Source organism: Triticum dicoccoides, chromosome 4B (assembly GCF_002162155.2).
Source record: "Triticum dicoccoides isolate Atlit2015 ecotype Zavitan chromosome 4B, WEW_v2.0, whole genome shotgun sequence".
In the NCBI taxonomy this organism is placed as follows: domain Eukaryota; kingdom Viridiplantae; phylum Streptophyta; class Magnoliopsida; order Poales; family Poaceae; genus Triticum; species Triticum dicoccoides.
The window spans coordinates 252,597,616-252,669,704 of record NC_041387.1 but is presented as its reverse complement, the minus strand read 5'-3'; positions in this window follow the sequence as shown (position 1 = coordinate 252,669,704).

Genomic DNA, 72,089 nt, shown 5'->3' with positions numbered 1-72,089 from the left:
AGAGCTGGCAGATGGCAAAGTAGCTGATTCCAGTAGTGTAAACCCCACATTACCCTCTTGATACAAATGCATGTATGATAGGATCTGATGTAAGTCTTGCTGAGTACCTTTGTACTCATGTTGCTTTATTTATGTTTTTGCAGCGGAGACTTCGGTCTTACTAGTGTTCTTGTGGACTTCGACAAGTAGCTTGTACCTCAGCTACGATCTTGATCGGATGTTGTAGATAGTCAGGCTCTTCAGCCTTTTTCATTTGTAGATGTCTGTACTCAGACATGTAATACTTCCGCTTGTTGCTTGTATGCTCTGAATGATGGGTCCTGTGACCCCTGTTTGCAATAAATGCTATGATGGCTCTTCTGAGCCTTTATTTATATGAGTTGTTGAGTTATGCTGTGATGCCATATTGTACAGCACATACCTGCATGTTATGCGTACGTGTAATGTGTATTGCTATGTGTGGGATCTAACTATCTAGTTGTTTGTCCTTGGTAGCCTCTCTTACCGGGAAATGTCTCCTAGTGCTTCCACTGAGCCCTGGTAGCTTGCTACTGCTCCGGAACACTTAGGCTGGCCGGCATATTTCCTTCTTCGTTGCTGTGTCTGTCCCTTCGGGGAAACGTCACGCCGTGTCTACCGGAGTCCTTTTAGCCTGCTACAGCCCGGTTTACCGGAGTCCTACTAGCCCAGTTGCTACAGCCCGGATACACTCGTTGATGACCGACACGTTCGTTGTTGGGTCATGTATGCCTGTCCCTGTAAGTTAGTGCCACTTTGGGTTCATGACTAGCCATGTCAGCCCGGGTTCTTTGTCATATGGATGCTAGCGACAGTATCATATACGTGTGCCAAAAGATGCAAACGGTCCCGGTCATGGTAAGGCGACACCCGTGGGAATACCGTGCGTGAGGCCGCAAAGTGATATGAGGTGTTACATGCTAGATCGGTGTGGCATAGAATCGGGGTCCTGACACTCCTGGAGTTATACGGCCTCCAGTTGCACAACTTTACCCCTGCCTCCGTACTACACATAGCCAGGTATGTTTCCCTTTGCGAGATATTTCTAGGCTGCGAGCCTCACTTCGGACTATGGAAAAAGTTGTTCTGCCTTGTCCCTCGCAAACAAGGGGAATCCCTATGTCAAGTGGGCGGGGCCGAAGTATGGCGCATTGTCGAGACCGGATACCTATCCGGCACTCCCAAGAAGGCACCAGAGAACTGGCCTTCAAAGTGGTTTTACATTGATGACGTCCCCCTTCCGGATCCAGTCCGGACGGGTCTCCCCAAGTTCAGTGACGTCCCACCGAGGGCACATCTAGGCTGGCACCCCCGGGGCCCCCAAGAGGAGGATACTAGGGAAATACACTTCCTGATGAGCAGGATAAAATTACTGGCCAAGTCCGGACTGACGATAGTCGAGGTTATGGCAATATCCATAATACGGGGGGTGCAACCGCTTCAATATTGGGGGAAGCCCATGTGGCACTTCACCAGGGAAGATGATGCCACCCGCTGTGGCCGTAAGGGTCCGGACTCCTCCACTGCCCTGGAAAGGATATTGTCTGATATATACAAAGGAGAAGAGAAAGAATTCCTCCACATTAAACCGCGGGATGGATTCTCCATGTACAACCCCCCAAACTGGGTAAGTCGTCATTCTTTTCCCCGCTTCACTTATTATAGCGTTCTTCGCTAAGATTACCTGCCTTGATGTTTCTGAGCAGGAACTGAGGAGGGCCGTAGAAGGAATTTCCGACCCTTCCCCACAGCCAGAGGACCCCGAAAGGGCCCTAGATCCATGACTCGAAGAAGATCCGAATATTACTGTGGAGGTTGTCAACGGGATATTTTATCAAGGAAGCTATGATGGCACCTCAGTGGCCATTATTGCCGACTATCCCGGACCGCTACCTACGTCGCGTGTAAGCCAAACCGAAAAACCCTATCCTCCGAAGAGGACTCCCATCAGATGTCATGCCTAACCCTTGAAGTGTCATCTTTTTTGCAGAGACGACGGTCGGAGTACGGGGCCGAGCCCCTGGGGACTCGTCGACCATGGGCGTCCGGATTGGGCAGGATCAAGAGGAAGGCGGTAAGGGTCGACACGCCGCTGCAGAGGTAAGGAAAAAACTTGTCCTGCGATTATGGTATTTGGAGTATAACAACGCCCTTTCTGTCCTGGCAGGAAGAGGAGCAGCCGGACTATATCCAGGGACCCCACCAATCGCGCCTCCACCAGCCGGATTCTAGAACCGGCTTCGAGAGCGGAGGCGGAAGCGGGGCCAATGCCGCGTAGTTCTCCGACAGAGGACGCGAACATGCTCTCGGCCAAAAACTCCGAAGTAGAGAGCGCCATGAATCACCGACGCCGACGGGCTGTGCTTCGGAACAACATCTTTTCCGAAGAGGCATTTAATGCCTTCAATTCGGGAGACGCATACCTCCGAGCTGCTCAAGGCGGGCTTGCCCGAGCAATGGACCAGTATGCCAAAGATATACGGGTAAGAAAATTTGATGAGCATGTATAGCAGTAGCCCCTGAGACTTAAAATGGTTGGGACAACTATTTTAAGGATTAATTTATGCACATGTCCTTGTAGATAAGAATGAACAATTGGCTCGGGAGCTGGAGGAATGCAAGGCCCAGCTGAGGGACATGGTTGCCAAGTTAGAGGAATCCCAAAAGGCCTCATTTGGTAACATTTGTCTTAATTGTATGAAGATTTACCAGTTAGTAAATGGTTGGCATAATAAGTCTAACAAAGGATTTCGTAGACAATCCAGGGGTGAATCCGGAGGGCGTAAGAGATGATGACTCACATCTCAAAAGGCAGCTGAAGGCCGGCGAGCGCATTCTTACGCAAGTTAGGCAGGAGAAGAACAATCTTCAAGATGCCAATGTCCGGCTGGATGTAGAATTAGAAGACGTCTGTGCCCAGCTGGCGGACTCTGTGAAGGAGAGCAAAAGGCTTCGACGCGGCATTTATGGTGAGTGCCTAGACGAACTGTATGATAGTTCGGCGAGGAAGTATATTGAAAGATTTTTGCTTCTAGGAATGTTAACGGGTCGCCCTGAAGAGGAGATGCCCTCATCTACAAGTGATTTACTGCAAGACCTCTCACAACTGCACGAGCGAGCTCGGCAAGTGATGCGGGGTGTTGCTCAGGCCTTGTGGCCATCAAGCGTACTGCCGAATGGCATGGGGGAGCTTGTGGATATGCTTCAAGGAGCACGGCGGCGCTTCCGATTGTGGAAGGTGTCAGCGTGCCGGCAAGGTACAAGAGAAGCCTGGGCTATGGTGAAGACGCGCTACACCAAGCTGGACCCGAACCATATGGCCGAAGTAGGACAGGCGGGCTCGATGGTCAAGAGATTCCCGTGAGTCTGGTATATGACCAGGTAGCGTTAGCCGCCAAGTATTCTCAACAGGATTGTAAGCTAGATAGCCTGTTGGATGGTATAGAGGAGGAATATAGTCAGTCCAAGTGACTGTGTAAATCAATGGACATAATTAGTCCCTAGCCGGATTAAAATCATTTGTCATGGCGTACCTTTTCGCTTCAACCCCCGAATCCTACAGTCCGGGGTGTGTTCGAATACCCACTCAGTTATACAAAATCGGGGTATGCGTGGAAACCAGGCGTAGGGGTCATAAGTGCTTGAACAGACAAGTACCCAACTAGTTATGTTATATTACATGGATAGTAAGAAACATCTTCCAGGGAGAATATTACCGTTAAGGGTTCCTTTCCGTGGGTACGCATGCGACAATGCACAAGTCCGGACAGCGAACGATGGCGCACGATACAAGACTTCTGGGGATTTACGTTGTAATAAACAAATACATCTTTTGTTCACTAACCGAATATTCTCTTAAGGAAACTAGCTTTCGGCTTCACTCAGTCTAAGGTACATATCCGGCTGAACCGGCAGTAACAATCACAAAGGTGCTCCCCTTATGCCCTAGCCGAATTAACGGGAACGTAGGGCATAAACACAGGAGCCAGGCAACCCATATTGGCCACATCTTAAGTCATATCGATGCATATAATGGTGAAGAAAAGGCACATATGAAAAAAGAAACGCATATGTGATGGGCAAAAGCCATTTGAGTAATTATTTTTAGCTTCCGCATAGGAAGCCCCCAGGTATTTCTTACACACATAGTGCGGCCGGAGTGATCCAGGAGTCCGCACTGTATTAAATACTTTGTGTGAAGAGGAAAAAGGTCGAGAAAGGAAAAGGGGTGGAGCATAATTAAAAAGGAGGGTTAAGGAGACGAACACTGAGTTCGGCGTTAGGTGTAGAATCTTCGGAGTCTGGCCGCGTTCCATGGGTTCGGCTCGAGCCTATTATCGGATGTATTACGTAAGCGGTACGCTCCTCCGGTAAGAACTTTGTCAATGACGAAGGGACCTTCCCACTTGGGCTTGAGCTTGTCCTTCTTTTTCTCCGGTAGGCGTAGAACGAGCTCACCAATATTGTAAGTTTTGGCCCGCACTTCTCTGCTTTGATATCGTCGAGCCTGCTGCTGATAGAATGTAGAGCGGGATTTTGCGACATCGCGCTCCTCCTCCAGGGCATCCAAGTTATCCTGTCGATCTAACTCGGCTTCCTTCTCTTCGTACATGCGTACGTGATGAGGACATCAATACCATTGTTACACCCACAGCCCCTGCTGCTATACATACTGGACCAATTACTAGAGCTGGCGCACGCCAACTAAATTACCAGGTACTTCCGTTTCTTGGTAATGATTCTAATGTTCATGAGAATATGATGCTGCCTAAATTAGATACATTTGTTTTGCTTACAAATGAAGGGCCTAGCTTGGAGAAGGATGAACATTGGAGCAAGAACAAGCATGGAGATGATGGCATGCGCAAGGTAAACAAGAACGGAGTTACAAGTGATGATTTCAGGACTTTGAAGCCACCATAATGGGTGCATGAAGCCTTGGACAAAATATACAAGATGCCACTTCATAAATTTCGTCTCGAGGCTATTCTAGGTGCTGCGTCACCTTATTATTGGGCCAGGCCCATGTAATTTCGAAATACATAAGTATAGGCTATTTTTAGAGTCTGTATGTGTGGGGAAACAAGAGATAGGGTTGATTTCGGACCCCTCCACCAAGGGCCACGAAATTCCCCCCTCTTCCTCCATATATACAACCCTTAGGGCATCGTTTAGACTTTGGGTTTTGTTAGACTAAAGTTCGCCATAGCTGCAACTTTGCGTACTTCATTTGTATTCAACGACCAGACAAATGCATCATAGAACCCCACCTTGATCAATAAAGCTTTCCTCTTATATTCGCAATATCCAGATTGCAATCTTAGTTTCTTGCTTGTTCTTCGTTTGCCTGTAGGAAACAGACCTTCGTGGTCAGGTTGATCGTGCTCCGGCGTGGTCAATAACCTCTCGGCGTTGGTTTAGCGATTGCTAAGGCGCGACGTCCTCACACGTTCGTAGTCGGATCGTCAAAGTCAACTTCCTGCAAAACGAAAGCCACCATCTCATCAAAAGACAGGACACCTTTGCCTCTATCAAGTTGTATTATGTCGCAGGGTAGTACCGCTTCCGCGCCGTATACCATAATAATGGTGTATATCCGGTGGTGCGATTCGGCGTGGTTCGCAGCACCCAGAGTACCGAGTCAAGCTCTTCGACCCAATGCGTATCCGACTCTATCAAGGATCGCACTAGTCTGGGTTTGATGTCGCTCATGATGAGACCATTTACCCGCTCTACCTGGCTGTTTGTTTGGGGATGGTAGACGGAAGCGTAATCAAGCTTAATGCCCATTATTCCACACCAAGTTTTCACTTCATCGGCTGTGAAATTTGAGCCATTATCAGTGATGATGCTGTGGGGGACACCGTATCAGTGTACGACCCCGGATATGAAGTCTATTACTGGTCCGGATTCGGACGTTTTGACTGGTTTGGCTTCTATCCATTTGGTGAACTTGTCCACCATGACCAATAAGTATTTTTTCTTATGGCTTCCCCCTTTAAGAGGTCCGAACATATCTAGCCCCCAGACCGTGAAGGGCCAAGTTATGGGGATTGTTTGGAGAGCGGTAGGGGGCATATGACTTTGATTGGCAAAGAGCTAGCAACCGACGCAATGTTGGACAAGGTCCTGTGCGTCTGCCCGGGCCGTCGGCCAATATAAGCCTGTACAGAAGTCCTTGCTGACTAGTGCTCGAGCCGCGGCGTGGTGCCCGCCCAGTCCGGCATGGATTTCAGCCAAGAGCTGCCGCCCTTCCTCTTCGGAGATGCATCTTTCGAGCACTCCGGTAGCACTTTTCGTGTAGAGTTCCCCTTCATGGACTTTGTAAGCTTTTGAACGCCAAACGATGCAGCGTGCTTCATTTTGGTCTTTGGGGAGCTCCTGCCTATTTAGGTAGGCCAAGAAAGGCTTGGTCCACGGGGCGATTACAGCCATGATTTCGTGGGCCGAAGATGTTATTTCGGTGGTAGAGCCTCCAATTATGTCTGATGGTTCGGAATCTGGGGGTGTGTTCGGATTCGTGCTAGTATTGCCGGACTCCCCTTCCCATACTACGGATGGTTTGGACAACCTTTCTAGGAATATGTTAGGTGGGACAGGGTCGCGTTTAGCGCAGATGCGGGCGAGGACGTCCGCCGCTTGATTGTTTTCTCGAGCCACATGGTGGAATTCGAGCCCCTCGAACTGAGCTAACATTTTGAGGACGGCACTGCAATAGGCCGCCATTTCGGATCCTTGCCATCAAAGTCTCCGTTTATTTGTGATATCGCGAGGTTCGAATCCCTGCGCACTTCTAGGCGTTGGATGCCCATAGAGACTGCCATCCGAAGACCGTGCAACAGAGCCTCGTATTCGGCTACATTGTTGGAGTCTGTGTATAATATTTGGAGGACGTACTGGACCGTGTCTCTGGTGGGAGACGTCAGGACTACACCCTCTCCCAATCCGGCCAACATTTTAGAGTCGTCGAAGTGCATGATCCAGTTGTGGTACACGCCGTACTCTTTAGGGAGTTCGGCTTCTGTCCATTCGGCGACAAAGTCAGCCAGAACTTGCGACTTGATGGCCCGTCGTGGTTTGTATGTTATGTCGAATGGAAGGAGCTCAATAGCCCATTCAGCAATCCGGCCCGTAGCGTCGCGGTTATTTATTATGTCATTGAGTGGTACTTCAGAGGCCACCGTAATCGAACACTCTTGAAAGTAGTGTCGCAGCTTCCGGGATGCCATGAAGACCGCGTATGCTATTTTTTGATAGTGTGGCTATCGGGATTTGCATGGGGTGAGGACTGTGGATACGTAATAAACCGGCTTTTGGAGCGGGAATTTGTATCTGTCAACCTCTCGTTCGATGACGAGCACTTCGCTTACAACTTGATGTGTTGCAGCTATGTACAACAGCATAGGCTCGCCGATATTTGGTGTTGTTAGGACTGGATTACTGGCCAGTAAGGTCCTTATTTCATCGAGTCCGGCCGCCGCTGCATCCGTCCACACGAAGTGTTCGGTTCGCCGAAGAAGGCGTTAAAGAGGTAGTGCCTTTTCTCCTAATCTGGAGATAAAGCGGCTCAAAGCGGCCACGCATCCAGCTAGTTTTTGGATGTGCTTGAGGTCTATTGGTATAGCCAACTGCGACAGAGCTCGGTTTTTTGCCAGATTCGCTTCAATTCCTCTATTGGAAACGATGAAGCCCAGCAGTTTCCCCGTGGGGACGCCGAAAACGCATTTCTCCGGATTCAGCTTAATGTCGTAAGTCCGAAGGTTATCGAATGTAAGCCTCAAGTCATCTATTAGGGTTTTGACGTGTCTTGTTTTTATGACCACGTCGTCCACATATGCCTCCACTGTTTTGCCGATTTGCTTTTCCAGGCATGTTTGAATCATGCGTTGATAGGTTGCGCCGACGTTCTTAAGTACGAAAGGCATAGTGTTGAAGCAAAAAGGGCCATATGGCGTTATGAAAGCTGTTGCAGCTTGGTGAGACTCAGCCATCTTTATTTGGTGGTATCCAGGGTATGTGTCGAGGAAACACAGTGAGTCGTGTCCTACTGTGGCATCGATAATTTGATCAATGCGAGGGAGGGGAAAGGGATCCTTGGGGCAAGCCTTGTTGAGGTCTTTAAAGTCGACACGTAGGCGCCAGGATTTGTCCTTCTTTGGTACCATTACCAGATTTGCCAGCCAATCCGTATGCTTGATATCTCTGATGTATCTGGCTTTGAGTAGTTTGGCTAGCTCTTCCTTCATGGCTTGCCATTTGGGCTCTGAAAACTGCCTTAGAGTCTGCTTGACCGGTTTGTATCCTTTTAGTATATTGAGGTTGTGTTCGGACAATCTGCGTGGGATGCCCGACATGTCCAATGGGTGCCAGGCAAAAATGTCCCAATTCTCACGTAAGAAGTCTCGCAGTGCGGTGTCCATTGCGGGGCTCAACTTTGTCCTGATGGAAGCTGTCTTCGTGGGGTCCGTCGGATGGACTTGGAATTTGACTATCTCGTCTGCGGGTTTGAATGAGGTGGACTTGGGTCGCTTGTCGAGTATCACGTCGTCCCTGTCCATGGTGGCCCGCAGTGTTGTTAATTCTTCGGCTCCTAGGGCTTCGGATAGTGCTTCCAGGGCTAGTGCTGCGGTTTTGTTTTCGGCGCGAAGTGCGACATCCGGATCACTGTCTAGAGTGATGATTCCGTTGGGTCCGGGCATTTTAAGCTTCATGTACCCGTAATGGGGTATAGCTTGAAAGCTTCTAAACGCGTCCCGCCCTAGAAGGGCGCGGTATCCGCTGCTAAAAGGAGCCACTTGGAATGTGATTTCTTCGGACCTATAATTCTCCAGGGTGCCGAATACCACATCGAGTGTGATTTTTCCCGCACACCGCGCTTCCCGACTAGGAATAATTCCCCTGAAGGTTGTGCCGCTTTGTTCAATGCGGCTTTTGTCAATTTCCATCTTGTTGAGTGTTTCTTCATAGATCAAATTTAATCCGCTCCCGCCGTCCATGCGCACATTGGTGAGCCGAAAGCCGTCCACGATTGGGCTAAGGACCAGCGCGGCTGGTGCCCGGACAGTCTGGAATCGAGGTTCATCATTGGCATTGAAAGTTATAGCAGTGTCGTTCCAGGGTTTATTTTTTCCACATGGCAAATTTCAGCGGAGCTTCGATGAGCTCGCTTGTGCCTATTTTTTGAGGTAAAAGTATCGAAGACTGTTAGTACCGTATTGTATTTGTTGGCAGGATGTTGTTCTGCTTTATGGCTTGCAAGAAGATCCTCGCCACTATTTGCAACCTGCCGGAGTGTCCAACATGCCCTAAGGCTATGAGTTGGTATTGTGTACGGAGTACTGTGGAGCTTACATGGCCCATTGAGCCATTCTTCCAATACGGTTCCCCGCCCCGGGGTGGGCTTTGGTTTATTGGGGATGGGATCGGCCGACTTACGAGAGTTCGCCTGTTTAGTTCAGACAAAGGTTTTGGTGAGAGCCGGACTATCCCAAAATTATGTTTGGGTTTTCCAGGCGCTTTCCATCGCACAGTACTTCTATACTATGGTTGCCAAGTCCGCGAAGTGCACTATGTCACGGCGACTTATAGCGTTGAGGATTCCTTTGTTAGTGCAATTTTTGCAGAAAAGGGAGACTACGTCCTCCTCGCAACAGTCCTTGACCTTGTTTAGCACAAGGAGGAATCTGGCCCAGTAACGGTGTACTGTCTCCTAGGGCTCTTGCATGATATGGGAGAGACGGTTTAAGTCCGTGTGGGTGGAAATAGCTGAATCCGGATTCTGATCCGATCTGGTACCCAGGGGTATGAGAGCTTTCGAGCCTGACAGCTCGGGATCCAGGGTACTGCCCAATTTCTCCGGCCGAGTGCCCAATTCTAAGTTCGAGATCCGGGTCATGTCTTCCCTTGGGCGGGTGTCCGGCTCCGGGAGGTCGGTGATCCGGACATAATTCGTCCTCAAAATCGAGGGGTAATCTGTGTGCGGTTCCTCCACTACCGCTATCTCATGGGTGGCTGGCGGGGATTTAATGTCCCTTTGGTCAGGTTCAAGCCCGATTCGGTCATAGTCTGTAGCGACTCCTAGAGCGGCGACGCGATCCAAGAGCTCATTGAGGAAGAAGAGCTCTATCGGATCCATCTGTTCGGCGAGTTCCGAATTGATGCGGAGGTTATGCGTGATGACCCGAGAGGCCATCGTCGGCGCGACCGCCGATGGGGCGGCCATGTCGAAGCCGCCAAGTCAGAGAGTTTGGCCTACAGCCAGAGCTCCCCCAGAGGTAATGTTGTCCTGGAGAACGAGATGAGCCATCGAGCCTTGCAGCAAAGCAACAGAGGAACTCTCAATGAAAGCACCAATGTTGGTGTCAAAACCGGCGGATCTCGGGTATGGGGTCCCGATCTGTGTGTCTTAGGCTGATGGTAATAGGAAGCAAGGGACACAATGTTTACCTAGGTTCGGGCCCTCTTGATGGAGGTAAAACCCTACTTCCTGCTTGATTAATATTGATGATATGAGTAGTACAAGAGTAGATCTACCACAAGATCATAGAGGCTAAACCCTAGGAGCTAGCCTATGATGATTATGATTGTAATTGTGATCGGCCTTCTAAGGTCCAACCTCTCCATTTTATATAGACACCGGAGAGGGCTAGGGTTTACATGGAGTCAGTTACAAGGAAGGAAACACAATATCCGGATTGCCAAGCTTGTCTTCCACGCAAAGGAGAGTCCCATACGGACATGGATCGGAGTCTTGAGTCTTGTATCTTCACGCTTCAATAGTCCGGAAGATGTATACAGTCCGGCTATCCGTATACCCCCTAATCTAGGACTCCCTCAGTGAGAGTGTGTACAATCCATGGACTCAACATTAGTCATAAAGAACTCACATACTTATTGCAAAAATTTATTAGCCCTCGAAACAAAGTACCACACGCATACTCCTAGGGTGAGGTTGGTAGGAGTTAACCATCGCGCGCCCCCGACCTCCACACAAGGCATGGCAATCAAAAAATATCTCATGCTCCAACTTCATTACATAACGGTTCACCATACGTGCATGCTACGAGAATCACAAACCTCAACACAAGTATTTCTACTAATCGACAGTCACCCAGTAGCATGATTCTAATATCACCATTTTATATCGCAAAACTATTGCAAGGAATCAAACATATCATATTCAACGATCTACAAGTTTATGTAGGATTTTATGACTAACCATGTGAATGACCAATTCCTGTCATCTCTCTAAATAGATAAGTGAAGCAAGAGAGTTTAATTATTTCTACAAAAGATATGCCCATGCTCTAACAAATATAAGTGAAGCAAAAGAGCATTCTACAAATGGCGGTTTTCTATGTGAAGAGAAACAGGCAATCCAAACTTCAAATGATATAAGTGAAGCACATGAAGCATTCTATAAAGCCATACTAAAAAGATTTAAGTGAGGTGCAGTGAGAATTCTATAAATCAACCAAGTACTATCTCATACCAGCATGGTGCATAAAAGAAAAGTGAAAATTAAATGCAAAAAGACGCTCCAAGATTTGCACATATCGCATGAACGAAACGAATCCGAAAACATACCGATACTTGTTGAAGAAAGAGGAGATGCCTTCCGGGGCATCCCCAAGCTTAGACGCTTGAGTCTCCTTGAATATTTACTCGTGGTGCCTTGGGCATCCCCAAGCTTGAGATCTTGCCTCTCCTCCTTTTCCTCATATCGAGACCGCCTCGATCAAACACTTCATCCACACAAAACTTCAATAGAAAACTCGGTAAGATCCGTTAGTATAATAAAGCAAATCACTAGGTACTGTTGCAAACCAATTCATATTTTTTTGCATTTTGTCTACTGTAATATAGCTTTTCCATGGCTTAATCCACTGATATAAATTGATAGTTTCATTCAAACAAGTAAACTATGCATCAAAAGCAGAATCTATCAAAAACAGAATAATCTGTAGAAATCTGAACATTCACTTCTGGTACCCCAAAAATTCTACCAAAATTAGGAAAGATAAACAATTTGTACAGCAAGATAGTGCAAAATGAATCAGAACCGTTTGTCGTTCCAGTAAAAAATGTAAAATCACGCACTACAGCCAAAGTTTCTGTCCTGAACAGTACAAACCAACAAGCATTGTAAACATCCTAAAGGAAAACCTTGGCACATTATTTTTATAATATAAAGGAATTGTACAAGGGGATAATTATTTTTGATGAAAAGTTTCTGTAATCAAGATTCACAAAGTTTTCATGAGCATGAACAAAGTTCAAGGAGCTCTCCCACTTCAACAATGCTTGTCTCTCTCACTTTCACTTTCCTTTTTGAAAAGTTTTGGGTTCCCCTCTTTTTTTTTGTTTTTAGACTATATAAAAGCACTCAACAGAAATAAATGACTCTCTAAAACTTCCGGTTTGTCTCCCTGGCAGCGCTTTCTTTAAAGCCATTAAGCTAGGCATATGGTGCTCAAGTAATGGATCCACCCGGATCCCAAGGTATATCAAAGCCAATTTTAATTAACAATGATTTGTGATTTAGTAGTGAGCACAAAGTAACATATATCATGCAACAACGAAGTCTAACTCTCTTCCTATGTATCGGCTGTCATAAAAGAACAATTCATGCATACCAAGTAAAGGCCAATGCATAGTATAAGAAGTTTCTTGCAATTCTATCATATTGGAAACATAGAGAGGTGGAGATATGGTTCCTCTCTCATAATAATTGCAAGTAGGAGCAGTAAGAACATGCATATTATATCTATCAAAATCATCATGTGTAGTAGTAAAACGCAACCCATCTATATAATCCTTAATATGGGCAAACTTCTCTGATATAGTGTAGTCAGGAGAATTCAAAAAGATAATAGGACTATCATGCGTGGGTGCAATAGAAATAATTTCATGTTTAACATAAGGAACTATAGCAAGTTCATCTCCATAAGCATAATTCATATTGGCATCATGGCCACAAGCATTGCAGGCATCATCAAAAAGGGATATTTCAATAGAATCAACGGGATCATAACAATCATCATAGCAATCATCCTTCAGTAAGCACGAAGGGAAATTAAACAATGTATGAGTTGAAGAGCTACTCTCATTAGAAGGTGGGCATGGGTAGCTAATCCGCTCTTCCTCCTTTTGTCCTTCGCTCTCCTCATCATATTTTTCATCCAATGAGCTCACAGTTTCATCAATTTATTCTTACATAGACTCCTGCAAAATATTAGTCTCTTCTTGGACATCGGAGACTTCCTCAATAAATGCATCAAATATCGGAATTGAATTCATAGTTCTCATAGCAATATTTAAGTATAGCAAAATTTTCAGGTCTGTAAACAGCATCATCAAGATTTTCACACGTTTTAAACAAAGATTCAATTTAATAAGCACCCATAAAAGCAACAAATTCTTCTATTTGTTCCACTTAATAGTAATCATATATACCATTAGCATAAGAAGCCAAGGTTTCATTATCATTAAATTTGCATGAAAAGGAAAGGTGTGGAGCCTTCATCCTAGAGCAACAAGTATAATCATATCTCAAGCATAGTTCTCGAGCATGCCAATGCAACATATGAATTTGATCCCATAATAGTTTCCCTTTTTGTGTCAAGCCATAATCCCTAAAGTATTCACGTTGATCCAACGTGTCTCCCATAACATAATTGAATGGGGTTTTCTCAGGATTATCAAAGTAGTACATAATATTTTTCACATAACCAACATCGAGGGTTTTAGGAGGTTCCCCATCTCCATGAGTAGCAAGTACACCTAACTTTTTTGGTATTTCGTGTTCCATATCCATAACTAAAGATACATAACATCTTACAACAGCAAATAAAAATTACTTAGTGATAAAGCAAACAAGCACACACGAGAATATTCACCCCACGCTATGACTCCCCGGCAACGGCGCCAGAAAAAGGTCTTGATAACCCACAACTGTAGGGGATCAATTGTAGCCTCTTTCGATAAGTAATAGTGTCGAACCCAACGAGGAGCTAAAGCTAGAACAAATATTCCCTCAAGTTCTATCGACCACCGATACAACTCTACGGACGCTTGACGTTCGCTTTACCTAGAACAAGTATGAAACTAGAAGTACTTTGTAGGTGTTGTTGGATAGGTTTACAAGGTAATAAAGGGCATGCAAATAAAAACTAGGGGCTTTTTAGATAAAGAAGTAATAAATTAAATATAGCAAGTGTGGAAAAGTGGTGGTAGGAGTTGTGAAATTGTCCCTAAGCAATTGACTACCTTACTAGACCGATAGCAAGTTTTATGTGGGAGAGGCATAAGCTAACATACTTTCTCTTCTTGGATCATATGCACTTATGATTGGAACTCTAGCAAGCATTCGCAACTATTAAAGATCATTAAGGTAAAACCCAACCATAACATTGAAGCATCAAGTCCCCTTTATCCCATACGCCACAACCCCCTTACTCGGGTTTATGCTTCTGTCACTCTAGCAACCCACTCTAAGCGAATCATGAACGTATTGCAACACCCCACAGCAGGAATCCCTCATGCTTGCATGACACAGAGGGCACAATAGAATAACAACATAACCACAAGAAAATTAAACCAATCATAGCAATTCATCAATCACCGATAGGACAACGAAAATCTACTCTGACACCATAGGCTGGCAACACATCATTGGATAATAATATGAACCATAAAGCACCATGCTCAAGTAGAGGGTACAGCATGTTGCGGGAGAGTGGACCGCTGAATATAGATGGGGGAAGGTGATGGAGATGTTGGTGAAGATGATGGAGGTGTTGGTGTAGATCGCGGTGATGATGATGGCCCCAGGCGGCGTTCTGGTGCCACCGGAAGCAAGGGGGGAGAGCCCCCTTCTTATTCTTCTTCCTTGACCTTCTCCCTAGATGGGAGAAGGGTTTTCCCTCTGGTCCTTGGCTCCCATGGCGTGGGAGGGGCGAGTGCCCCTCCAAGATTGGATCTGTCTCTCTGTCTCTCTTTGTCTCTGCGTTCTCAAATTCTGCCCTTTCACCGTTTCTTTTATATCCAGAGATCCGTAAGTCCGATTGGATTGAAACCTTCTCCCAGATTTTTCTCCCAAAATTAGCTTTCTTGCGGCAAAAGAAGAGCGTCAACTGCCTTACGGGGTACCCACAAGGGTCAGGGGCCCGCCTGCCCCCCTGGGGCACACCTGTCCCCCTGGGGCACGCCCCCTGCCTCGTGGCCCCCTCGGGCACCGTCTCACATTGATTTTTCTTCCCAGATATCACAAATATTCCAAAAATATTCTCCGTCCATTTTTATCCCGTTTGGACTCTGTTTGATATGGGTTTTCTGTGAAACTTAAAACATGCAACAAACAGGAACTGGTACTGGGCACTGGATCAATATGTCAGTCCCAAAAATAATATAAATAGTTGCCAAAAGTATATGAAAGTTGTAGAATATTGGCATGTAACAATCAAAAATTATAGATACGACGGAGACGTATCATGCGTTCATCTCGTATTGCTGGTGCTACCTCTTGAGCTTGCGTTGGTTTTCCCTTGAAGAGGAAAGGCTGATGCAGCAAAGTAGCGTAAGTATTTCCATCATTTTTGAGAACCAAGGTATCAATCCAGGAGGAGACACCACACATGTCACTGAATACCTACACAAACAATCAACAACTTGCACCCAATGCGATAAAGGTGTTGTCAATCCCTTCGCGGTCACTTGCAAAAGTGAGATCTTATAGAGATAAATAAACGGTAAGTAAATATTTTTGGTATTTTTGGTTTATAGATTGGAAAGTAAAGATTGAAAAATAGTAGATCAGAAACTAGCAAGATGTAAACGAGATTAAATAATATGGAAAAGAGACCCGGGGGCAATTGGTTTCACTAGTGGCTTCCCTCGCGATAGCAAATATTACGCTGGGTGAACAAATTACTGCCGAGCAATTGATAGAAAAGCGCATAGTTATGACGATGTCGAAGGCAATGATCATGAACATAGGCATCACATCTGTGTCAAGTAGACCGACTCCCGCCTGCATCTACTACTATTACTCCACACTTCGACCGCTATCCAGCATGCATCTAGAGTATTAAGTTAATAAAGAACAGAGTAACGCATTAAACAAGATGACATGATGTAGAGAAATTAACTAAAGCAATATGATGAAAACCCCATCTTTTTATCCTTGATGGCAACAATACAATATGTGCCTTGCTGGACCTACTATCACTGGGAAAGGACACCGCAAGATTGAACCCAAAGCTAAGCACTTCTCAAATTGAAAGAAAGATCAATCTAGTAGGCCAAACTAAACCGATAATTTGAAGAGACTTCCAAAGATATCAAATCATGCATATAAGAGTTCAGATAAGAACCAAATATTCATAGATAATCTTGATCATAAATCCACAATTCATCGGATCTCGGCAAACACACCGCAAAATAGTATTACATCAAATTGATCTCCAAGAACATCGAGGAGAACATGGTATTGAGAATCAAAGAGAGAGAACAAGCCATCTAGCTAATAACTATGGACCCGAAGTTCTATGATAAACTACTCACGCTTCATCGGAGAGGTAATGGTGTTGATTTAGAAGCCTTCCGTGATCGAATCCCCCTCCGACAGGACGCCGGAAAAGGCCCCAAGATGGGACCTCACGGGTACAAAAGGTTGTGGCGGTGGAAAAGTGGTTTCGTGGCTCCACTTGATGTTTTTAGGATATAAGAGTATATATAGGCGAAGGAACTAGGTCAAGGGAGCTACGAGGGGCCCACGAGAGTGGGGGCGCGCCCTACCCCCCCGGATGTGCCATCCTACCTCGTGGTTGCCTCGCCGTGTCTCCAACTTCATCTCCAAGTCTTCTGGTTTGCTTTCGGTCCAAGAAAGATCATCACGAAGGTTTCATTCCGTTTCGTATTCCTTTTTTGCAAAACTCTAAAATAGGCAAAAAAAACAGAAACTGGCACTGGGCCCTCGGTTTATAGGTTAGTCCCAAATATAATATAAAATAGCATATAAATTCCTATTAAACATCCAAAACAGATAATATAATAGCATGGAACAATAAAAAATTATAGATATGTTGGAGACGTATCAAGCATCCCCAAGCTTAATTCCTGCTCATCCTCGAGTAGGTAAATGATAAAAACAGAAATTTTGATGTGGAATGCTACCTAACATATTTATCCATGTAATTTTCTTTATTGTGGCATGAATGTTCAGATCCGAAAGATTCAATACAAAAGTTTAATATTTACATAAAAACTATAATACTTCAAGCATACTAACAAAATCATATAGAGAATCATATAGTGTGGCTATGCTCTATCTTCATCACACACAATAATTACATCATGCACAACCCCGATGACAAGCCAAGCAATTGTTTCATACTTTTGATGTTCTCAAACTTTTTCAATCTTCACGCAATACATGAGCGTGAGCCATGGATATAGCACTATAGGTGGAATAGAATGGTGGTTGTGGATAAGACAAAAAGGAGAAGATAGTCTCACACCAACTAAGCGTATCAACGGGCTATGGAGATGCCCACCAATGGATATCAATGTGAGTGAGTAGGGATTACCATGCAACGGATGCACTAGAGCTATAAGTGTATGAAAGCTCAAAAAGAAACTATGTGGGTGTGCATCCAACTTGCTTGCTCACGAAGACCTAGGGCATTTTGAGGAAGCCCATCATTGTTATACACAAGCCAAGTTCTTCATGAAAATTCCCACTACTATATGAAAGTGACAACATAGGAGACTCTCTATCATGAAGATCATGGTGCTACTTTAAAGCACAAGTGTGGAAAAATGGTAGTAACATTGCCCCTTCTCTCCGTTTCTCTCTTTTTTTTATTTGGGCATTCTCTTTTTTATGGCCTCTTTTTTTCTTTTCTTTTTATTTTTTGTCTGGAATCTCATCCCGACTTGTGGGGGAATCATAGTATCCATCATCCTTTCCTTACATGGGACAATGCTCTAATAATGAAGATCATCACACTTTTATTTACTTACAACTCAAGAATTACAACTCAATACTTAGAACAAAATATGACTCTATGTGAATGCCTCCGGCGGTGTACCGGGATGTGCAATGATTCAAGAGTGACATGTATGAAAAAATTATGAACGATGGCTTTGCCACAAATACGATGTCAACTACATGATCATGCAAAGCAATATGACAATGATGAAGCGTGTCATAATAAATGGAACGGTGGAAAGTTGCATGGCAATATATCTCGGAATATCTATGGAAATGCCATAATAGGTAGGTATGGTGGCTATTTTGAGGATGGTATAAGGTGGGTGTAAGGTATCGGCAGAAATTGCGCGACACAAGAGAGGCTAGCAATGGTGGAAGGGTGAGAGTGCGTATAATCCATGGACTCAACATTAGTCATAAAGAACTCACATACTTATTACAAAAATCTATTTGTTGTTGAAACAAAGTACTACGCGCATGCTCCTAGGGGGGTAGACTGGTAGGAAAAGACCATCGCTCGTCCCCGACCACCACTCATATGGAAGACACTCAATAAATAAATCATGCTCCAACTTCATCAGATAACGGTTCACCATACGTTCATGCTACGGGAATCACAAACTTTAACACAAGTATCTCCCAAATTCAGAACTACTCTACTTGCATGACTCTAATATCACTATCTTCATATCTCAAAACAATCATAAAGAATCAAACTTTTCATAGTATTCAATGCATTTCATATGAAAGTTTTTATTATATCCATCTTTGATGCCCATCATATTAGGACTAAATTTATAGCCACAGCAAATTACCATGCTGTTTTAAGAGACTCTCAAAATAATATAAGGGAAGCATGAGAGTTCAACAATTTCTATAAAATAAAACCACCGTCGTGGTCTAAAATGATATAAGTGAAGAACTAGAGCAATATTGTCTAGCTCAAGAGATATAAGTGAAGCACATAGAGTATTCCAATAAATCATGATTCATGTGTGTCTCTCCAAAAAGGTGTGTACAACAAAGTTGATTGTGGTAAAATAAAAAGCAAAGACTCAAATCATACAAGATGCTCCAAGCAAAACACATATCATGTGGTTAATAAAAATATAGCCTCAAGTCGTCCTTGAATTTTACCTTGGGGTGCCTTGGGCATCCCCAAGCTTAGGATCTTTCCACTCCTTATTCCAAAGTCCATCAAATCCTTACCCAAAACTTGAAAACTTCACAACACAAAACTCAACAGAAAATCTCATAAGCTCCGTTAGTATAAGAAAATAAATCACCACTTTAAGGTACTGTTGTGAAATCATTCCTTATTTATATTTGTGTAGTATCTACTGTATTCCAACTTATCTATAGTTCATACCCCCCGATACTACTCATAGATTCATCAAAATAAACAAACAACACGCGAAAAACAGAATCTGTCAAAAACAGAACAATTTGTAGTAATCTGTAACTTTCGAATACTTCTGTAACTCCAAAAATTCTAAAATAAATTGGTGGACGTGAGGAATTTGTCTATTAATATTTTAAAAAATAATCAACTTAAAAGAACTCTTCTATAAAAAAATGTCAGCTAATCTCGTGAGCGCAAAGTTTCTGTTTTTTACAGCAAGATCGCATTAACTTTCACCCAAGTTTTCCCAAAGGTTCTACTTGGAAAAAACACTAATTGAAACCTAAACCACATCTAACCAGAGGCTATATGAATTATTTATTACTAAACAGGAGAAAAAAATTAAAGAACAAATACAAAATTGGGTTGCCTCCCACCAACCGTTATCATTTAACGCCCTTAGCTAGAGAAGAAGCCATCTAGCTAATAACTACGGACCCGAAGGTCTGTGGTAAACTACTCACGCTTCATCCGAGAGGTAATGGTGTTGATGTAGAAGCCTTCCATGATCGATCCCCCTCCGGTGGGATGCCGAAAAAGGCCCCAAGATGGGATCTCACGGGTACAAAAGGTTGCGGCGGTGAAAAAGTGGTTCCGTGGCTCCCCTTGATGTTTTTAGAGTATAAGAGTATATATAGGCAAAGGAACTAGGTCAGGGGAGCTACGAGGGGCCCACGAGGGTGGGGGCACGCCCTACCCACTAGGCGCACCCTCCTGCCTCGTGGCTGCCTCGTTGCATCTCCGACTTCATCTCCAAGTCTTCTGGTTCGCTTTTAGTCCAAGAAAGATCACCTCGAAGGTTTCATTCCATTTGGACTCCGTTTGGTATTCCTTTTCTGCAAAACTCTAAAATAGGCAAAAAATACATAAATTGGCACTGGGCCCTCGATTAATAGGTTAGTCCCAAATATAATATAAAAGAGCATATAAATGCCTATTAAACATCCAAAACAGATAATATAATAGCATGGAACAATAAAAAATTATAGATACGTTGGAGACGTATCAGCCGGCCCGCTGCCTCATCTTTCCGCTCTTCCCCTCCCTCCCTGGCACCATCTACATTGCCCCCTTTTGGACGGCTGCCGGTGAGGGGGATGCTCTCTTGGTGCCTTCGCCTCCTCCAACAGTCTTCCAGCTGAGCTCCTGTGGCTCTCCCCACCTTTGCTTGTGCTGGGGCTTCTTGCTGGCCCTGGGGGTGGTGACCAGGGAACCACCGAGCTGCTCTCTTGGCCTCCATCCTTCGTAGCCTCGCCATTCCGTTCTTGTCAGGCTACGCCCGGCAGGTCCTGACGGGGCTGGCCTGGGCTTTTGCTCTGGCACTCCTTTTGCCCTCTTCGCCGGCAGGACCCAGTCCCCAGGCAGGCTTCAGCCATCGCTAGTATGCTAGGTCGCGATGCCGTGGTCAAGTCTAGGAGTTGAGTGGCCCAAGGTCCGGTAAGATCTCATGAGACGCGATGCTCACGAGGCCCCCCTTGGCGTGCAAGCAGTTGTGCAGGAAATTGAAAAGGGGAGCTGAAACCACCCAAGTGGAACTGCGGGGCGAGGCGTGTGGAGCGAAACTAGTACTGTAGTGAGTCGAGACTTATCTTTTGCGGTCTGAGCCCATCGGAGAGGCAACGCTTGTTCTCGTGCCTACAGTGCCATTAGGTGCAGCCCGGCTTGGCCATCCTCCTGCCTCGCTCACCAAAATGCTCTACGTCCTTGGGACTCGGCCCTCGAGCGAGCTCAGCCGCTGCTGGTATGCCAGGTCACGGTGTCGTGGTCAAGGCCAGGGGATGAGGGCTGGAGAGCCAGCAGGAGCTCCCGAGGCGCGGTGCTCGAGAGGCCCCCCTTTAACGTGCAAGCGACTCGCGAGGCTGGACGGTGAACCTGCAAGTTAGATGACAAAGGAGGCCGGGAGCCCTAGGCGTGAGATGGAGGCACCGAGGACCCTGCGAGGTGGTTTATGCGGAGCGGGCCGCGAACCAGAGCTTCATCCCTGGGTTTATCAGCGTTGCAGGGACGGACCCGAGCACAAGCGCCGTGCCGATGCATGTGTTGTGCGGAAATGGCGTTAGTCAGATGCATCATGGCCGTGAGGCGGAGGTCACAAGGTGACAATCATAGATAAATTCGCAGAAATTATTAAATAATCCTGGTATGTGCAAAACGATACACACCGTAGTGACGGACCCAAACGGCCTGGAGATGATGCAACCCGAGGGGCGCCCCCAAACTGAACGAACTAGGGAGATGTCACCTGGTACCGTTGCTGAAGAGTTTTTGAAGTAGCCAAAAACTGCGCGCTACTGAAGCCGTTCCTCATGAGCCGCTCCGGTGCCGGGCCTCGGGAGGCTCGGACGGACCGAGAGGCTCCTGAAGGTGCTCCTCCATCTCTGCCAGGATCGCCTGGTGCCTGGCTTTGCAGGCCGCTTGAGCATCCCTCATGCAGCGCTGGAACGCCTCAGCCACGCCCGCCAGGCCGAAAGGCATGCGGATGTAGCTGTGAGGCGGTCCCTTGCATCGACCAACACGAGACGGCCACATGAGCTGCCGAGACGCGGCCTTGTTGAGCCCAGGGATGTCAATGCAGACGCATAACTCCTTACCCTCGCTAGGCTAGCGAGCTCCACCTCGCGGCAGGTGACGATCGCCTTGCGGAACCCTTCCTTCCTGAGTCTTCTCGATCGCCTCACTGATGAACTCCCGAACGCCTGGTGCCTCACGCCTGCTTCTTTCTCCTTGGAAGTGTTCTCTGAAGAGTGCCTCCACATGGTGCCCAAGTGCCACTCTCGCGACACGGGCTAGGTCTGAGGCAGTCCAGAGGAGAGCCCCCGAGCCCAGCCTGAGAGGGGCGTCGGGCGCGCCTTCCTATGCGATGGGTGAAGGTGCCGCATCCAGGGATGCGAGGCTTAGCGTTACGTCCTCGAGTGATGCTTCCTCACGAGACCGCTGACTCAACTGCAGCTTCTTTGTCTTGGGGGCGACCTCAGGAGGGAGGGCGCCATCTTCGTCTTCTGGGGTTTCAACTGCTGTAGCCTGGAAGGCGTGCTCGAGGGAGCACACCGAATCCATCTCCTGATAGGCGACCGTGATTATGCCACCGCTTCCTAGCATCCTGAGGATGTTATAGCTGTGGTGCGTGGCTGCCATGAACTTGGCCAGCGCTGGGTACCCAAGGAAGGTGTTGTAGGGAAGACAAATGTCGGCAACGTCGAAGTCGATGAGCTCGGTGCAGTAGTTGTTGCGCTCGCCGAAGGTGATAGGGAGGCGGACTTGCCCGATCGGGTGTGTTTATCCATCGGTTACGCCTAAGGATGGCTTGGTGGGGTGTAGCTGGTAGTATGGCACCTGGAGTTTGTCCAATGTCTGAACAGAGATGACATTGAGACCTGCTCAGCCATCAATGAGAGTCTTGGTGAAGGTCACGTTGCTAATGATGGGGAAGCAGAGCATGGGGAGCACGCCAGCGGTGGCCGCACACTTGAGCCGGTCTGAGGAGTCGAAGGAGATGGCGCACTTGGACCACTTGAGAGGGCGAGTTGCCTTAAGCTTGGGGAGCGCCGCATTGACCTCGCGCACAAACTGCTTGAAGACACGGTGGGAAGTTGGGGCTTGTGAGCCGCCCAAGATGTAGGCGATGGCTCGCGGCTCCTGGAAGCCCCCAGCCCCTCCGTCCTGATGGTGATCTTCCTTCCTTCTTGGAGGTGGAGGTAGGGGAGGCAAAGCTGCATTACCTTGAGGGCGATCCTCACGAGTTTGCTCCCTCCAGTTGCCCTTGCGAGGCTAGTCCTGCCAGTGGTCCTCGCGAGGTTGATCGCGCCACTCCTGATGGTGGTCGCATCCATCCCAGCGTCATCTGCCTCGGCCACCTCCGTGACCATAGCCCTGATCGTTGCGCTTGGGGCATCGACCGAGGCGCCCATCGTGAAGAGCCCGTGTCAGGACCCCGATACTATGCCACACCGATCTAGCATGTAACACCTCATATCACTTTGCGGCCTCACGCACGCTATTCCCACGGGTGTCGCCTTACCAGGCCCGGGACCGTTTGCACCTTTTGGCTCATGTATATGATAGTGTCGCTAGCATCCATATGACAAAGAACCCAGGCTGACATGGCTAGTCATGAACCCAAAGTGGCGCTAACTTACAGGGACAGGCATACATGACCCAGCAACGAACGTGTCGGTCATCATTGAGTGAATCCGGGCTGTAGCAGCTGGGCTAGCATGACTCCGGTAATCCAGGCTATAGCAGGCTAACAGGACTCCGGTAGACACCACGTGACATTTCCCCGAAGGGACAGACACAGGAACGAAGAAGGACACATACCAGCCAGCCTAAGTGTTCCGGAGTAGTAGCAAGCTACCATGGCTCAGTGGAAGCACTAGGAGACATTTCCCGGCAAGAGAGGCTACCAAGGATAAACAACTAGATAGTCAGATCCCACACATACCAAGCATTTCAATAACATACACAAAATATGCTCGATATGTGCAAATACAACATAGCATCACAACATGACTCTACAACTCAAGTATTTTATTCAATAGGCTCCGAGGAGCGAGATATTACAAACATGGGTCTCATGACCCAACATTCAGAGCACACAAGTCAAAGCACAAGCGGAAGCTTAACATGTCTGAGTACAGACATCTACAAATGAAAATAGCTGAGAAGCCCGACTATCTACCAGATCCTGCCGAGGACACAAGATCGTAGCTGAGGTAACAAGCTAAACGTCGAAGTCCATGTGGAACTACTAGTGAGACTGAAGTCTCTCTGCAAAACATAAAATAGGCAAACATGAGTACAAATGTACCCAGCAAGACTTATATCAGAACTATCTACATGTGCATCATTATCAACAAAGTCGGTGGCGGAGTTTGACTGCAGCAAGCCATCTTTGACTCAGTGGCTATCCTGAACTACGACTGTAAGTAACTATTTTGAGGAGGCGCACACGAGTCCACATATTCACCATATCAATACACCACTATGGATCCGCTCCCGTCTCCCTACGAGAACGCCATCCATAGCACTCACGCTTATCTTGCGTATTTTAGAGTATCCACTTTCACTTGTCTATGAACTGTACATGCAACCCAGAAGTCCTTTACCACGGACACAGCTATTCGAATAGATCATTTATAACCCTGCAGGGGTGTACTTCTTCACACACGCTCTCGCCACTTACCGCCATGTACACATCATGTATCTCGGCAACCTTCAAGAGGAAGCCTGGCGAGGGTGTCGGCCACGACCTGACTAATCACGCAAGCCTCTAGTCCAGGTTTATCTCCTATTCGGGTTCCATCCGCAAGGAGATCCGGCCGGGGTGTCGCTCACGGCCCCAAACAACGTGTGCAGGGTTCCCAAGCCCACCTCGACGGGTGGATCTATGCTTGGTACACCGTGCCATGGTGCCTAGTCTGTCCCAAGCCCACCTGTATCGGGTGTCACTTGGTAGACTACTAACACTACCTACAAACACCAGAAACTAGTTGCAACTCCTGGATAGAGATCATGTTGATTAATAAGTCGAGAGGGGTTGAGTTACCAGAACCCAATGTGTGGTAGTAACTGTTCATCGATCACAAATACAGAACTCAGTTCCTGAGGACGGTTTCAATGAGACAACCCACCATGTACTCCTACATGGCCTCTCATTGCTACCTTTACCAAATCGTGTTCACACACTTAGCTCTCAACAGTAGGACATGTTCACCACATTCCAATTCATGCCCGATGAATCAGACCTGACACAACTCTAGGCAATAGCAGGCATGGCAAACAAGCATGAATGAGTAGACACATCAGGGCTCAAACAACTCCTACTCATGCTAGTGGGTTTCATCTATTTACTGTGGCAATGACAGGTCATGCAGAGGAAAAGGGGTTCAACAACCGCAGCATGTAACATGTGAGTCATTGTTGTCCTAATGCAATAAAAGAGAGCAGGATCGAGAGAGTGGGATTGTATCGGAATGAACAAGGGGATTTTGCTTGCCTGGCACTACTGAAGCTAGTATAGTTCTTCATCGGTGTCATCGAACTCATTGTCGAAACCATGTCTATCGAGAGGGGACAAAAACCGGAAACATAGAAGGAAACACTATCAATGCAATGCACAATATGATGCACGATCATGACAAGGAAAAATGAGTGTGTTGGGCTAATACAACTACAATCAGATGGGCTTGGGTCACTTTGAACCAAAGGTTCAACCCATAATTCAAATGATGATCTTATAAAGTGTATTATCATGTTTGGATATAAACATTAGGTTTAAGTTGCTTTAACATGGATGAAACCAGTGCAGAGGGATAGATTGGATTTTTCTCATCATTTTTCATATATAAATTATTTCATTTGGAGTTACGGTTGAATTTCTATGAATTTTTTAAGTTCAAGTCATGTTCTTGATTTTTCCTGGTTATTTTAAATCCACAAGATATATTACTACGTCGGCCTGGCATCAGTGTGACCTCAGCGGTCAACTGACCCGGTCCTGGTCAAACTTGACCTATGGGGCCCACATGTCATAGACTCACTGTTAAGTGGATATTAAACCGGGGCTAAATATTTGCGGGGCCCGCGTGTCAGTGACTGTGTTGGGGGTGGCTAATTAAGCGCATGCTTAACTCTAAACTAATGACGCCACGTCCTCTAAACAGCGATTAGTCGACGGTGCTAAGCGGGACGCGGCGGCGCTCTTTGTCCGGCCATCTCCGGCGACGAGAGCAAGCGGGGCTGGGCCCTACGTACTCAGGGCGACGTGACGCGTCGAGTGGTGGCTGCGGCAGGTGCGGAGGCCGGCTTTAGCGTCGGCGACGGCGAGCTTTGGCGGCGGCCGGATCTCGGACCTTGATGGAAACGACGCTATGGGGCATCTTCGAGCGAGTTGGTGCTGTCTGTGGGTTCCTGGGGGTGCGGTGAGGACGAAAACATGCTCAGACGCGACGTGTGTGGGATCTAGCCACGGCGGTGGCATGGCCGGCAGCGAGCAAGCTCTCGGCCTCTACGGCACTAGCGCTAGAGGACATGCGGGGCGACGGGAAAAGAGGCGAACGGCAGAGGAGCTCACAGCGGACTCGCTGAGCAGGCTAGTGGGCTCGGGGAGGCGCTGAAGACGGCAAATCAGAGTCGGCAATCGGCGGCGCCCGAGGTTGAAGACGATGGCGTGGAGGCGATGCAGAGCTTCCCGGCTCACGTGGCTCTGCAGGAAGGACGGGGGCATCACGGCGGTTCTTCTCGAAGCAACTACGAGGCGAGGGGTTGGCGGTGGACGCGGCAACAGCGGGCGGCGGCGACGAGCTCCGCTCGGGCGTGAGCAAGGGAGCAGAGGTGGGGGCGGGAGAGCAAGAGAGCGAGGGGAAAGTGAGGGGAGGCGTCAGGCATCTCCGTGGCGTGAGGGGGAGGCAGGAGGTGGCAAGCAGGAGGTGGCCGCGTTCGGCTACGTGCTCGCCACGCACCTGCTTCTCCTTCTGGCAGAAGGTTGAAGAAGCAGGCAGCGCTGGCTGGACTGGGCCAGCCAACTGGGCCGCCAGGTGGCCTGGCCAGGTGGGCTACTGCTACAGGTAAGAATTCCAGGTGAGTTTTTCTGCTCTGTTTTAATTTTTGTTCTGTTTTCTTTTCATTCAGTTATTTTGCCACTGCTTGTGAATTCAAAAAGAATTCAAACAATGCCAAAAATGGTGCTAGGTGGACTTTTCCAACAGCACATAAAACATTTCAAAGTTATTTGAAAATATATCCCATATGTTATGAATATAATTCCAAATTCAAATACAATAATGATTTAAATTCGGTGCCCAAAATATTCCTTACAAATGTTCATTATTTTTGGTTTGGTGCAAAAGCCTTGCCAAAAATATTAAACAGTTAATAAGAACATTTTGAGAAACATTGAATGCAATTTTCCAGGGTTCTTTGCCCTTTTTGAATTAAATTTTGAGGCTCCAAAATTTCGTCAATTCAAGTTTCAAAAATTTAAACATGATGCAAGCAAGATGCAAACACTAGGCAGCACCAGAAGCTAGGGATGTGACAACTCGCCCCCACTAAACAAGAATCTCGTCCCGATATTCAAGACGTGAGATAAGAAGACAGAGGGGACACGGAACTGACACAGCCTTCATGATCCATTCCTTCATATTCATCTTGATGTCTTTGCCTTCGAGATCTAGACCCAACACGATGACGATAGAAGGGAACTCTACAGAAACGATCTCCTCGAAGATCGAGCACTCAAGATCAACTCATGGAGTCAAACATTGAAACATCTCTTAAGTTGGGACACAAAATATACATCAAGAGGGATGGATAGTAACAGATGATGAAGTTCGATTTGGTAGGCAACAATTCGACACTTAAGTAGATGGTGGATGCGTTTCAACGTAGCAAGGACTGAATTGCCATGATTCCATAATGGGACACCCTAGAAGAGGTGACTCATAGAATTATTCCCTTCAGTGGCAAAAAGAATTATTTATGATACAGAGATCATTGAAACTCTCTATACCATCCTAAGGAAAATCATAATTGATCGTTTGGCGGAGTTCAAAGGAATGACATACCCGGTCTAGAATGGATGATGTGGACTACCTTGTTGAAGACAATGCAATGCATGATTTTTACTTATCATCGGAAATGGATGGGACCCATGGTAGGACCACTTTTGAAGATGATCCTGAACAACAATTACTAGGAGGGCAGCCTATGGGAAATTGGCACCATGGCGGTGCAAGCTGGGAACAAAATGCTTGGGAATGATTCTAGTAACTGGGGAAAACTCAATAGTCGAGAGTGATTCCACTGTTTGAATGGTTATGGTATAATCGAAGAGACTAGGAGCACAAGAATCCCCAAGGAGCAACTTCTAGAAGAAGTCGCACAAAATCATCATGGAGAAGATGGTCAAATATCTCAATCAAGATACTACCATGATAGACCTTCCGACTATGTGTGTCGGCCAGAACATCAACCTTGTCGGGGCCTACATCATAGATCTTGGAAAAGTTCCAACCATCATATCTGCCTGAGATTCAGATCTGGTTGGTAACAGGATATTTCAGACAGCATGTCTGGAAAAGAAAGATTGCAACACAAATCGACGAGATGACATTGCGACATTCTCAGGAAATGAACTATGATAGCAAGCTCCAAAACATGAGCGGGTTCTGCTACACACATGTGAACACGCTATCCCAGTCAAGCATGACCACATAGTATAGTCTTATAATAAAACACTACCGAGTTCAGGTGGGGAACCATTATCGAGGATATCGAAGTCCTTGTATAAGTCTTGCTCTTAAGAAGGAACTTCTTCTCCTTGAGCAAATCAATCAGTGGCTTGGTGTGCTAGGGATGCATATGGAATGAAGATGATCAGTCTATCAACCCATAGAATACTTCGCACATGCATGACTGACTTGGGATGATTCCAGAGGAAGAAAAACAAGCCTTCTCGAATTCACGGTGGCAACTTGCATCAAATACTCGTGAATTTGGGGAAGTCACTTCTTTCATCCAAACATATACTTCATGAGCTAGCATGAAGAAATGCTTACAATAGTTTCCAACACTAACTTAGATGTTCTACATGAATCATGGACAAGATAAAATGTTGTTGTTGAGCTCAACAACAAATCATCGATATTTCCATGAAGATGGAATTCCACAACTATGTGAACAAAGTGATAGCATTGGTCAGACCCAAAAGATATAATGATGTATGCTCGAGGAAACAACCACGAGTAAGACAACATTACGAACATCGTTCGTTCTGATTTTATTTGACGATAGCCCACACTCAAATCAAAGGATTGATAAGACAATAGGTCCAACAACTGATCACAGGGACCAATCGATGAAGATATCATATTTCTTCAACGCACACTACACAAGAATATCCCTTTGGAACGAACTAAGTTAGGCAAGCTTTTATCTTCCAACTCTCCAAGTTGTTGTTCAGCTTAACCAACTAGCTCAAGGTATCCAACATAGAATCTTGGAGAATGGGTGGTTTAGAAGAAAACCAACGTGATCACGAGCTCAACATAACAGTCAGGGAACAACCCGGTAATACCTCCGAGAAGATATTCGGAATATCACGAACCATCGATATGTTATTAAGCTAAAGAACAATCTTGCTTTCGAGGCAGGATGATGTGATCAATTAAGCAAGGATTGACACAATGCTAACTCTTGATCGAAGAGTGCACCAGGGGAAATGGACTAGGTGGCACGATCAACCTTAGGGTGATGTTTCAACAACCAACACGCTAAGAATGAGATTATTGTCCATTAACTACCAAGCAACGGGGTTGCTAGGACTATTGATTGCACACATTACGATTCCCTTGTCGGTATTCCGGTTACTGCAACAGGGAACCGAGGAATGAATAATGATGGCAAGAAGTATCACTGCATCAAGAATTCATAAGAGGTGGTGCAATTCTCATGACACTCTTGACATAAAGATGGTAACACTCCAAGGTAGAGCAGAGCAAAAGCTGGATTGACATTTTGATCTACGGAGCACAACTACTTTGACCCAATCCTGGATATGGATGAGGTACCGGAGTTTGTTTCTCCTAGCCATTCTAGAATAAAATGGCTCGATGGACCATAAGAATAATAGGCATCGATGAACACGAATGCACTACTACTCCTAACTATCAATAGCCTAGGGTCGGGATATAACTAAAGAGAACAACTCAAAGGAATATATAATTTTCTGAGTTGTGGACGCATAGATTAGTATGTGGACCCAAGTTCAACAGGTTTCTTCCGAATAACCCATGCAGAAAGGTAGAAGTGGCAGAATAACAACATAGAATCGAGAACTCATCAAGAGCACTCTGGTTGTGATCTTTTGGTTCAAAGAACTTCCACCACAAGAGGTTCATGGTATTTGGAAGAAGGAAATACCACGGACCTCGAGGACTATCACAAAGGTTACTAATAACCTAAAGAAACGAGCAAACACTATCAACACTAGGTAAGTAGGGTGAATCTCGGGTTCAAGAACCCAGGGATAGAATACCTACTAACTAAATGGCATCACGGGATGCTTTCGAGAATGGTGGCTAGAATCATCACACTGAGAACACAAAACATGGCTAGATTATTAGGTGATCCTCTAACACACCTACGGTCATAGTAATAACTCCAACATATATGATGAGGCAAGAGAGTACCTCAACTTAGTAATTAGTGTGATTAACCTGGCCAAAGGAACATCCGAACGGTAAGAAGGGATTTGCAAATGCATCAGACTAATAAGAAACCTGGGATCACTCGGAGAACATAACGGTTGTAAATGCTCAAAATGATTAGAGACATCCTACAAAATGGTGGCATAACCACTCGATCATCACAATATCAAGATTCTGAGGCCAGCTATGAATACACGGGAGTAGTAGGAACCGAACTGAAGCTTAGAACCATCAATCCTATAAGTCTACGGATTAGTAACACGTGATCCTGATAAAAAGAAGAGGAAGCCTAGTTCCTTAACCCCGTAGGAAAGATAAGGTGACTCATATCAGAAGGCATAAGGTATAAGGAGTAAAAAGAGCCTTACGTTCAATCCCACAATCAATTCCCTTATATAACTAAAGAATTTCTAGGCTCAACTTTGACCAGTTTGGCTTGGTAATCCTACAGGCAGTCAGGCTCTGATACCAAAGCTGTCAGGACCATGATCCTATGCCACACCGATCTAGCATGTAACACCTCATATCACTTTGCGTCCTCACGCACGGTATTCCCACGAGTGTCGCCTTACTAGGCCCGGGACCGTTTACGCCTTTTGGCTCTCGTATATGATAGTGTCGCTAGCATCCATATGACAAAGAACCGAGGCTGACATGGCTAGTCGTGAACCCGAAGTGGCGCTAACTAATAGGGACAGGCATACATCACCCAGCAACGAACGTGTCGGTTATCAGTGAGTGAATCCGGGCTGTAGAAGCTGGGCTAGCAGGACTCCGGTAATCCGAGCTGTAGCAGGCTAACAGGACTCCAGTAGACACCGCGTGACATTTCCCCGAAGGAACAGACACAGGAACGAAGAAGGACACATGCAGGCCAACCTAAGTGTTCCGGAGCAGTAGCAAGCTACCATGGCTCAGTGGAAGCACTCGGAGACATTTCCCGGTAAGAGAGGCTACCAAGGATAAACAACTAGATAGTTAGATCCCACACATACCAAGCATTTCAATAACATACACACAATATGCTCGATATGTGCAAAAACAACATGGCATCACAACAAGACTCTACAACTCAAGTATTTTATTCAATAGGCTACGAGGAGTGAGATATTACAAACATGGCTCTCATGACCCAACATTCAGAGCACACAAGTCAAAGCACAAGCGGAAGCTTAACATGTCTGAGTACATACATCTACAAATGAAAAAAAGCTGAGAAGCCCGACTATCTACCAGATCCGGCCGAGGGCACAAGATCGTAGCTGAGGTAACAAGCTAAACGTCGAAGTCCACGTGGAACTACTAGTGAGACTGAAGTCTCTCTGCAAAACATAAAATTGGAAACGTGAGTACAAATGTACCCAGCAAGACTTACATCAGAACTATCTACATATGCATCATTATCAACAAAGGGGGTGGTGGAGTTTGACTGCAGCAAGCCAGCTTTGACTCAGTAGCTATCCTGAACTACGACTGTAAGTAACTCTTTTGAGGTGGCGCACACGAGTCCACATATTCACCTTATCAATACACCATTATGGATCCACTCCCGTCTCCCTACGAGAACGCCATCCATAGCACTCACGATTACCATGCGCATTTTAGAGTATCCACTTTCACGTGTCTATGAACTGTACAGGCAACCCAGAAGTCCTTTACTACGGACACGGCTATTCGAATAGATTATTTATAACCCTGCAGGGGTGTACTTCTTCACACACGCTCTCGCCACTTACTGCCATGTACACATCATGTATCTCGGCAACCTTCAAGCGGAAGCCTGGCGAGGGTGTCGGCCACGACCTGACTAATCATGCAAGCCTCTAGTCTAGGTTTATCGCCTATTCGGGTTCCATCCGCAAGGAGATCCGGCCGGGGTGTCGCTCATGGCCCCAAATGATGTGTGCAGGGTTCCCAAGCCCACCTCGACGGGTGGATCTACGCTTGGTACATCGTGCCATGGTGCCTAGTCTGTCCCAAGCCCACCTGTATCGGGTGTCACTTGGTAGACTACTAACACTACCGACAAACACCAGAAACTAGTTGCAACTCCTGGACAGAGATCATGTTGATTAATAAGTCCAGAGGGGTCGAGTTACCGGAACCCAATGTGTGGTAGTAACTGTTCATCGATCACAAACACAGAACTCAGTTCCTGAGGACGGTTTCAATGAGACAACCCACCATGTACTCCTACATGGCCTCTCATCGCTAACTTTACCAAATCGTGTTCACACACTTAGCTCTCAACAGTAGGACATGTTCACCACATTCCAATTCATGCCGATGAATCAGACCTGACACAACTCTAGGCAATAGCAGGCATGACAAACAAGCATGAATGAGTAGGCACATCAGGGCTGAAAGAACGCCTACTAATGCTAGTGGGTTTCATCTATTTACTGTGGTAATGACAGGTCATGCAGAGGAAAAGGGGTTCAACTACCGCAACATGTAACATGTGAGTCATTGTTGTCCTAATGCAGTAAAAGAGAGCAGGAGCGAGAGAGTGGGATTGTATCGAAATGAACAAGGGGATTATGCTTGCCTGGCACTTCTAAAGATAGTATAGTTCTTCATCGGTGTCATCGAACTCATGGTCGAAACCATGTCTATCGAGAGGGGACAAAAACCGGAAACATAGAAGGAAACACAATCAATGCAATGCACAATATGATGCATGATCATGATGTGGCAAAATGAGTGTATTGGGCTAATACAACTACAATCAGATGGGTTTGGGTCACTTTGAACCAAAGGTTCAACCCCAAATTCAAATGATGATCTTATAAAGTGTATTATCATGTTTGGATATAAACATTAGGTTTAAGTTGCTTTAACATGGATGAAACCAGTGCAGATGGATAGATTGGATTTTTCTAATCCTTTTTCATGTATAAATTATTTCATTTGGAGTTACGGTTGAATTTCTATGAATTTTTGAAGTTTAAGTCATTTTCTTGATTTTTCCTGGTTATTTTAAATCCACAAGATATATTACTACGTCGGGCTGGCATCAGTGTGACGTCTGCGGTCAACTGACCCGGTCCTGGTTAAACATGACCTACGGGGCCCACATGTCATAGACTCACTGTTAAGTGGATATTAAACCGGGGCTAAATATATTCGGGGCCCGCGTGTCAGTGACTGTGTTGGGGGGTGGCTAATTAAGCGCATGCTTAACTCTAAACTAATGACGCCACATCCTCTAAATGGCGATTAGTCGACGGTGCAAAGCGGGACGCGGCGGCGCTCTTCGTCCGGCCATCTCCGGCGACGAGAGCAAGCAGGGCTTGGCTCTACGTACTCAGGGCGACGTGACGCGTCGAGTGGTGGCTGCGGCAGGTGCGGAGGCCGGCTTTAGCGTCAGCGACGGTGAGCTTTGGCGGCAGCCGGATCTCGGACCTTGACGGAAACGATGCTACGGGGCGTCTTCGGGCGAGCTGGTGGTGTCTGCGGGTTCCTGGTGGTGCGGTGAGGACGAAAACATGCTCAGAAGCGACGTGTGTGGGCTCTAGCCACGGCGGCGGCATGGCCGGCAACGAGAAAGCTCTCGGCCTCCATGCTAGAGGACATGCGGGGCGACGGGAAAAGAGGCGAACAACAGAGGAGCTCACAGCGGACTCGCTGAGCAGGCTAGTGGGCTCGGGGAGGCGCTGAAGACGGCAAATCAGAGTCGCAATCGGCGGCGCCCGAGGTTGAAGACGATGGCGTGGAGGCGATGCAGAGCTTCCTGGCTTGCATGGCTCGGCAGGAAGGACGGGGGCATCACGGCGGTTCTTCTGGAAGCAACTACGAGGCGAGGGGTTGGCGGTGGACGCGGCAACAGCGGGCGGCGGCGACGAGCTCCGCTCGGGCGCAAGCGAGAGAGCAGAGGAGGGGGCGGGAGAGCCAGAGAGCAAGGGGAAAGTGAGGGAAGGCATGGGGCGTCTCCGTGGCGTGAGGGGGAGTCAGGAGGTGGCAAGCAGGAGGTGGCCGCGTTCGGCTACGCGCTCGCCACACACCTGCTTCTCCTTCTGGCAGAAGGTTGAAGAAGCAGGCAACGCTGACTGGACTGGGCCAGCCAACTGGGCCACCAGGTGGCCTAGCCAGGTGGGCTACTGCTACAGGTAAGAATCCCAGGTGAGTTTTTCTGCTCTGTTTTAATTTTTGTTCTGTTATCTTTTCATTCAGTTATTTTGCCACTGCTTGTGAATTCAAAAAGAATTCAAACAATGCCAAAAATGGTGCTAGGTGGACTTTTCCAACAGCACATAAAACATTTCAAAGTTATTTGAAAATATATCCCATATGTTATGAATATAATTCCAAATTCAAATACAATAATGATTTAAATTCGGTGCCCAAAATATTCCTTACAATTGTTCATTATTTTTGGTTTGGTGCAAAAGCCTTGCCAAAAATATTAAACAGTTAATAAGAACATTTTGAGAAACATTGAATGCAATTTTCCAGGGTTCTTTGCCCTTTTTGAATTAAATTTTGAGGCTCCAAAATTTCGTCAATTCAAGTTTCAAAAATTTAAACATGATGCAAGCAAGATGCAAACACTAGGCAGCACCAGAAGCTAGGGATGTGACAACTCGCCCCCACTAAACAAGAATCTCGTCCCGATATTCAAGACGTGAGATAAGAAGACAGAGGGGACACGGAACTGACACAGCCTTCATGATCCATTGCTTCATATTCATCTTGATGTCTTTGCCTTCGAGATCTAGACCCAACACGATGATGATAGAAGGGAACTCTACAGAAACGATCTCCTCGAAGATCGAGCACTCAAGATCAACTCATGGAGTCAAACATTGAAACATCTCTTAAGTTGGGACACAAAATATACATCAAGAGGGATGGATAGTAACAGATGATGAAGTTTGATTTGGTAGGCAACAATTCCACACTTAAGTAGATGGTGGATGCGTTTCAACGTAGCAAGGACTGAATTGCCATGATTCCATAATGGGACACCCTAGAAGAGGTGACTCATAGAATTATTCCCTTCAGTGGCAAAAAGAATTATTTATGATACAGAGATCATTGAAACTCTCTATACCATCCTAAGGAAAATCATAATTGATCGTTTGGCGGAGTTCAAAGGAATGACATACCCGGTCTAGAATGGATGATGTGGACTACCTTGTTGAAGACAATGCAATGGATGATTTTTACTTATCATCGGAAATGGATGGGACCCATGGTAGGACCACTTTTGAAGATGATCCTGAACAACAATTACTAGGAGGTCAGCCTATGGGAAATTGGCACCATGGCGGTGCAAGCTGGGAACAAAATGCTTCGGAATGATTCTAGTAACTGGGGAAAACTCAATAGTCGAGAGTGATTCCACTGTTTGAATGGTTATGGTATAATCGAAGAGACTAGGAGCACAAGAATCCCCAAGGAGCAACTTCTAGAAGAAGTCGCACAAAATCATCATGGAGAAGATGGTCAAATAGCTCAATCAAGATACTACCATGATAGACCTTCTGACTATGTGTGTCGGCCAGAACATCAACCTTGTCGGGGCCTACATCATAGATCTTGGAAAAGTTCCAACCATCATATCTGCCTGAGATTCAGATCTGGTTGGTAACAGGATATTTCAGACAGCATGTCTGGAAAATAAAGATTGCAACACAAATTGACGAGATGACATTGCGACATTCTCAGGAAATGAACTACGATAGCAAGCTCCAAAACATGAGCGGGTTCTGCTACACACATGTGAACACGCTGTCCCAGTCAAGCATGACCACATAGTATAGTCTTATAATAAAACACTACCGAGTTCAGGTGGGGAACCATCATCGAGGATATCGAATTCCATGCATAAGTCTTGCTCTTAAGAAGGAACTTCTTCTCCTTGAGCAAATCAATCAGTGGCTTGGTGTGCTAGGGATGCATAAGGAATGAAGATGATCAGTCTATCAACCCATAGAATACTTCACACGTGCATGACTGACTTGGGATGATTCCAGAGGAAGAAAAACAAGCCTTCTCGAATTCACGGTGGCAACTTGCATCAAATACTCGTGAATTTGGGGAAGTCACTTCTTTCATCCAAACATATACTTCATGAGCTAGCATGAAGAAATGCTTACAATAGTTTCCAACACTAACTTAGATGTTCTACATGAATCATGGACAAGATAAAATGTTGTTGTTGAGCTCAACAACAAATCATCGATATTTCCATGCAGATGGAATTCCACAACTATGTGAACAAAGTGATAGCATTGGTCAGACCCAAAAGATATAATGATGTATGCTCGAGGAAACAACCACGAGTAAGATAACATTACGAACATCGTTGGTTCTGATTTGATTTGATGATAGCCCACACTCAAATCAAAGGATTGATAAGACAATAGGTCCAACAACTGATCACAGGGACCAATCGATGAAGATATCATATTTCTTCAACACACACTACACAAGAATATCCCTTTGGAACGAACTAAGTTAGGCAAGATTTTATCTTCCAACTCTCCAAGTTGTTGTTCAGCTTAACCAACTAGCTCAAGGTATCCAACACAGAATCTTGGAGAATGGGTGGTTTAGAAGAAAACCAACATGATCACGAGCTCAACATAACAGTCAGGGAACAACCCGGTAATACCTCCGAGAAGATATTCAGAATATCACGAACCACCGATATGTTATTAAGCTAAAGAACAATCTTGCTTTCGAGGCAGGATGATGTGATCAATTAAGCAAGGATTAACACAATGCTAACTCTTGATTGAAGAGTGCACCAGGGGAAATGGACTAGGTGGCACGATCAACCTTAGGGTGATGTTTCAACAACCAACACGCTAAGAATGAGATTATTGTCCATTAACTACCAAGCAACGGGGTTGCTAGGACTATTAATTGCACACATTACGATTCCCTTGTTGGTATTCCGGTTACTGCAACAGGGAACCGAGGAATGAAAAATGATGGCAAGAAGTATCACTGCGTCAAGAATTCATAAGAGGTGGTGCAATTCTCATGACACTCTTGACATAAAGATGGTAACACTCCAAGGTAGAGCAGAGCAAAAGCTGGATTGACATTTTGATCTGCGGAGCACAACTACTTTGACCCAATCCTGGATATGGATGAGGTACCGGAGTTTGTTTCTCCTAGCCATTCTAGAATAGAATGGCTCGATGGACCATAAGAATAATAGGCATCGATGAACACGAATGCACTACTACTCCTAACTATCAATAGCCTAGGGTTGGGTTATAACTAAAGAGAACAACTCAAAGGAATATATAATTTTCTGAGTTTTGGACGCATAGATTAGTATGTGGAACCAAGTTCAACAGGTTTCTTCCAGATAACCCATGCATAATGGTAGAAGTGGCAGAATAACAACATAGAATCGAGAACTCGTCAAGAGCACTCTGGTTGTGATCTTTTGGTTCAAAGAACCTCCGCCACAAGAGGTTCATGGTATTTGGAAGAAGGAAATACCACGGACCTCGAGGACTATCACAAAGGTTACTAATAACCTAAAGAAACGAGCAAACACTATCAACTCTAGGTAAGTAGGGTGAATCTCGGGTTCAAGAACCCAGGGATAGAATGCCTACTAACTAAATGGCATTACGGGATGCTTTCGAGAATGGTGGCTAGAATCATCACACCGAGAACACAAAACATGGCTAGATTATTAGGTGATCCTCTAACACACCTAGGGTCATAGTAATAACTCCAACATATATGACGAGGCAAGAGAGTACCTCAACTTAGTAATTAGTGTGATTAACCTGGCCAAAGGAACATCAGAACGGTAAGAAGGGATTTGCAAATGCATCAGACTAATAAGAAACCTGGGATCACTCGGACAGCATAACGGTTGTAAATGCTCAAAATGATTAGAGACATCCTACAAAATGGTGGCATAACCACTCGATCATCACAATATCAAGATTCTGAGGCCAGCTATGAATACACGGGAGTAGTAGGAACCGAACTGAAGCTTAGAACCATCAACCCTATAAGTCTACAGATTAGTAACACGTGATCCTGATAAAAAGAAGAGGAAGCCTAGTTCCTTAACCCCGTAGGAAAGATAAGGTGACTCATATCAGAAGGCATAAGGTATAAGGAGTAAAAAGAGCCTTACGTTCAATCCCACAATCAATTCCCTTATATAACTTTGACCAGTTTGGATTGGTAATCCTATAGGCAGTCAGGCTCTAATACCAAAGCTGTCAGGACCACGATCCTATGCCACACCGATCTAGCATGTAACACCTCATATCACTTTGCGGCCTCACGCACGGTATTCCCACGGGTGTCGCCTTACCAGGCCCGGGACCGTTTGCGCCTTTTGGCTCACGTATATGATAGTCTCGCCATCATCCATATGACAAAGAACCGAGGCTGACATGGCTAGCCTTGAACCCGAAGTGGCGCTAACTTATAGGGATAGGCATACATGACCCAGCAACGAACGTGTCGGTTATCAGTGAGTGAATCGGGGCTGTAGAAGCTGGGCTAGCAGGACTCCGGTAATCCGAGCTGTAGCGGGCTAACAGGACTCCGGTAGACACCGCGTGACATTTCCCCGAAGGAACAGACACAAGAATTAAGAAGGACACATGCAGGCCAACCTAAGTGTTCCGGAGCAGTAGCAAGCTACCATGGCTCAGTGGAAGCACTAGAAGACATTTCCCGGTAAGAGAGGCTACCAAGGATAAACAACTAGATATTTAGATCCCACACATACCAAGCATTTCAATAACATACACATAATATGCTCGATATGTGCAAATACAACATGGCATCACAACAAGACTCTACAACTCAAGTATTTTATTCAATAGGCTCCAAGGAGTGAGATATTACAACTCAGTAGCTATCCTGAACTACGACTATAAGTAACTCTTTTGAGGTGGCGCACACGAGTCCACATATTCACCTTATCAATACACCATTATGGATCCGCTCCCGTCTCCCTACGAGAACGCCATCCATAGCACTCACGATTATCTTGCGTATTTTAGAGTATCCACTTTCACGTGTCTATGAACTGTACAGGCAACCCAGAAGTCCTTTACTGTGGACACGGCTATTCGAATAGATTATTTATAACCCTGCAGGGGTGTACTTCTTCACACACGCTCTCGCCACTTACCGCCATGTACACATCATGTATCTCGGCAACCTTCAAGCGGAAGCCTGGCGAGGGTGTCGGCCACGACCTGACTAATCATGCAAGCCTCTAGTCTAGGTTTATCGCCTATTCGGGTTCCATCCGCAAGGAGATCCGGCCGGGGTATCGCTCATGGCCCCAAACGATGCGTGTAGGGTTCCCAAGCCCACCTCGACGGGTGGATCTATGCTCGGTACACCGTGCCATGGTGCCTAGTCTGTCCCAAGCCCACCTGTACCGGGTGTCACTTGGTAGACTAGTAACACTACCTACAAACACCAGAAACTAGTTGCAACTCCTGGACAGAGATCATGTTGATTAATAAGTCGAGAGGGGTCGAGTTACCGGAACCCAATGTGTGGTAGTAACTATTCAACGATCACAAAAACAGAACTCAGTTCCTGAGGATGGTTTCAATGAGACAACCCACCATGTACTCCTACATGGCCTCTCATCGCTACCTTTACCAAATCGTGTTCACACACTTAGCTCTCGACAGTAGGACATGTTCACCACATTCCAATTCATCCCCGATGAATCAGACCTGACACAACTCTAGGCAATAGCAGGCATGACAAACAAGCATGAATGAGTAGGCACATCAGGGCTCAAACAACGCCTACTCATGCTAGTGGGTTTCATCTATTTACTGTGGCAATGACAGGTCATGCAGAGGAAAAGGGGTTCAACTACCGCAGCATGTAACATGTGAGTCATTGTTGTCCTAATGCAGTAAAAGAGAGCAGGAGCGAGAGAGTGGGATTGTATCGGAATGAACAAGGGGATTATGCTTGCGTGGCACTTCTGAAGATAGTATAGTTCTTCATCGGTGTCATCGAACTCATCGTCGAAACCATGTCTATCGAGAGGGGACAAAAACTGGCAACACAGAAGGAAACACAATCAATGCAATGCACAATATGATGCATGATCATGACGTGGCAAAATGAGTGTGTTGGGCTAATACAACTACAATCAGATGGGTTTGGGTCACTTTGAACCAAAGGTTCAACCCCAAATTCAAATGATGATCTTATAAAGTGTATTATCATGTTTGGATATAAACATTAGGTTTAAGTTGCTTTAACATGGATGAAACCAGTGCAGATGGATAGATTGGATTTTTCTGATCCTTTTTCATGTATAAATTATTTCATTTGGAGTTACGGATGAATTTCTATGAATTTTTGAAGTTTAAGTCATTTTCTTGATTTTTCCTGGTTATTTTAAATCCACAAGATATATTACTACGTCGGGCTGGCATCAGTGTGAGGTCTGCGGTCAACTGACCCGGTCCTGGTTAAACATGACCTACGGGGCCCACATGTCATAGACTCACTGTTAAGTGGATATTAAACCGGGGCTAAATATATGCGGGGCCCGCGTGTCAGTGACTGTGTTGGGGGTGGCTAATTAAGCGCATGCTTAACTCTAAACTAATGACGCCACGTCCTCTAAACGGCGATTAGTCGACGGTGCAAAGCGGGACGCGACGGCGCTCTTCGTCCGGCCATCTCCGGCGACGAGAGCAAGCGGGGCTTGGCTCTACGTACTCAGGGCGACATGACGCGTCGAGTGGTGGCTGCGGCAGGTGCAGAGGCCGGCTTTAGCGTCAACGACGGCGAGCTTTGGTGGCGGCCGAATCTCGGACCTTGACGGAAATGACGCTACGGGGCGTCTTCGGGCGAGCTGGTGGTGTCTGCGGGTTCCTGGGGGTGCGGTGAGGACGAAAACATGCTCAGACACGATGTGTGTGGGCTCTAGCCACGGCGACGGCATGGCCGGCAGCGAGCAAGCTCTCGGCCTCGATGGCACTAGCGCTAGAGGACATGTTGGGCGATGGGAAAAGAGGCGAACGGAAGAGGAGCTCACAGCGGACTCGCTGAGCAGGCCAGTGGGCTCGGGGAGGCGCTGAAGACGGCGAATCAGAGTCGGCAATCGGCGGCGCCCGAGGTTGAAGACGATGGCATGGAGGTGATGCAGAGCTTCCCAGTTTGCATGGCTCGGTAGGAAGGACGGGGGCATCACAGCGGTTCTTCTGGAAGCAACTACGAGGCGAGGGGTTGGCGGTGGACGCGGCAAAAGCGGGCGGCCGCGACGAGCTCCGCTCGGCCGCGAGCGAGAGAGCAGAGGAGGGGGTGGGAGATCCACAGAGCGATGGGAAAGTGAGGGGAGGCATCGGGCGTCTCCGTGGCGTGAGGGGGAGTCAGGAGGTGGCAAGTAGGAGGTGGCCGCGTTCGGCTACGCGCTCGCCACACACCTGCTTCTCCTTCTGGCAGAAGGTTGAAGAAGTAGGCAGCGCTGGCTGGGCTGGGCCAGCCAACTGGGCCGCCAGGTGGCCTGGCCAGGTGGGCTGCTGCTACAGGTAAGAAGCCCAGGTGAGTTTTTCTGCTCTGTTTTAATTTTTGTTCTGTTATCTTTTTATTCAGTTATTTTGCCACTGCTTGTGAATTCAAAAAGAATTCAAACAATGCCAAAACACTCTGAATAATTTTATGGTACTAGGTGGACTTTTCCAACAGCACATAAAACATTACAAAGTTATTTGAAAATATATCCCATATGTTATGAATATAATTCCAAATTCAAATACAATAATGATTTAAATTCAGTGCCCAAAATGTTCCTTACAAATGTTCATTATTTTTGGTTTGGTGCAAAAGCCTTGCCAAAAATATTAAACAGTTAATAAGAACATTTTGAGAAACATTGAATGCAATTTTCTAGGGTTCTTTGCCCTTCTTGAATTAAATCTTGAGGCTTCAAAATTTCCTCAATTCAAGTTTCAAAAATTTAAACATGATGCAAGAAAGATGCAAACAATAGGCAGCACCAGAAGCTAGGGATGTGACAGCCCAGAGCTCCCGGCAATCGCTGGTGTTGTGGCTGTAGACGGTGTGGAAGGCGCAGAATGGCCGCTTGCCCTTGGATGACTCGGGGTGGTCGCAGCCGCACTTGCTCTCTGGCTCTCCCGCAAGTATGGCTGGCCCCTTGCGCTTCATGTCCTTGGTCTTGGTCTACTTGTCTTCTGGATCAGCATCAGGGAGCTCGAGGAGGGAGAGGCGTCCCTCCTCAGCCCTCGCACACTTGTTCGCCATGTTGAACATCTCCAGACCAGTGCAGAGGTCCTCGTGGATGGTGAGCTCCTCCTTCATCTTGACATCACGGACGCCATCGGTGAACGCAGACATGATGGCCTCGTCTGACACCTTGGGAATCTTGATGCAGACGTAGTTGAAGCACTGGATGTACTTATGCAGGGTCTCCCCAGGCTGCTGTCGACGCGGCGCAGGTCGCTCGCAACCGGCGGATGATCGCGAGTGCCCTGGAAGTTGGCGATGAAGCGGCTACACATCTCCTCCCAGGAAGAAACTGACCCCTCGGTCAGGTTCAGGAGCCAAGAACGCGCGCCATCCTTGAGGGCCATCGGGAACTAATTTTCCATGATCTTCTCGTCGCTGTTGGCCGCCTCGATGCTCAGCTCATAGAGCTGTAGGAACTCGGCAGGGTCTGCGGTGCCATCGTAGCATGGAGGCAGGTCAGGCTTGAACTTGCTCGGCCAGACGATGTTGTGGAGCTCTGCAGTGAATGCACGGCATCCTGCCGTGGCCACCGGAGGTTGTCGAGGGGGTGGAACATGGTCCTGGTGCATGTGCACTGCCACCTCCTGTGGCGGCTCGCGAGCCTGGTGCTGGGGTGCTAGAAGCACGCGCGCTTCTCCCTGGGGACGTTGGACCACCTGGCAGCTCACGTCATACCGCGCTGGCGCCGGGCAATGCGGGTCGCGCCGTGGAGCCATACGCCTTGGCTCGACGATGGCACCCCGGGCTGGAGGCGGAGAGAGGGGCCCGTGCGCGACGTCGCCCGCTGCAGGTGGGTGCTGAGGCAGCGAGCGAGCCGGCCCGTCGAAGCCACCGTGCGTGATGCTGATGAGCTCAGCGATGCGCTTGTGCCACTCCTTGTAGAGATCACCAACGGGACGGTAGCGAAGAAGCTCCCGCACCGTGAGCAAAGCGGCCTGCGCGTCCACCTGGCCGCGGCACGCGTGGGATGACGAAGCTGCTGGAGTCAAGGACGGAGTAGCGGTGCGGCCGTCGCGGCGTTCCGAGGGGTGCAGCGACGAAGTTGCTGCTCGTGCCCGGCAGGGCCCGTGGTGGCGTTCTCCATTGAAGAAGGAGCGCGGCGAGCGCAGCCGTCACTCGCCGGAGCCATCTGAACGACATGAGCGGCGACCGCAGCCTGACGCTCGGCGTGAGCCCTGCGCGTGTCGGCCATGGAGACGTCCGAGCGGGGACGGATCGAACGACAGAAGAGAGGATTCGACGCACCCCTACCTGGCGCGCCAAATGTCGGATTTCGGGGTCTGGCAACCCGTGAGAGGTTCGAACACTTGGTGTGTGCGGAGATCTCAACCTGCCTAGCCTACCTACTCGCGATCCTCCCTAGGCTCGCGCAAAGATCTCACAGAGACACAAAGACATAGAGATTTATACTGGTTCGGGCCACGGTTGTTGTGTAATACCCTACTCCAGTGTGGTGTGGTGGATTGCCTCGAGGGGCTATGGATGAACTAGTTACAAGGATGAACAAGCCTCAAGAGGTGAGGTGTTCTTGAGCTGGTGTGGTGCTCTACATGCTCTTGTTTCGGCCCACCTCCAATGGTGGTGGCTAAGTCCTATATACAGTCGCCTTGGTCCTCTTCCCAAATATGAGCGGGAAGGGATTCCACAACGGCAGGATTTCAAAGGGGACAAGTAGTATAGTCTATCCTGACAAAAGTAGTCTTCGCCTGCGAAAATCCTCTAGTCATGATGCCGCGGTGGGCTCGGTGATGACCTTGGTCCTGCCGTCCTGGCGGTCTTGGTCTTGTTGCACCAGAATGGAAGCCTTTGGCTGATTCCTCGGGACTCCGCGCCTGTGGCTTGCCGCCCTTGCACCAAAGAGGAAACCTGTGCTCTGCACTCGCCTGGCGCCCGCCTAGCCTTGGTCGTCATGGCTCACATCACCTGAGCCTCATGAGGTATCTGCATAGATCTCTCCGCCCCTCAGGAGCCCTCCTGAGGAGTCCAGCTCCTTCGGGGGTCTTGGCATTGTCCGCCTCGCGAGGCTTGGCCCCTCGCGAGGTCCTTGCTGCATTGGTGTCGAAGCTGGGCCGTACCAGGCCATTGATGGAGCCACGTGGTGGGCCATAGGCAGGAAAGACTGGACACCCCAAGTCCAGGACGCCGACAGGAAGGGGCCCAAGATGTCGAGCGCCTAGACCGAAAAGGGCCCTGACAAATGGATCGTATGGAGTGCTTGAGCAGGCTGATCGATATTTTTGGAGTGGAACTAGCATGCTTCAAATATTGTGACTAGCTCGATTGCATCTTGGAGGGCCGTGGGTAGTCAAAACCTTGCTGGAAAGCTTTTCCAACCAGGGCCCTTGATCCAATATGGGAGCCACACATGCCTTTTTTATCTCTTCCAACAGTTCCTTCCCTTCTTCCCAGCAAATGCACTTCAATTTCACACCATTGGGTCTTCTTCTATATAGAGTGTCATCGACGAACTGATACATACTGGCCCTCTAGACTACTCTTTCAGCTTCTTCTTGCTATTTGGGAAGTTCTCCTATTGGGAGGTAATGGACTATGTGCCACGCCCAAGGTGGAGCCTGGGGCTCGACAACAAGAATCAGCGGCACCTCCTCGTTCACGAGAGTGCATGCCTCAAATGCAAAGACTGGTAGTTCGGTGGGAGGATGCTGCTCAACGAGCAAAGTGGAGTTGTTCCCGCCAAGCTCTCTACCGGGGGCTTCGGGAAGCTCTGCCGGGAGAGGCTTTCCGGAGTCCAGTTTCCTCCTCTTCCTGGCCGTTGTTGTCAGGGATATGGAGGCCTGAGTCAGATGGAGAGAAAAAGTCCCTGGTTCAACAGGAAGCTTTTGCGCAACACACTTTGATAGATGATCAGCAATGTTGTTTTCCGCACGTGGAACATGCTCTTTTTGCAATCCATCAAAGTGCTCCTCCAACTATCTCACTTCCTCCACGTATGCTTCCATCAATGGGCTTTGATAACCCCTGTTCAGTTGCCTCACCACAAGTTGTGAGTCTCCATGAATGATCAACTTCTTGATTACCAACTCTATTGCGATCCTGAGCCCGACAAGGAGCCCCTCATATTCTACACTGTTGTTGGTGGCCCTCTCCCTGGGGAAATGCATTTGAACCACGTACTTGAGGTGCTCCCCAGTGGGTGCGACGAGAAGCACGCCGGCTCCTGCACCTTGTAGGGAGAGGGCACCATCAAAATACATGATCCATTCCTGGGGCGCTTCCTTGCCGGGGATAACTGTCACCAGCGCTGCTTCATCAAGGGTAGGTGTCCATTTTGCAATAAGCTCCGCTAATGCTCTTCTCTGAATAGTTGACGTGCTTTCGAACTTCAAACTAGAGCTTGATAATTCCAATGCTCATTCCACTATTCTGCTAGTGGCCTCAGGATTCCTTAGTATGCGTTGCAAGGGGAAGCAGGTGACAATCGTGATCTCGTAGGCTTGGAAGTAGTTGAGCAGTTTCCTTGAGGCCATGATGAGGCCAAAGATCAACTTTAGCACACTAGAATACCTTGATCTAGCCCCCTGTAGTAGGGAGCTGACGAAGTACACTGGCTATTGCACCACCTTCTTCCTTGTCGTGACCATGGAGTTGTCTCCATTGCCCCGCTCCTCTTTGTTCTAATTTGCACCTCACCCTGCCAGGACAAATTCACTTTCCTCTACAAAGGGGATGGTAGTCGCAGTAGCTCCTTCATCTACCTCCTGCTGTGCCACCAGCCCTGCACTAACCAATTGAATGGTTGCCGCTAGGTATAATAGCAACAGCTCTTATGGTTTAGCAGCGACTAAGGTAGTAATGGAGGAAAGATAGGTCTTAAAATCCTGCAGCGCAACGTCCGCCTCCGGGGTCCACTCCATGGGCCCTTCCTTCTTCAAGATTTTGAAGAATCACAAAGCGCGCTCGGCGGACTTGGAAATGAACTTGCTTAGCGCGGCAACACATCCAGTCAGACATCTCACATCCTTAACTGTCTTGGGTTCTTGAATCTGCTCGATCGCCTTGATCTTGTCGGGGTTGGCTTCTATCCCCCGGTGGGATACGAAAAACCCAAGTAGCTTGCCGAAAGGAACGCCAAACACTCATGTCTCTAGGATTAGCTTCAAGTTGATCTTACTCAGATTTGCAAAGGTCTCTTCCAAATCCTGAATGAGAGTTGGCTTGTCCTTGGTTTTGACCACTATGTCATCCATGTAAGCTTCGATATTCCTGTGCAGCTGGGACTCACTGCTCTTGCAAAAGTGGATCCAACGCTCTTTAACCTGAAGGGAATCCGTACAAAGCAGTATGTGCCACATGGGGTCATGAACACGGTCTTCTCTTCATCTTCCTTGGACATGAAAATCAGGTGGTACCCGGAGTAGACATCCAAGAAGGAAAGCAGGTCACATCCAGAGGTGGAATTCACAATCTGATATGTGAAATCTATGCAAAGCCTCCACTTCCCATTCGCCTTGCGCACCACCACTGGATTTGCCAACCATGTTGGATGCAATACTCCTCTGACCAAACCGGCAGCTTCAAGTTTCTTGATCTCGTCGGTAATGAACTGTTGCCGCTCCAAGGCTTGCTTACGGACCTTCTGCTTGACAGTCCGGGCATGAGGGCAGACATCAAGGTGGTGCTCAATTAACTCCCTGGGAACACCGGGGATGTCGGATGGTTGCCAAGCAAACACATCGACATTCGCCCGCAGGAAGGCAATGAGCACGCTTTCCTATTTGTCATCAATGGTGGAGCTGATAGTAAATGTACCATCAACGCCAACCAGCCCTGTCGGGACCTTCTTCACAGCAGGTGTAGAATCCTTGGATCTTTTGCTGGTGGAACTCTCTGGCAAGTCATCGACAGGTGCAGTGCACTCTTGAGAGTCACGTTTCCCGGATTCCTTGTCGGTATCTATTAGGACCCCGGTCCTAAGTCAAAACGATCTAGCATGTAACTCATCATATCACTTAGCGGCTCACGCGCGGTATCCCCACGGGTGCCACCTTAGCTGGCCCGGGACCGTTTGCGCCTTTTGGCTCACGTATATGATAGTGTCGCTAGCATCCATATGACAGAGAACCCAGGCCGACCTGACTAATCGTAAACCCAAGGTGGCACTAACTTACAGGGACAAGCATACATGACCCATCAATGCACGTGTCGGTAATCTACGTATGAACCCAAGTTGTAGCAAGCTACAAGGACTTAAAGGAACAATGCGTGACATTTCCCTGAAGGGACAGACATAGTAGCAAAGAAGGACACATGCCGATCATCCCATGTGTTCCGGAGTAGTAGCAAACTACCATGGCTCGGTGGAAGCACTAGGAGACATTTCCCCATAAGAGAGGCTACCATGAATAAACAACTAGATTATCGGATCCGACACATACCAAGCATTTCAAAGTCATACACATAGTAAGCTTGATATGTGCAAATACAACATGGCATCATAACAAAACTGTACGACTCAAAGTATTTGTCGGCGTCCTAGACTTGGGAGTATCTAGTCCTGCCTACCTGCGGCCCACCACGTGACTCCATCGACGGCCTGGTACGGCCCAACTTCAACACCAACACTGCAACACCCTCGCGAGGGGCCAAGCCTCGCGAGGTGGACGACGCCAAGACCCCCGAAGGAGGTGGCCTCCTCAGGAAGGCTCCTGAGGGGAGGAGAGTTCTATGCAAGTTATCTCATGAGGCTCAGCTGACGTGAGCTGTGACGACCAAGGCCAGGCGGGTGCAGAGCGCAGGTTTCCTCTTCGGTGCAAGGGGGGAAGGCCAAAGGCGCGGAGTCTCGAGGAATCAGCCAAATGTTTCCATTCTGGTGCAACAAGACCAAGACCGCTAGGACGGCAGGACGAGGTCATCATCGAGCCCACCGCAGCGTCATGACCAGAGGCTTTTCCCAGGCGAAGACTACTTTTGTCAGGATAGACTGTACTACTCGACCCCTTTCAAATCCTGTCATTGTGGGATCCCTTCCCGCTAATATTTGGGAAGAGGACCAAGGCCACTATATATAGGACTTAGACACCACCATAGAAGAGGACCGAAATCTGAACAAGTAGAACACCACACCAGCTCAAGAACACCTCACCTCATGAGGTTTGTTCATCCACTGTACTAGTTCATCCATAGCCCCTCGAAGCAATCCACCACACCACACTAGATTAGGGTATTACACCACAACAGTCGCCCGAACCAGTATAAATCTCTGTGTCTTTGTGTCCCTTTGAGCTCGACGAGCTAGGCTAGGAGGATCGAGAGTAGGCAGGCTGGGCAGGTTGAGATCTCCGCATGCACCCCAGAGTTCGAACCTCTCAAGGGTTGCCGGATCCCTAAATCCGACATTTGGTGCGCCAGGTAGGGGTGCGTCGGATCCTCTCTTCCGTCGTTCGATCCGCCACTGTTCCAACACCTCCATGGCCAACGCGCGCAAGGCTCGCACCGAGCGTCGGTATGCGGTCGCCGCCCGCATCGCTCAGACGGCTCCGGTGGGTGACGGCTGCGCTTGCCGCTCTCCTTCTACGGTGGACAATGCCACCACGGTCCCTCCCGGCCACGAGCAGCAAGCTTCGTCGCTGCACCCGTCAGTGCGCCGCGACGGCCGCATCGCTACTCTTTCCCTGACTCCAGCAGCTTCGTCATCCCACGCGCGCCGTGGCCAGGTGGATGCGCAGGCCGCTTTGCTCATGACGCGGGAGCTTCTTCGCTACTGTCCCACTGGTGATCTCTACAAGGAGTGGCTCGAGCGCATCATCGAGCTCATCAGCGTCGCACATGGGGGCTCTGACGGGCCGGCTCGCTCGCTGCCCCAGCAACCACCTGCAGCGGGTGACGTCATGCACGGTCCCCCCCCTCCACCTCCGGCCCGGGGTGCCATCGTCGAGCCAAGGCGTATGGCCCCACGGCATGACCAGCAGTGCCCAGTGCCAGCGCGGGACGACGTGAGCTGCCAGGTGGTCCAATGTCCCCAGGGAGAAGCGCGCGTGCTTCAAGCACCCCAGCACCAGGCTCGCGAGCCGCCACAGGAGGTGGCGGTGCGCGTGCACCAAGACCACGTTCCACCCCCTCGACGACCTCCGATGGTCACGGCAGGATGTCGTGCATTCACTGTAGAGCTCCACAACATCGTTTGGCCAAGCAAGTTCAAGCCTGACCTGCCTCCATGCTAGGATGGCACCGCAGACCCCGCCGAGTTCCTCCAGCTCTACGAGCTGAGCAACGAGGCGGCCAACGGCGATGAGAAGATCATGGCAAACTGGTTCCCGATGGCCCTCAAGGATGGCGTGCATTCTTGGCTCCTAAACTTGACCGAGGGGTTGGTTTCTTCCTGGGAGGAGATGCGCGGCCGCTTCATCGCCAATTCTAGGGCACTCGCGATCGTCCGCCGGCCACGGGCGACCGACACCGTGTCAAGCACCAACCTGGAGATACCATGCATAAGTATATCCAGCGCTTTAACAACGTTCGCCTTAAGATTCCCAAGGTGTCTGACGAGGCCATCATCTCCGCGTTCACCGATGGCGTCCGCGATGTCAAGATGAAGGAGGAGCTAGCCATCCATGAGGATCTCCGCACTGCTCTAGAGATTTTCAACATGGTGAACAAGTGTGCAAGGGCTGAGGAGGGACGCCTTTCCCTCCTCGAGCTCCCTGATGCTGATCTAGAAGACAAGAAGACCAAGGCTAAGGCCACGAAGCGCAAGGGGCCAGCCGTGCTTCAACCGAGCCAGAGACCAAGCGCGGCTGTGACCTCCCCAAGTCATCCAAGGGCAAGCAACCGTTCTGCGCCTTCCACAACGTCTACAACCACAACACCAGCGATTACCAGGAGCTCAGGGCTCTGCGCGACGGGTACCTCGATCGACGCCCCGAGCACAACGATCGAGGCTACGTTCATGGAGGTGGCCGAGGTGGAGGACGCTGTGTGGGGACCCTGACTCATAGTTCGTGATCACCGAATGCACGTGTACAGTGATCCCAGAGATCAATGCTCACTGAACACACAGAAGCTGAATAACAAGAGTCTTACATCCATACATACCGTCTTACATAAATTATGACCATTATGGTCAAGTCTTGAGTATAACTTCGCAGCGGAAATCTTCGTCGATAAGTAGAACCCATGCCATCTTCCTTAACCCTACATGCATTCTGACTGGGAAACGTCCTAGTTCGCATGTTCGTCTCCAAAGAACTCTTCTTCGAACTCCTGTTCTTTCATGCCTAGCCAATAAAATAACCAGTGGCAAGCCAATGAGTACTTTGAATGTACTCGCAAGCAACCCATGTTTTGGTTCAAGATACAACAATGCATGATATAGGTAATTTTTTTTGCAGAAAGCTAGTTTTGAGTGCAATGACATGTTGAACAACTTGTAAGACATGCATCAGGAGAATTCAAGTAACCATGAGGATAGGTTGCAGATATCAACATAAATAGAGTGGGCATCAACCCAACGCAATCATGTCATGTCCTTTGAATTGACCCAAGTAGATCTTCCCACTTATGCAAACACACACACTGGTTTGTAAACATGTGGACATAGCCCAAGAGCGGTTACCCAACTGTCCTTGACCGTGGACACAACTATTAGAATAGTTTTACACTCTCCAAAGGTTGCACACTTTACCCACAAGATTCGGGGAACTTTCGTGTCATCCACGACCCGCGATACCTCAAGTACCCGGGGTAAGCACCCGATCACTATCTTTCCCTAGACGACACTAACAAGGAGTCCACTCGTTGTTCCATATCCTCATAATGTACATCATACAAGACTCACTCGAGATCGTAACATCCGAGAAGGGACGCAACGGTGTATCCGGTGCCCCGTGAAAACAGTCATGGCCACCCTACCTGGCACGATCCCGTCCCGAGAGAGAGCACCAACTCTCCCCCGTCACTAGTAATGCGGGCTCCAAGCTAGTATCGGCCTAGGTAATCAATAACGCCCTTTCCCATATAAGGGTAGAGTGGTTGCGCATGGAAGGTTGGAATAACGGTCGCAACTTAAACAAATCCGTTTTGAAAACAACACACACTTGCCTCGGTACACCACTTTGTCATCAAGTGGCTACCCAACTCATCATCTCCCCCGGGAATAAGTGACACCCGATGGGGTTTTCGAAAAGTCTTTCGAAAATACTTTCTCTCCATCACCATGCATATTCCCGTCCCTTTTTGCATAGCACTACCTTAGCATCCTATCTACTCCCACCGCCATAACTCTCATAAGAAAGTAGGGTCATGCACAATGCAAGTATCAACGAGGAAGTAACGGTGGCAAACCATCAAGGTGGTTACCACCTCATCATGATTCCGTTGCAACAACAATATGGTGCTATATGACATGCATAAAAAGGGTTTCCCAAACATGGTCAAAGGGCTGCTTGCCTGGCTCAACAAAGTCTTCTAGGTCTTCAAATTCTTCTGGTCCAACTCCTTCGTCAGCAACGCAATCTATCGTCGCAAAATAATAACGAGAAAAATAAGGCAATAATAAATCAGAAAAACCAAAGTGCTCAGAAAAATGTCAACTCATTTTTGTTAAATACTAGGGTGAACACTAAGAAGGGGAAAATTCCTAGTTTTGGATTTGGAGTAGCAGAATAGGAGAAATGGACTTACAAAGGTATATTTAAATGCTTAAAATCACATTTAAATATTTACGGTGAAGAAAAGGTTGTTGGATTTGAATGAAAGTTGCACCATTAAATAGGTGGGATTTTTACAAGAATTTAGGAACTGGGATTATTTCATTTGGATTAATATTTAGTCCAGAGGAATTTTTGCAAGTCTGACAGAAAAGAAAAAGGGACGGGGCACTGTGCATGCTAGGCCAGAACAGCCGGAGGGCAGTGGCCCAGCCCGCGACGCGGCCCAGCCTAGCTGACGCGCGCGCGCGCGAAAGATTTTTAAACCTGACGGGCGGGCCCCAGCTGCCTGTGGGAGAGAGAGAGGGGGTGAGAGAGAGGTGAGGATGACAGACGGGGCCCGCCTGTCATCTCTGACCTTGCGACCAGAGGGCCGGCGTGCTCACCGGCGGCGATGCAGGGCACGGCGGGTCGAGCTGACGACACGGTTGGACTCCGCGTGGAGTCGCCGTTTGGGTGGTGGTGGTGGACGTCGCTGGAGTTGCCTGGTTCGCCGGCGACGAGGAAGCACGGTGAAGGTGCATCGGGCGGTGGTTGTTCCGATCGACTCCAGGTGCAAACGAAGGGGAAAAGGAGGGGGAAGGAGTCAGGGGCTCGCTGCGTTTCCAGATCGAGCGAAAGGTGTGGCGGAGGAGGCTCTTACCGCGCAAACACCGGTAACCCGAGGTGGCGGCGCTCGGCTCGATCTCGAGCACACAGAGGGGGAGGGGAGCTGGGGCTCTGCTGGTGATCGCTAGGAGGCGAGAGAGCTCAAGGGATGGAGAGAACGGGGTCCGGGGTGGCCTTAAATAGGAGGGGCACGGTGCACCGTGGCCCGTGTGCCGGTGAGCTTCTAGCCATTGCTGGAGGCCACGGGGGCGCGCGTGGGCGTGTCTGGGGCGTTTGTGGAGGTGGTCCACGACCAGGGGAAGGAAGAGAGGGAGCAGGAGGGGCCAGAGGCGCCGCGCATGAGAGTGTGCTCATTGGAGCTCTCAGGCGGCCATGGCGCGCGTGTGAGGGAGGCCGTAGGAGGGAGAAGGAAGAGGGGGACCAGGGCTTAGCGTGCTGCGGACGCCGAGGCGCATCATCGGGCGCGCTGGGGAGGCCCGAGGTGGCCGGAGGTGGTTGGCAGGGGGCGTCTACAGTGCGGGAGCGCACTGTAGCGCGCTCCAAAGCATGCAAATGGCCGACATGCCATTTTTTTGCAAAGTGGGCACGGCCAGGCATGTCTGGTAGCTCTAGGGGGAAGTAAAGAAGAGGGGAGGAGCATTGGATGCCCTGGGGATCCAGTAGTAGAGGAGTGGGGTTGAGAGAGAGAGGGAAAGGGGCTGTCCAGAGGGGTAAATGAGGTGGTTTCACCCCTCAATCATTGAGATGAGATGCAACCATTGTTACTGGAGGTAGAGGAGGACTTGTAGGGGTTGTGGTAAAAAATGGAGGCCATAGAGAAGAGTGGAAGTGGTAAGAATAGTGTTTTTAGAAAAATGGCAGAAGGTGTTTGTTGTTGATTTGGGAAAGAAGATGAACTCCTCTTGTCATGAGGCTTGACAGGGTAAAATGGAATGAGAAAATAAGAGGTTCCACCAAGATTGACTTTATTTGGGCAAAGTTGCCAATGCAACTTTTGTAAACCCTAGAAATTAGCAGAAACGAACTTGTATAGATCTAGTTGAACAAATCACTTCTCCTGGATGCACCACTTGGTTTAGTGTCATAATTTGAGGTTATGAACATATCCACAAAAGTTGAGATCAAAAGGAGAAAGTTTACAATGTAGAGTTGTTCAAATTTGGTTCTAGACAGGAAGGGTTTTGGGGCACTTTGATCAAGATAACGTTCTCTCCAACTTGTTCCATTTGTTATAGATGCATTATTACACCATTTGAGCATGTTCACCAAGTGTGAGAGCATTTGGACATATTTGACAGTGCAAAGTTGTTCAAACTTGAAAAAGGACAGAAGTGGTTTTGAGAGGATTTGATGATATTATCTTGTTCTCCAAGACATGAGACTTGTCAAGATCATCAAACATGTCATATGTGACATGCTAGAATTTTCTTGGAATTTTTGGGGCGTATTTCCTTTGTAAATATTTCGAAAGCTTAAAATATCCAGTAAGGGTTTTTGAGGGATTTGAACAATATTTTGAACATGACCATGTGTTGAAACTCTTATATATGGACAATATATGTCCACTGAGTTTCCCTAAATTTTCACAAATATTTTTAAAGTATTAAAATAATTTTAACCTATTAAAGACCATTTCTGGCCTAAAGAAAAAGCCTTTAAATGAAATAGGAAAATAACTTTTAAAATTATATTTTTGTGGTTTATGGAAGTCCTATATCTAATAGGTTTCAAATATACTCTTTGAAATATTTTTCATACCCCAAATCAAATACTTGCAGTGCAAACCTCAATTCAAGGGTTTTTGGAAAACTAATTTGATAATTGATTTTATGCCCCTAGTTGGGTCACACTCGGCAGGTTTACCCCTAGTTTCCGAAAACACTTGTTCCTGCCCAAACCACTCTACTCCTCTTATGCTTTTGCCCTTTGACCGTTTGACCATCACTTTGAAAACTTCATAAAAAATTCATACTAACACAGAAAAATTCAAATAAGATATCAAAATGTTCAGAAAAGCATCACCTGTATGTGCATGTCATTTGCATTCATGAAAAAAGTGTTGGCCACTCCGCATCTTAGTTTTAGCTCATATGACCTTAGCATGAATAGTAAAATCTAAAAAATTCTAAAAACAATTGGTGGTAAACTTTGACCAATGTTTTGAGTGATTGCCAAGTTTCATAAGGAAATGACATTCGTGGAAGTCGTGGCAAAAAAACAAAAAACAATGCTCCAAAATTTCATTTTTTTCCCACGACTTCCACGAATGTCATTCCCTTATGAAACCTGGCAAGCACTGAAAACATTGGTCAAAGTTTGCGACCAATTTTTTTTAGAATTTTTAGAAATTTTTTAGATTTTACTATTCATGCTAAGGCCATATGAGCTAAAACTAAGATGGGGACTGGCCAACACTTTTTTCATGAATGCAAATGACATGCACATATAGGTGGTGTTTTTCTGAACATTTTGATATCTTATTTGAATTTTTCTGAGTTAGTATGAATTTTTTATGAAGTTTTCAAAGTGATGGTCAAACGGTCAAAGGGCGAAAGCATAAGAGGAGCAAAGTGGTTTGGGCAGGAACAAGTGTTTTCGGAAACTAGGGGTAAACCCGCCGGGTGGGACACAACTAAGGGCACCAAATTAATTATCCCTTTGAAAATACCTTTTGGCCAAATTATTTTTGAAAGAAAATACTATATTGCTCTAGACACATGGCATGATCATTGGGCAGAAGTTTGGGGCAAGGAGATGAAGTATAGAAGGTGGAGTTGTGTTGACTTTAAAGTGCACTTGAAAAACATAGAGAGAAAACCAACTCCAAATAAAAGCCAATTGATGCAAAAGTTTTTGTCAAACCACACTTTATCATGATTTATTAGCTCAAGTGTTGTGGCATGAAAATCAGGGTGTGACAGACCTACCCCCCTTACAAGAATCTCGTCCCCGAGATTCCCAAACTAGGCACGGAAAGGGATACAGAAACTTGGATCTGGGGTAGTCTTCAAGTCCTCATGTTGCTTCTGCTTCCGTGTAGTGCTCCATTGAGCTTGAAGTACTTGATGGTGTGGCTTCGTGTATGAAACTCTTCTTGATCCAGGTTGCCAATGGGTAGCTCGCGGTAGGTTAGATTGGGCTAGGGGTCGATGGCTCGGTGGTCAATGCCCTCATAGAGATCGGGCAAGTTAGGAAGTTGGAAACACTTCCGGGGTTGTGATGCATGGAAAGCGTTGTGCACATCAGGTAACTCCGGTGGCAACTCCAGCTGGTAACTGTCTTCTCTTAGTCTCCTAGTGATCTTAGAGGGGGGTTGTTAAATCTTGGAGTGATCTCGAAGGGGGGCGATGAATCTTGGTGTGGGTCTCCTTGTCATGGAAATGCTTGGTTCCTTAGAGAGAAGTGGCTCGCAGATACACCTGGTCTTCGACGAGAAATTTCACTTCTTGACGATGGTGGTGGGTGTAGTTCTTCCTCCTTGGCATGGCGGTCTTCAAATGTTCCTTGACTAGCTTAACGGCTCTTCTTCCATCTTCGGGTGGACAAGTAGGTCATCAAATGATGATGACAACTATCTTGTCTAAGCACTCCATGAAGACTTTGTTCACGGGGTACATAAAGTAGGCTGGGGAATTAGTGGTGGTTTTTGTTGAGTGTGGGCCAAGGTGTTCTAGATCTAGTGTCAAGGCCCTAAGGTCCTGATCCGACCATGTTGTAGCTTGGTAGGGCGTAAGGGTTTCAAGGATTCTCGTGTGCGAGTGAACATTTATCATCTTATCTTTAAGCACGATTTCTGAGATGCCAATTATGCTATCTAGTCCTTTAAACAAATCACATCATATCATTGATAGCATCATTTCGTATAGGTCAACTCCAATCATCACTCATGTGATTCATATTCTCATGACTCTCGAGAGGAGGTCTAACAAAATCATATATGTCTATGATCCCCAAACTCATATCTATGGCTACCCCTAAAAATCCATGGGTAGAGCATACAAGCTTCCAAGCTGGAATAAAACACGACAATCCAAGTGCTCATCCTATTCTTCCAAGGTCCATGTTAGTGCATCTCTATCCTAAGGAAACACGTCGTAAGCCACTCCAAGATCTTGTTTCCTTCCTATGAATCAACTCCAGCAGCCCATTAACTTCCATCAATCACTACCCAATCCATTAATTCTACAAATCCAATGTTTATGGTGTTCCACATGATCTTCTAAAGTCCTTATAATCCCCAAATACTTGAAAAGGCTATCTCTACTATAGTCAGTCCACCAATTTCCATTATCATGGTCAAGTAACCTCCAAGGTCAAGTTTATATGAACTCTGACAATTAATCCAATCTCCTAGTTTATTGTCCACCGAGAAACATGGTATCACGATCAAGATTATCGGTCCAATTCCAATTTACTCCAAACCATGTAGACTTACTCAGCATCTATACTCAACTAGGATCACCTATTTAAATCCAAATCTTGTGTCCAACGAGAATTTCCACACTTTCCCCCAAGTCATTATTGTAATATCAACTATCTCTATCAATATCCCCTGGCTAAGTCAAATCCTTATACTTCCAAGAATTTCAGCTTGCGATCATAATTGTCCTATTAAATCCAATTTACTCAGGGGTAATGAAAGCTGTGCTACTCTATAATCATGATCCCACCAAGTTCATCTACCAACATGAAAGCCTTATAATCCTCTGAAGAGTCTCAAATAATTCCTCAAGGTCACTGATATAAACTCATCAAGTCATTTGTCCTATGTTCCTGTATCCTCAAATTAGTCTTCCCTATGGCATCGTCAGTTTTGGTGCTATCTTAGGATGATAATGTGCTCGTTCACTATGTCCACTAGTTCCATAATGAACCCAGTGATAAGCAAGGTTACGGAGGCTTAACAGGTTCTCTTGCAATTTTGTGGGTTAAGCACTTGGTTAGGGATTCGAGCTGGGTTATATCGTGAAGTCTCGAAGTGTCTAGGGATGGGTTTCTAATCGTGAGAGGTAAACATAACTCTACTGGGCTGCTCTTGGTCGAGGAGGGTGCAGCAAAAATCTCCAGTGCTAGTTGGTCACCGAAGTAGAATCCTTGGTGTACCTTGTCTCGCCGGTCTTCAGTTGAGGAGAGAGGGATGAGAGGGAAAAGCGTCATAGATGGGGGGAATGCTTAAAGGGGGTTCTATAGTGTAGGTGCAAACAAACAGGTGCCAAAAAGGCCACACACAATTTCATTAAGATAAGATAGGTGATATAGTCTCATACATGATGCCTAAGGCAAAAGTGCAACTTATATCAAAACACAAACAGATAAGAACAAGCAACACTCAACATGGTTTCATTTGAACCATCATATGGACTTGACTGCGCATAGGGGGTACATGACTCATCCTACCCTAGGGGTTCTCGGATTCAGTAGTCGTCCTTGCTTCATCACTTTGAGAGAAAGGTGTTCGGTCTTTAGCTTCTAGGTTCTCCTGGGTGCCAATGGACATGCGACAATCGGCTGCTTGTTGGGACACATCCTATTAATATGCCCGAGTTCACCACACCCGTGACATGTTACGGAGGCGAAAGGGTTGCTATTTAGTCTTTAGTATTGTCGTCGGGGGCCTGACGATGATCCTCTATGAGGTGGATATGGAAATCCATTCCTATGCCTTTTGTGTGGGGTTTGGTTGCGAGCTTTCTGAAGTTCCTTGATTTGCTGCTCCTGATTAAAAATGTGGGCTTCTAGGGCAGTGATTTGCTATTCTTGCTTGACCACCTTCTTCTTCTCGAGGCAGTGGAGGTGCAGAAGTGAAGGGAGATCTTGGCGAGACTTGAGAAATGCTTCGGTAAGGTGGCGTAGAAGGTAGTCTCCTGCGTTGACGAAACGGATCTGGTACTTGAGGGTTGGATCCTCGTCTTCTGGGGAAACCATCACTTGAGTCGGAGCTCCAAATCCGCTCTTGCCAGGCAGGTAGTGGGTGGCATGTTCTTCTTTCATTTTTGGAAGGAGGTCTCGAAGACGGAGGAGAGCTTCGTATGCCACTTGCTGAATGGCTAGGTCTCTTGTTGGCATAGGTGGTCCAACGAAGAACCACCCCTGAGGTGAGGTCTTAGCAGGCACAAAAACCTTGGCGTAGAACTCCTTCTCGAACACATCATTTTCTTGTTCGTGTAGGGTGTATATGGGCAGCAAGGGATAGTGGCATTGTTGGAGGCAATCTCTTAGGAGTGATGGAAATTCTGTCGTAAGGAGTCTCAAGGGGGCGACGGCCATCTACAAAGGTTGAATGGGAAAGGTCAATAAGGGAAAATATATTTTGGGTTGGGTAAGCTTTAGAAAAGAAGAGAAGTTTAGATGGTCTCTAGCTAACTAACATCCATGCTAACTAAGGCTTCCTACAGTCAGGATGGCTCTGATACCAGCTCTGTGGGGACCCCGACTCATAGGTCGTGATCACCGAATGCACGTGTACAGTGATCCCAGAGATCAATGCTCACTGAATACACAGAAGCTGAATAACAAGAGTCTTACATCCATACATACCGTCTTACATAAATTATGACCATTATGGTCAAGTCTTGAGTATAACTTCACAGCGGAAATATTCGTTGATAAGTAGAACCCATGCCATCTGCCTTAACCCTACAGGCATTCTGACTGGGAAACGTCCTAGTTCGCATGTTCGTCTCCAAAGAACTCTTCTTCGAACTCCTGTTCTTTCATGCCCGGCCAATAAAATAACCAGTGGCAAGCCAATGAGTACTTTGAATGTACTCACAAGCAACCCATGTTTTGGTTCAAGATACAACAATGCATGATATAGGTAATTTTTTTGCAGAAAGCTAGTTTTGAGTGCAATGACATGTTCAACAACTTGTAAGACATGCATCAGGAGAATTCAAGTAACCATGAGGACAGGTTGCAGATATCAACATAAATAGAGTGGGCATCAACCCAACTCAATCATGTCAAGTCATTTGACTTGACCCAAGTAGATCTTCCCACTTATCCAAACACACACACTGGTTTGTAAACATGTGAACGTAGCCCAAGAGCGGTTACCCAACTGTCCTTGACCGTGGACACGGCTATTCGAATAGTTTTACACTCTGAAGAGGTTGCACACTTTACCCACAAGATCCGGGGAACTTCCGTGTCATCCACAACCCGCGATACCTCCAGTACCCGGGGTAAGCACCCGATCACTATCTTTCCCTAGACGACACTAACAAGGAGTCCACTCGTTGTTCCATATCCTCACGATGTACATCATAAGAGACTCACTCGAGATCGTAACATCCAAGAGGGGACGCAACGGTGTATCCGGTGCCCTGTAAAAATAGTAATGGCCGCCCTACCTGGCACGACCCCGTCCCGAGAGAGAGCACCAACTCTCCCCTGTCACTAGTAATTTCGGCTCCAAGCTAGTATCGGCTTAGGTAAACAATGATGCCCTTTCCCATATAAGGGTAGAGTGGTTGCGCATGTAAGGTTGGAATAACGGTCGCAACTTAAACCAATCCATTTTGAAAACAACACACACTTGCCTCGGTACACCACTTCGTCATCAAGTGGCTACCCAACTCATCATCTTGCCGGGCATAAGTGGTACCCGATGGTGTTTTCGAAAAGTCTTTTGAAAATACTTTGTCTCCATCACCATGCATATTCCCGTCCCTTTTTGCGTAGGACTACCTTAGCATCCTATCTACTCCCACCGGCATAACTCTCATAAGAAGGTAGGGTCATGCACAATGCAAGTATCAACGAGGAAGTAACGGTGGCAAACCATCAAGGTGGTTACCACCTCATCATGATTCCGTTGCAACAACAATATGGTGCTATATGACATGCATAAAAAGGGTTTCCCAAACATGGTCAAAGGGCTGCTTGCCTGGCTCAACAAAGTCTTCTGGGTCTTCAAAGTCTTCTGGTCCAACTCCTTCGTCACCAACGCAATCTATCGTCGCATAATAATAACGAGAAAAATAAGGCAATAATAAATCAGAAAAACCAAAGTGCTCAGAAAAATGTCAACTCATTTTTGTTAAATACTAGGGTGAACACTAAGAAGGGGAAAATTCCTAGTTTTGGATTTGGAGTAGCAGAATAGGAGAAATGGATTTACAAAGGTATATTTAAATGCTTAAAACCACATTTAAATATTTACAGTGAAGAAAAGGTTGTTGGATTTGAATGAAAGTTGCACCCATTAAATAGGTGGGATTTTTACAATAATTTAGGAACTGGGATTATTTCATTTGGATTAATATTTAGTCCAGAGGAATTTTTGCAAGTCTGACAGAAAATAAAAAGGGGAAGGGGCACTGTGCCTGCTGGGCCAGAACAGCCGCAGGGCAGCGGCCCAGCCAAGCCGACGCGCGCGCGCGCTAGATTTTTAAACCTAACGGGTGGGCCCCAGCTGCCAGTGGGAGAGAGAGGGGGCAAGAGAGAGGTGAGGATGACAGGCGGGGCATGCTTGTCATCTCTGACCTCATGACCGGAGGGCCAGCATGCTCACCAACGGCGATGCAGGGCACGGCGGGTCGAGCTGACGGCATGGTTGGACTCAGCATGGAGTCGCCGTTCGGGTGGTGGTGGTGGACGTCGCCGGAGTTGCCTGGTTCGCTGGCGACGAGGAAGCACAGCGGAGGTGCGTCGGGCGGTGGTTGTTCCAATCGACTCCGGCTACAAACGAAGGGGAAAAGGAGGGGGAAGGAGTCAGGGGCTCGCTGCGGTTCCAGATTGAGCGAAAGGAGCGGCGGAGGAGGCTCTTACCGCGCAAACACCGGTGACCCAAGGCGGTGGTGCTCGGCTTGATCCTAAGCACAGGGAGGGGGAGGGAAGCTGGGTATCTGCTGGTGATCGCTAGGAGGCGAGGGAGCTCAAGGGATGGAGAGAACGGGGTCCGGGGTGGCCTTAAATAGGAGGGGCGTGGTGCACCGTGGCCCATGCACTGGCGAGCTTCTAGCCGTTGTTGGAGGCCACACGGGCGCGCGCGGGCATGTCTGGGGCGTTTGTGGAGGTGGTCCACGACCATGGGAAGGAAGAGAGGGAGCAGGAGGGGCCAGAGGTGCCGCGCGTGAGAGTGTGCTCATTGGAGCTCTCGGGCGGCCGTGGCGCGCATGTGAGGGAGGCCGTACGAGCGAGAAGGAAGAGGGGGACCAGGGCTTAGCGTGCTGCGGACGCTGAGGCGCATTGTCGAGCGCGCTGGGGATGCCCGAGGTGGCCAGAGGTGGTTGGCAGGGGGCCTCTACAGTGCGGGAGCGCACTGTAGCACGCTCCAGAGCGTGCAAATGGCCGGCATGCCATTTTTTGGCAAAGTGGGCACGGCCAGGCATGTCTGGTAGCTCTAGTGGGAAGTAAAGAAGAGGGGAGGAGCATTGGATGCCCCGGGGATCCAGTAGGGGAGGAGTGGGGTTGAGAGAGAGAGGGAAAGGCGCTATCCAGAGGGGTAAATGACGTGGTTTCACCCCTCAATCATTGAGCTGAGATGCAACCATTGTTACTGGAGGTAGAGGAGGACTTGTAGGGGCTGTGGTAAAAAGTGGAGGCCATGGAGAAGAGTGGAAGTGGTAAGAATAGTGTTTTTAGAAAAATGGCAGAAGGTGTTTGTTGTTGATTTGGGAAAGAAGATGAACTCCTCTTGTCATGAGGCTTGACAGGGTAAAATGGAATGAGAAAATAAGAGGTTCCACCAAGATTGAGTTTATTTGGGCAAAGTTGCCAATGCAACTTTTGTAAACCCTAAAAATTAGCAGAAATGAACTTGTGTAGATCTAGTTGAGCAAATCACTTCTCCTTGATGCACCACTTGGTTTAGTGTCATAACTTGAGGTTATGAACATATCCACAAAAGTTGAGATCAAAAGGAGAAAGTTTACAATGTAGAGTTATTCAAATTTGGTTCTGGATAGGAAGGGTTTTGGGGCACTTTGATCAAGATAACATTCTCTCCAACTTGTGCCATTTGGTATAGATGCATTATTACACCATTTGAGCATGTTCACTAAGTGTGAGAGCATTTGGACATTTTGACAGTGCAAAGTTGTTCAAACTTGAAAAAGGACAGAAGTGGTTTTGAGAGGATTTGATGATGTTATCTTGTTCTCCAAGACATGAGAATTGTCAAGATCATCAAACATGTCATATGTGACATGCTAGAATTTTCTTGGAATTGTTGGGGCATATTTCCTTTGTAAATATTTCAAAAGCTTGAAATATCCAGAAAGAGTTTTTGAGGGATTTGACCAATATTTTGAACATGACCATGTGTTGAAACTCTTATGTATGGACAATATATGTCCACTGAGTTTCCCTAAATTTTCACAAATATTTTTAAAGTATTAAAATAATTTTAACCTATTAAAGACTATTTCTGGCCTAAAGAAAAATCCTTTAAATAAAATAGGAAAATAACTTTTATGTCAGGACCCCAATCCTAAGTCACACCGATCTAGCATGTAACACATCATATCACTTTGTGGCCTCACGCACGGTACTCCCACGGGTGCCACCTTACCTGGCCCGGGACCGTTTGCGCCTTTTGGCTCACGTATATGATAGTGCTGCTAGCATCCATATGACAAAGAACCTGGGCTGACATGGCTAGTCGTGAACCCAAAGTGGCACTAACTTACAGGGACATGCATACATGACCCAACAACGAATGTGTCAGTCATCAGCGAGTGAATCCAGGCTGTAGCACTGGGCTAGCAGGACTCCAGTGAACCGGGCTGTAGCAGGCTAACAGGACTCCGAAATTCATCGCGTGACATTTCCCCGAGGGGACAGACACAGGAACGAAGAAGGACACATGCCGGCCAGCCTAAGTGTTCCGGAGCAGTAGCAAGCTACCATGGCTCAGTGGAAACACTAGGAGACATTTCCCGGTAAGAGAGGATACTAAGGATAAACAACTAGATAGTCAGATCCCACACATACCAAGCATTTCAATAACATACACACAATATGCTCGATATGTGCAAACACAACATGGCATCACAACATGACTCTACAACTCAAGTATTTTATTCAATAGGCTCTGAGGAGCGAGATATTACAAACATGGGTCTCATGACCCAACACTCAGAGCATACAAGTCAAAGCACAAGCGGAAGCTTAACATGTCTGAGTACAGACATCTACAAATGAAAAAGGCTGAGAAGCCTGTCTATCTACCAGATCCTGCCAAAGGCACAAGATCGTAGCTGAGGTAACAAGCTAAACGTCGAAGTCCACGCGGTACTACTAGCGAGACTGAAGTCTCTCTGCAAAAACATAAATTAAGCAACGTGAGTACAAATGTACCCAGCAAGACTTACATCAGAACTAACTACATATGCATTATTATCAACAAAGGGGGTGGTGGGGTTTAACTACAGCAAGCCAACTTTGACTCGGTGGCTAACCTGAACTACGACTGCAAGTAACTCTTTTGAGGTGGCGCACACGAGTCCACATATTCACCATATCAATACACCGCTATGGATCCGCTCCCGTCTCCCTACGAGAACGCCATCCATAGCACTCACGCTTATCTTGCGTATTTTAGAGTATCCACTTTCACTTGTCTATGAACTGTACAGGCAACCCAGAAGTCCTTTTCCGCGGACACGGCTATTCGAATAGATCATATTAACCCTGCAGGGGTGTACTTCTTCACACACGCTCTCACCACTTACCGCCGTTTACACGACATGTGCTCGGCAACCTTCAAGCGGAAGCCCAACGAGGGTGTCGGCCATGACCTGACTAACCACACAAGTCTCTCGTCCAGGTTTATCGCCTATTCGGGTTCCATCCGCAAGGAGATCTGGCTGGGGTGTCGCTCACGGCCCCAAACGATGTGAGCAGGGTTCCCAAGCCCACCATCCGGGTGCCACTTGGTACACTGTGCTACTGTGCCTAGTCTGTCCCAAGCCCACCTTTACCGGGTGCCACTTGGTAGACTACTAACACTACCTACAAACACCAGAAACTAGTTGCAACTCCTGGACAGAGATCGAGTTGATTAATAAGTCGAGAGAGCTTGGAGCGCCCGGAGCCCAATGTGTGGTAGTAACTGTTCATGGATCACAAACACAGAACTCAGTTCCTAAGGACGACTGCAATGAGACAACCCAACATGTACTTCTACATGGCCTCTCACCGCTACCTTTACCAAATCGTGTTCACACACTTAGCTCTCAATAGTAGGACATGTTCACACACCTCCGATTCATCCCCGATGAATCAGACCTGACACAACTCTAAGCAATAGCAGGCATGACAACAAGCATGAATGAGTAGGCACATCAGGGCTCAAACAAATCCTACTCATGCTAGTGGGTTTCATCTATTTACTGTGGCAATGACAGGTCATGGAAAGGATAAAGGGGTTTAGCTACCGCAACAAGTAACAAATGAATCGTTGTTGTCCTAATTCAGTAAAGAGAGCAGGAGCGAGAGAGTGGGATTGTATCGGAATGAACAAGGGGGTTTTGCTTGCCTAGCACTTCTGAAGATAATATAGCTCTTCATCGGTGTCATCGATCTCATCGTCGGAACCACGTCTACTGAGAGAGGACAAATACCGGCAAACAAGGGAGAACACAATCAATGCAATGCAACAATATGATGCATGAATGTGACATGGCAATATGCTATGGTTTGAGCTAATGCAACTAGCAGCAGGTTAAATGAAGTTAGTTTGAATCTAAGATTCAAATTCAAACTCCACATGTGGTTATTTAAATGCCATTTAATTGAATTGTCCTAAACAGTAGTCATGAGTTGTTCCATCATGCATGAAAATGGTACAGATGGATATATTGGATTTTTCTGATCATTTTTCATATATAAATTATTTGATTTGGAGCTACGGTTGAATTTCTATGATTTTTAGAAGTTTTGGACAATTTTTGGAATTTTCAGAATAAGAATAAATCCAGAAAAAAGTTAACTGCGTCAGCATGACGTCGTTGTGACGTCAGCAGGTCAACAGACCAGGTCCAACTCAAACCTGACGTGTGGGGTCCACACGTCAGTGACTAACTAACTAACCTAAATTAATTAATATTAAATTACTACTAACTAAAATGTCAGTTGGGTTAATTAGACTTAATTAAAAAAAACTAATCTAGGATTAGCTGGGCCAGGGACTACTTGTCAGCGACCCAGGGGAGGTCAAACCCCTGGTCAACAGGTCAAACTCGCCGACGACACGACGCCGGCGAGGCCAGACACAGCGGCGAGGCTCGGGAATCTTCCTTCGGCGACCAAATCAACGGCGGAGCCCATCTACGAGTAGCTAGAGCTCGCGCGCGTCTAGTGGTGCTCTCAGCTTCGTCGGAGATGGCCCAGAATGACGGCGGCAATGGCAAGCGCGGCGGCCGGAGTTCGGGCGAGGTTGGGAATGGTGCTATGGGGCACGGCGGGGCAAACGGCCGGGTGCTACGGCCTCCTGGTGATGTGCTGAGCACAGTTACGCGCTCAGTTTCGAGCTTATGCGTCTGTGGCCACGACGGCGATATGGCCGGTGGAGCCGAGCTCTCGGCCGTGATGACCAACGGGGTTAGGGGCAGCTCGAGCGACATGGCTAGGGGGAGAAGGAAGAGGAGCTCACGGCGAGTGTAGCGGTGGCCTCGGAGAGCTCGGGGAAGTGCTGGTGATGGCAGGAGGTCGCCGGTGATCTCGGCGATCTGAGGAGGAAGAAGATGTCGGGGGCGGCGCTTCGGGGGTCTTCCAGTCGCGTGGCTCAGTGAGGGGGCTGGCGACGAGGTGCAGGAGCTCGGGAGCAGCTCGGGGCATCGTCGGGACGGCGGTGGTCACGGCAACGGCGAACGGCGGCGATGGGCGTGTTCGGTGGCATCGTGGGGAGAGAGCAGAGGAGGAAGAGAGAGTGCAGCGAGTAAGGGAGAGGAGAGGGGGCTTCGAGGCGTCTCCAGGCGCGGGATTGGGTTGACGGAGAGCGCGACACGACGAAGCAGGAGGTGGCCGAAGCCGCACGCCCGCGCGCCACGCCTCTCCTCTGCCTACTGGCTGAAGGAAGAACACGGGCATGCCCCTGGGGGCTGGCCAACAGTGCTGGGCCGTCCAGCTGGCTTCGGTGGGCGCCAGGTAAGTTGGCCCAGGTTAGTCTCTCTCTTTTATTTATTGTTTCTGTTTTCTATTATTCTATAGTTTTAGGGCTTTATTAAAAATACTTAGACACTTTCAAAAATCATGAAACTAATCATGGCTACTGTTTAGAATATATCCAACAGTAAACATTTTAGTTTATGATTATTTGAGCATTTCAAATATTTTATAGCATTTAAATGCCCAAATGAAAATACCATATGATTTAATTCAGAGCCCAAATAGGTCATGGAAAAATGTGCAACACCTCTGGTTATTGTTTCCATCATTTTCCAGAAATGATGAACATTTTTGAAAGACATTTGGATTCACTGAAATTATTTTAGTTGAACCTAGTGAATTCCTTTGATGCTAGGGTTTAAGCAATCCCTATTTCAAGTTCTGAGAAATTTAAACATGATGCACACATGAAGGGAAAGCCTGGTGCAAAGCGAGAAGCTAGGGATGTGACAACTCACCCCCACTAAACAAAAATCTCGTCCCGAGATTCAAGCGTAGGGTAAGATGAAGGGGGAACGCAAACTAGTATAATCTTCACGATCCAGGGTGCACTTCATAAGAGCGTTGATTTGATCCTCCTCTTTGTCTCGACGTCTTCCTCTGAGAACTCCAGCTAACATGACAACGAGAGGGAAAGAAAGACTCTAGAAGGATCGACCTTATCAAAGGTCGAACAGCTTAGGATCAACTCATGGAATGAGACATAGCAACATCTCTTGAGCTGAGACATGAAGCATACATCTGAAGGGATGGAGTGAAACGGATGACAAAGGTTCACTAGGTAGGCAACAATTCCACACTTAAGAGGGTGGTGAACGGTTGTCAACGTAGTGAGGAGTTGAGTTGCCATGATACCACAACGAGACACCTTAGGGATGGTGACTCGTAGATATATCCCCTTAGGTGGCAAAAAGAATTACCTTTGATTCAGAGATCATTGAAACTCTTTATACCAGCCTAAGGCAATTCTCGAGCGATCGTTTGGAGGGTTTCGGTAGAATGGCATACCCGGATTAGAATAGATGATGTGGATTACTTTGTTGAAAACAACTCAAGGGATGATTTTGCTTGCGCGTGCTCTCCAGAACTTGAGCATTTCCATATTCATCAAGGTTTTACCAACATCTGTGTCAAGGATCCTGGCAACACAACATACCACCATGATGAATAGTGATGGACGATGCAGATGCAAACGAAGATAACACCTTCTTAGATTTCACCTTAGCGAGGCCAAGGAAACAGAATCTGGATGATCGACCGAGAGACATTTAGCACTCTGCTTCTAATGTTCTCCTTGATGTGCTAGTGTATCCCATTCATATGGTTAGATATCTAGAACATCAAGTAAAGGTCGGACTTCGGGAACACAAAAAATCATAAGGCACAACTAGGGAGTAAATCCTACGAAATCCTTATGGGGAGGTGGCCAACTTCCTCAATCAAGATACTACAATAATAGGACTTCCGGCTGGGTGTGTTGGCCACGACATCCACTTAACCGGTTAAAGAGGGACCATTATTGTAGTTCTTGGGAAAATGCTCCAACCATCATATCTGCCAGAGATTCAGATCTGGTTGGTGTCAGAACAATCCAGACTCATCGAGTCTAGAAAGAAAAATGAAAGTTTGCAACACAAATCGACGAGATGACGTTGTGAGATTCTCGGGAAATGAACTACGATAGCAAGCTCCAAAACATGAGTTGTTTCTGCTACATACATGTGAACACGCTGTCCAAGACAAGCATGACCACGTAGAAGTCTTACAATAAACACTACCGAGTTCTGGTTGGGAACCATCATCGAGGATATTGCAGTCTTGTGCATGATCTAGAATTAGCACAACAAACTCCTTTTCCTCAAGCAAATCAATAAGTGGCTTGGTGTGCTAGGAAACCCATATAGAATGGAGGCGGCCAACCTACCAAACCATAGAGTACTTCACACATGTGCATGACCAACTTGGAACGATTCCCTAAAAGCAAAAATAATCTTTCTCAGATCCACAGCGGCAACTTACATCAAGTGCACGTGAATTAGAGGAAGTCTCTTCTTCCATCCAGGCATATGCTTCATGAGTTAGCATGAAGAAATGCTTTCAAAAAGTTCCCAACACTAGCTTAATGTTCAACAAGATTATGGCGAAGATAAGGATGTTGTCGATGGGCTCAACAACAATTCATCCAGTTTCCATATAAATGGAATTCCACAATTATGTGAACACGGTGATAGCATTGGTCAGAACAAAAGATATAATGGTGTATACTTGAAGGATCAACCACGAGTAAGACAACATTAAGAACATCATTGGTTCTGATTTGATTTGATGATAGCCCATACTCAAACCAAAGTTTGATGAGACAATAGGTCCAACAACTGATCACGAGGATCAATCAATGAAGATATTATCTTTCTTCAACACACACACACAAGGATATCCCTTGGAGATGAACTAAGTCAGGTGAGCTTTTATCCTCCAACTCTCCAAGTTGTTGTTTAGCTCAACCAACTAGCTCAGGGTATCCAACACAGATTCTTGGAGAAGGGGTGGTTTACAGGAATAAACCAACTTGATCACGAACTCAACATAGCGGTCAGATGACAACCTGGTGATACTTCCGAGAAGATATTCGGAAAATCACGAACCACCGATATGCTATTAAGCTCGAGAGCAGTCTTGGTTTTCAGGGCAAGATGATATGATCAAAAGAGCGAGGATTCGAAATAATCCTAACTCATCGATCAAAGAGTACACCAGGAAAATGGACTAGGTAGCACAATCTATCTTAGAATGATGATCCAAGAACAAACACGCTAAGAATGAAATTATTGTCCTTTACCTACCAAGCAACAAGGTTGCTATGAGTATAGAACTCACACATTACAATTCACTTGTCGGCATTCCAGTTGCAGCAACACGGAACCGAGGAATGAATAATGATGGCGAGAAGTATCACTACGTCAAGGATTCATAAGAGAAGGTGCATTCCTCATGACATTCCTGACATAAAGATGGTAATACTTCAGGGTAGAACAGAACAAAAGCTGGATTGACATTTGATCTGCGGAATACAACTACTTTGACCCAATCCTGGATATGGAAGAGGTACTAGATTTTGTTTCTCCAAGTCATTCCGGATAGAATGGCTTGATGAACCACAAGGGTACTAGGCATCGATGAACGAATGCACGCATACCCTTGACTATCAATTGATAGACGAAGGTCAGAAAACAAATAAAGAGGGACAACTCAAAGGAACATATATCTTTCTGAGTTGTGGATGCATAGGTTAGTATGTCGAACAAGTTCAACATATTTCTTCCGGATTACCCATGCTGAAGAGGAAGGACTAGCAGATTCACAACTATGAATGGAGGACTCATCAAGAGCACTTTGGTTGTGATCTTTTGGTTCAAGGAACTTCTGCCATAAGCGGTTCATAGTATTTGGAAGAAGGAAATACCACGGACCTCGAGGACTAACGCAAAGGTTACTAATATCCTAAAGGAACTAGCAACACTATCAACATGAAGTAAGTAGGGTGAATCTTGGGTTCAAAACCCAGGAATAGAATACCTACTAACTAGTTGGCATCACGGGATGCTTTCGAGGATGACGGCCAGGATCATCACACTGGGAATACAAGCATTGCTAGATTACTAGGTGACTCCCTAAGACACCTAGGGTCATAATAATGGCTCAAACTTATATGTCGAGGTAATAGAATACCTCAACTCACCGGTTAGTGTGGTTAATCTGGCCCAAAGGACATCGGAACGGGAGGAAGGGATTTTGCAATGCTTCAGACTATTTAGAAACCTGGGATGAGTCGGACAGCATAACAACTGTAAATGCTCGAAAAGATTTGGGACATGCTACAAAAATGGTGGCATGACCACTTAGAAGCAAAATATCAAGGTTCCGAGGCCAACTATGAATACACGGAAGTAGTAGGAACCGAACTGAAGATTAGAACCATCAATCCTACAAGTCTACGGATTAGTAACACGCGATCCTAATAGGAAGAAGAGAAAGCCTAGTTCCTTAACCCCGTAAGAAAGATAAGATGACTCAGATCAGAAGGCATAAGGTATCAGGAGTAAAAATAGCCTTACGTTCCATCCCACAATCAATTCCCTTATATAACTAAAGCATTTCTAGACACAACTTCGACCAGTTTGGCTTGGTAATCCTACAGGCCGCCAAGCTCTGATACCAAAGCTGTCAGGACCCCGATCCTAAGTCACACCGATCTAGCATGTAACACATCATATCACTTTGCGGCCTCACACACGGTACTCCCACGGGTGCCACCTTACCTGGCCCGGGACCGTTTGCGCCTTTTGGCTCACGTATATGATAGTGCTGCTAGCATCCATATGACAAAGAACCCGGGCTGACATGGCTAGTCGTGAACCCAAAGTGGCACTAACTTATAGGGACAGGCATACATGACCCAACAACGAACGTGTCGGTCATCAGCGAGTGAATCCAGGCTGTAGCACTGGGCTAGCAGGACTCCGGTGAACCGGGCTGTAGCGGGCTAACAGGACTCTGGAATTCATCGCGTGACATTTCCCCGAGGGGACGGACACAGGAACGAAGAAGGACACATGCCGGCCAGCCTAAGTGTTCCGGAGCAGTAGCAAGCTACCATGGCTCAGTGGAAACACTAGGAGACATTTCCCGGTAAGAGAGGCTACTAAGGATAAACAACTAGATAGTCAGATCCCACACATACCAAGCATTTCAATAACATACACATAATATGCTCGATATGTGCAAACACAACATGGCATCACAACATGACTCTACAACTCAAGTATTTTATTCAATAGGCTCCG